A 70,772-nucleotide genomic window follows, 5' to 3' on the forward strand; every position below is an offset into this window, starting at 1 on the left:
TGGCAATTTCAGCAGAAACTGGAAATAAATGGATTCATTTGAAAGCAAGAGCTTGTATCCAGGAAGGTAATATATTCTGATCTATTCCTTACATCACGTCTACGTACGTCTGACACACAGTTATCTGAACGAGAGTGAGAAGACAGATTACACGCATTGAGGACACCCACAAGAAACCCTATATTTTATCTCAGGCAGTAGTTCTGACTTCTTCCTTTTTGACACCTTGCACTAGTGTGTGGACTCGGGTCACACGCGGTGAGTCACACCAGACGGAGACATCCGGGCTGACATCAAAGGAGATGAGAATCTTGGGCTGCGTGGAATGTGCCAGTGACGGGGTCAGTTGTCAGCACTGGGGAGAGATCAGATGGGCTGCGACACAGTCGCTTCAAACACCCTAGTTTCCACCGGTTGGGAGGGCCGAACAGTTAGGGTTTGAATCATGGCTTGGCGGTTCACCCTCTGCGAGGAGGCTGCACAGGGGCAGATGGAGCAGTGTACGGGGAGAGACGGCGGCCGAGACAGAGCAAGGAACTTGCAGAAGCCGGAGCTCTGAGTCTCCACGGGGGATGGCAGGAGGGCAGGGTTAACAGGCAGCCAAGACCAGAGGTTGAAGGGCCTGGAAAATCATTCTAAGGGGTTTAGATTTTGATTCTCAGGGGTCATAGAGACCCTGGCAGGTCTTCAGTGGGAAAATTCTGTAGATCCTAGAGAGGAACATGGAGGGTGATTTCCTTGTCTCCAGTGAGGCTGATGATCGAAGGGGAGGACCTAGGGATGTTGCTGAGGGCTTGCTCAGGACGGGCCAGATGCGATGCCATGAGGCTGTGAGCGAGGCAGGGGCGGGGACATGGGAGGGGACCAAGGAGGGAACAGCGGTTGTACAAGTGCAGTTGACATTAATTTCTGGGTTGTGATGTGGAAAACTGAACTAAACAAGACTAAGAATCCAATAGGAGGAACAGGTCTGGGGGGAAAGGTGAGGGGTTTTGTTTCGGATATGGTGTAAGAGGTGCCTGTGAGACAGAGGTCTGGGTGGTGGGCAACTGAGCTGGGGTTTGAGAGAGAGGAGATGAAATGGGACTGAAGTTAAAACTAAGAGCTACGATAAAATCGCCCAGGGAGTCGTTCCCTCCTGGGCAGCTTGAAGATCAGCCGCCATTGTGAACGGCCCAGTCACTGCCCCAGTCACTGCCCGGACAAGGAAGTTCATGGCCAACAGGCGACTTCAGTGGAAAGAAACGGTCATTGACGTCCTTCCCCCTGGGAAGGAAAAAGTACTTAAGACAGAGATTAAAAACAAACAAACAAAAACTAGCCAAAGTTTATGAGGCCACACCAGATGCTATCTTTGTGTTTGGATTCAGAACTCATTTGGCGGGGCAGGGGGAGGGGAGAGGGTGGTGCAAGACAACCGGCTTTGGTTAATTTACGATCCTTTGAATTGTGCAGAGAAACGCGAACCCAGACACAGGCTGGCCAGGCTCAGCTGCAGGAGGAGAAGAGCTCGAGAACACAGAGAGAGGAGCGCTGGGTCAGGATGGGGGAATGCAGGGGACTGCCAAGGCCAATGTTGGTGCTGCGAGAAGTCAGCTGGAGACGGACCAGGGAGGAGTAAGGATTCCTCAGTGACTTCGTCTGTGGTGGCCGTGCAACTTTTCGTGAGAAGATTGGTAAACTAAGAACTTAAAAAGAATATAAGATTACCCAGGGAGAGTTTACTAAAGACAAGAATAAATCCCTAAGAAATAGCAATGTAAAAGCTGGATGAAAGGAAGAGACCCAGGACGTGGAAAAAATGTTGGCTTTAGGGAGATGGGGCAGATTCGAAAGCAGCCAGATCTGCAGAGGTCAGGAAAGGGGAGAGTTCCGAGACTGGCCCCACGCTGCAGTGAGAGGAGGCACAACTAGGACTAGGAGGCACAACTATGCTCATCGAGTTTGGCGGAGAGGAGGTCGTTAGCAATGCAGCAGAGCAGTAGTGCAGGAAGACGGGAGATACTCTGCAGATGATGGGAGTAAAGACAGAGAATGTGAAGTGGTCTCTCCAGAAGTCTACCTGGGGGAGGAGGGCGAGAGATGGTGGCAGCTGGGGGTGGCGGGCACCTGGCAATGTTCTATGGACATGACAAATGTAAAGTGTCAGGGAAGAAAATACACAGCAGATTTGTTAGAATAGTGATCTGTGCAAGGTTCTGAAGTTTTCTCCTTTCCCAGAATCTCAGTCTGGAGTCACCCTGGGTAATGCTGGGAAGTAGAGAAATTTCTCACAAAGGCTCCGCCATCCCTTTGCTAGTCTCCTCCCGTCGAAGTCTCTCCTACACACACACACACACACACACACACACACACACACACACACACACAGGTCTCCCACCAGGCTTGACTTCCTGGAGATGCTTCTAGCTCCTTCCTCAACAAAGCCTACCCCGTGTCCTGGATATGCCTGTCAATTTCTTCCCTAAGTAATTTCCCCTCCTGGCTTGAAACGTCCTATGCAGGGAGGCGGTCATTCCGGCTCTCTAGCCTCCACCTCTGTTGATACTTCTCCTGGCCTCTTTCACGCAGAGCTGCCTCTTTCACGCAGAGCCAGGACTGTGTGCGCCAGGGTAGACGCTCAGCCCAAAGCAGCCAATCCTGTGCTTGGCCAGTGGTTTACATGGCCTGGTCAGAATAAATAAACTGGGCCGGTTATATTCTGTCCCTGGAGAAACTGGATTCTGAGGTGTAGCGATTTGAGTCAAGTCACGAGGTGCTGGCCAGTTCGCTTTTGGATGTCTGTGAGTTTCTTCAAATAGCCTTAAAATATCCCGTGCTCCCTGCCACGTGAACTCCTTGACTGAAATTCCGCTCACTTGCAACCAAAGCTGCTCAGACGCCTTGACTGGACTGCTAGGGCTTGTTCCGCCCTCTTTAGCTATGCTAAGTGAGTGGCTAGTTAAGTGGTTCACTATAAACGTGATGTTCCTTTTGTTTTGCATTGAATGATTGCAAATGTGTATGTCAGTGTTTCTCTTAACATGAACTTACCAGCAGGTGGAAGTTCAGGTCTGCTGCACGTTTCTCCACATTTTTTTTTCTGGGACAGGCAGCTACCTGGGTGGGCCATTGACAGGAGCACACAAGGGCAAATCAGACCACAGGTGTACATTCCAACCCTCCGCGCTCTCTGTGTCCCATAACATCCCATTGGCCGAAGTCAGTAAGCCTGAAACCAAGGTTAGGGGAGTACTCTCCAGGTGCCACAAACGGTGGTCGTCTAATTCTATTCAGGGGTAGAGTGAAGACTTGAAAGTAATAATCCAACCTACTTGCAGACACTATGTCTGAAATGCAGACCAAAGAAGAAGGTTGAGAGGGACAAAGGAGGCTGTGGCCAAGCAGCTCCATTGGTTAGAGCATCATCCCGATACGCCAAGGTTGTGGGTTGGTCCCTCGCTAGGGTACGTTCAAGAAGCAACCAATGAATGCATCAATAAGTGGAATGACAAACTGATGTTTCTCTCTCTCCCTCTCTCTCTCTGTCTCTCTCTCTCTCTCTCATCAATTAAGAGAGACAGAGAGACAGGAGTGCCCTATTAACAGCATTGGCATCTTGAAGGAGCCCATCTGAAGCTCTGACACGACACTTCCAATGCTATTTCATTGGCCAGAAACTTTTCCTATAGCCATTCCTGGCTGCCAGGGAGACTGGGAAGCCTGTTCTTTATTCTAGGTTGCAGTGTGCTCAGCTAGAACTCAGCGTCTGGTACTAGGGCAGAAGGACAGAATGGGGGTTTGAGTAGGCACCGAGCAGTGTCTTCCATGGTGCTCACCAAGGTGCATCGTGTTTATCCCTCAGTGCTGGGAGGTAACCTGGTTACTTACGGTGCTCACTGTGATGGTTTAAAGCGTATAGCTAATCAACATGTAAACAATTACCTAGCCAGTAATTACACACTGCTGGACGGCTGCTCTTGCAAAACATCCATTTTCTCCTCCACGAAAGTCAAACTATGTCCTAAAACAATGTATTTAAGTTTTATTTACTCCTAAAATATAAACAAGAGGGTCAGGAAGCGTGGCTGTAAAGGATTCAAAAAAGACAGTGTTTCAGTACATCAGGCATGCTTGCGCCAACAGAACATTCCAGATACGGCAGTCCCCTCTCCTGCAGGGGGCGTGTGTTCCGTGACCACCCCCTGCACCCTGTGGGTGCCTGAAGCTGCAGACGATGCCAAACCCTGCATATACGACATCTTCTCCTATCCATACCTACTTCTGATAACGTTTAATTTATAAATCGGGCACAGTGAGAGATGACCAACGATAACAGCTAAAAATGGAACAGTTACAGCAATATGAGTTGGGGCCATTAGTCAGTAAAATAAGGGGACTTGACCGCATGCACTGTGACACCACTGCAGTCGATCTGATAACCAAGGGGGCTACTAAGTAGCTGAAGGGAGCCAAGTGAGTCTGCTCAGCGTGGTTGGTGAGTGCTGGGCGGGGGGAGGCTGTGCATCTCGGGTGGGGCGGGGTGGGGCGGGGCGGGAGAGTCTCAGGCTTCATCACGCTACTCAGAGCGATGCACAATTTCAAACTCACTCATTGTTTGTTTCTGGACATTAAACAAATTTAATATTTGGGGGGCGATGGTGGATGGTGGGTAACCGAAATCCTGGGAAGTAAAACCAGGGGTAAAGAGGGGCTACTGTAGGCTTTTCTCATGGTTACCTGGTCAGGGGGGCCCTACTTAAAATCACAACGCTCCCCACTTCTTGACCGTTTCATTATTTGTCTCAGCACCCACCCCCATCCCATCACCACTAGAAGTCAGTGACTTGGAGGCAGGTCATTGGTCACTTGTTCTCTGCTGGGGACCTGGAATTGCTGAAAATGGTTCTTGATGATCATCTCGGCCATCAGAGGAGCTAGGAGCGGAAGCTCCTTTTCACGCAGTGGCTTCCGAAGGCTGTCACGGCCATTTGTGACGCCGAGGCGAGGAGTCCGAGAAGAAAGGGCAGTGTGCCGGAAGTGGCCACGTGGAAGCCTGGAAGGGGTGACTGGGTCCTCAGGCTATCCCTGAGAAGCTGAAGCGACACCCAGCAGCCTTCTCTTACCTGTTGTTACCTGTGAGAACGAGAAAGACCCTGGTCAGCTGGGAGGTGACCCTTACGCTCAGCTCAGCTCAGCCTTGGTGTCCTGTTGGATACAGACGGTGTCACAGAACACCAACGTTGGACAAAGCCCCTCTGGGACTTGATGGATTGAGGCAAAATCAAGACCACCGCTGTAGGCATGTCCATGGACATGTGCAGAGGTGGGCACGGGCTTTTCCTGTGAGCTCATCACCTCTGCCAGCAGCGGCCGGGGAGTCGTTCCCCACACCACCCCCATCTCTGCCACTGTAACCTACAGACCCCGAGGACCCACAGCTATGGGGGCTGGGCAGGTGGTGCTGGGAAGGGGTGGAAGGGGTCTAACAGGGGAAGGGACGTTGGGCAGCTTTTAGATGGCACCAGGAGGACACAGGCTGGAGGGGTGTTTTGCAGCCTGTGTCTCTCAGGCCACGGTGTGGACCGGAGTGTGAGCCGGCCTTTAAATCTGAGGGGCAACAAGGATGCAGGGCAGCTGCTGGACCCAGAGTGAGAGCGGCAGTCGTGGGAACCGGGTGGGAGGGAGGGAGGGAGTGGTGTGGGAAGTCTGGACTCTGCCAGGAGGGGCTCGGGTTGCCGGGGTGCTGGGGACCTCTTCGTCTGCGAATGAGCGAGAGCGTGGGCGCACGGTCAAAGCCAGACCTTGCCTGGCTCCAGTGTGGGCTGGGCAGGGAAGGAGTGCGGAAAGGCTGGCAGGGCGGGGAGGGGCGGGGCGAGGCGGGACAGCCGGCGGTCCCCCGGGCCACCTTCAGCGGCTCACAGGCAAAGTAGTGGGTGTGAGTTCAGGTTCAAAGGCGGGCCCGCCTCCTCTCCAGGGACCCCGCGGCGCGCACCGCCAGCCCAGCGCAGAGCGAGGGAGCTGCGGCGGGCGCGCGGTTGCTAAGCCCAGCGCCCCCGGAGACGTTCCGGGTACTCGTCGCCCGCGCGGCGCGGCGCGGGGCGGGCAGCGGGAGGGATAGAGGAGAGAGGTGGGCGCGGGCTCGTGGCGGCTCGCGTCGCGCCCCGCCTCCCCGCGCCCGCTGGACCGTCCGGCCACTGCCCCGCGCTCCCACAGCAGAGCCCGGCGCTCCCGGAGCCGACCACCGCACCATGCCGGCCGCCGCGCCCACCCCGCACCCGCCGCCGCCCCCGGCGCGGCCGGCCCCCGGCTGCCCCACGCGGCCTGCCCAGGGTAAGTGCCTTGCGTGGGGGTGGGAGCACTCCTGTCGCCCGGACTTGAGACCCCGCTCCGTTCGGGGTGCTGCAGTAGTGCCAGACACAGGGGGGTGCCAGACCTGCGGGGGTGCCCGAAGTGCGCCCCGTGTGTGTGTGTGTGTGTGTGTGTGTGTGTGTGTGTGTGTGTGTGTGTGAGCGCGCGCGTCTGCACCACCTGAAACTCGCTTGCTCGGGGACAGTGCCGTCCGGAGCCGGTTTCCAATCCCTCGCCAGCCGGCGGGGCCTCCTTAAGAAAGGCGTGGGCATCTTGTGAGGTGCGGGGGGGACTTCAGAGGAGGGAAGGCTCTGGAGAGGGAGCTGACATTTACTGGGCATCTCAACCTGCCCGATGCTGTCTCTCAAGCCGACCTCGTTCCATTCTCCGCACAAACCGGTAGGGGAAGTATCCCCGTTTGTCGCTTGAGAAAACAGAGGCGCCCAGACTCTTGACTTGCTCAAGACCACGTGACTGGATAGCGGTGGGGCTGGGATGTGAACCCCGACCACCAGAGCCCGCTGACCCAGCTAAAGGACAGGAAGCTCTCCTTGGTACTAGATGGAGAAATGCACAGAGGATCTCAAGACAAGCAGACAAAGCATTTGGGAATTAACAACAACAACAAAGGAGTTTGTGCAATAGCCCATCAATTTCAAATACAGGAGAGCATTTACACTGCTTTCCAAGTCTGGCTCTAGGGGGCGGTGTTGTGAGGCGGGGAGGAGACCACAGGAGTGCTGGGCAGAGGCGTCTGGGGACACCTTTTCAGAGTGTCCACCTGTTGGGAGTGGGGGGTGAGAAGTTGTGGAGGGAACTCAGTTGTTATTCATCCCCAAGTTAGTCATCCCTCCACCTCTCCCCCTCCCTGTTGGCACCATTCCCTTCTCTTTCCCCGACGGGTGGTCCAGGATGACAGCTGTCAAACAGAAGCGCAGTCCTGCCTTCATCGCTGTCTTTCCTGGAGAGTTTTGTCACTAGGGGAGCCTGTGCTTTGATGGCTGTGAGGGGCTGTGGAGTTGGTCCAGGCAACTGCTTGCAGGGCTGAGCCGTTGGGCCAGCACTGAGCAAACGCAATCTCAGTCAGTGGGACTTCTGCAGCAGGAGCCCAGCAGGGAGCTTGTCCTTCGAGGACAGCAAGAAATGGGCCCCAGAATGTAAAGAAGGAAAAGGATGTTGGATTTGCCTGGCAGCCCAACATCAGAAAAGCGTTTCAGGTGAATGTTTGGATTGCTTTGGATGGTGCCCTAAAATGCTTCCCCGGAGAAAGGACAGAGAGGCAGAACAGGGTTTTGGGAAGCTGCTCAGTAACTCATTGCATTTAGCTTGGGGAGGTCCTAGGGTCACGGTCTTTGATGGCGAGCTGAAGGGAGTGCAGGAAGGGTAAGGGTCCCCGCCTGAGAACCCACGAGGCTTCAGAGTGACAGAGATGGAGTCTTCACGCTATTTTGGCCAAAACTTGGGCAAACTTGGAGAAAGAAATATTGGACAGTGGACTGTCCTAGGTGCTTCCGGGCTACACTGTCTCCCCTCCGAGACCTTCCCCATCTTTGTGCGTGTTGGTGCCCCGGTCCCAAATGCCAGCCCCTCCTCTTGGTTGGAGGATAACCTTGGGCCGCCGGAGTCAGCTTGGTCTGGAGGAAGTGAGAGCAAGGAGCGCCTGGGAATTGACATCTCCCCTGGGGGCAGCCCCTGGCCAAGGACTGGGAGGTGCTGGAGTATAAATAGTCCAGCTCCCTTCCCCTTGGCTGGGACACTGCGGCGTGACCCGCCTTGTCTCCAGAGACCCGCTGTGCAGCTGTGTCTGTTGACTTCCGTGGGTCTTTGCTGGCCTTGCGTTTCTTTCTTCTCTCAGTTCTTCAATCCCCTACCAGCTTTTCCTAGTAATACTTACTAGTAAAATATCTTTATAGGGATTCTCATTGCAAGACCTGATTCTAGAGAACCCAACAAAAAACATGGACCCTCTCACTCTCAACATTTTGTTTTTCTCCCCAGGGATCCGAGGGAAGCTGCATCACTAGTCATGGGCAGCCGTGCTGGCCTGCAGAACGCCTTTGTGTGAATTTGCTCAAGGGGCCTCCTTCCGAGCAGATGGAGCCCTGTGCCCAGGCACAGGTTTAGCAAGCAGGGAGGGGTGCAGCGCCCATCAGCCGCCTCATCTGGGTGCCTGTGGTGGTGCACACAGTGCCCAGCAGAAGCGGTGGCGTGGGGCTTGGGTGCTGTGCTCAGAAAAGCACAATACAGCTGGTACCCAACTTCTCTGAGCCTCAGAGTTACTTAGTTGTCCCAAGAGCTCATTTCTCGGCTTCTCTCACCCCTCTTTTTTCCAGTTCAAGGCGTTTCCTAAGTGTTTTCCTGAATATTTGAATACTACAGGCACGTGTTTTGCTTTTCTCTGGTGAAGTGTCGACCTGGTTAAATGTCTTAGCTTCCTTCGAAAGCCAATAAGGGGCCGGAAAAAGGCTGTCTTGACCAGTGGACTCACAATCCCACAAGTGCAGGGGGTGGGTGGTACCTGGTCAGGGAAGGCGGGCAGTTCTCCACCCACCTGGCCTTCCAGCGGGCTCTGCCTGGTGCTGGGCTCCTTGTGTTGGGTTTGGATGGGCTGCTGTAGCCAGAGGCTCTTTCCCGATGAGGTTTCCTTTCCTTGCATCCATGGGGCCATTTTATCTGGTACCAGAGTTTCCCTACGTTTTCCTTTGGTGGCCTCCGGTGAGTGTCTAAATTTGGCCCATCCGCTGCTAAAGCAGAGCCCTTTTTGAAGATGCGTATGTGGGGGCGTTCTTTGAAAAGGGTGTTTCTTTTGCAATGACCTGTTATTGTAGGTCAGAAGAAGGAAATACAGGGAGAGTGGCAGAGTGGGGAAGAAATCTGTCCTGGGAACCAGGGAGCTGAGCTCCTTCCCCAGAGATCTGAGGCTTCCTCGTTACCTGGGGGCAAGTCGTCGACTTCTCTGGGAACCTCAGTGTCGTCACCTCTATTTACTTAATAATAATTGTCCAGCCAAGCTCAGAGGGTTGTTTGATGATCAAAAGGGGAAATGTTTTCATTGTCTCATCAAACAATTATTGAGCAAGCCCATCAACCCCGTATCCAGGAGAACCGGCAGTCTCTCAGGGACAGTGGTGTCTGTGTAGGCGTCACGGTGTAGGTAGTGAGTGAGGGAAGAGAGAGAGCACCAGTTCGGTGGCTGGATGAAGGGACAGGGAGGTCTCCAGAGCTGCTCGGGCTGGTCTTGCGGGCTCGGGGTTCACAGAACTTTGTGAATGGCAAGGTGCCGTGTGGTGTGTGTTTATGGGGGTCAGAGCTCTTGAGTCCGTCAGATGTGCCTTCACATCTTGGCTCTGAAGTTTCAAAGCTGTGTGGTTCTGGGCAAGGTACTCAACAGCTCTGGGCCTCAGTTTCCTATGGATAAACTAGTCATCACGATCATGTTCTGAGAATTTAGTGATGTAAAGCTCTTAGGAGATATTATTACAAATGCAAATTTGTGATTTGCTATTGCTATTTGTTATTTGCTATTGTAATTTGTTATTGCTATTAAAGTTACCTCGTAGGCTGGAGAGATTCTGTCTGGGTGCCTTGGGTGAGTGCTTCTCAAATTCTGCTTCAGGAGGTCTGGGGTGGAGCCTGAGGTTCTGCCTTTCTCACTAGCTCCTTGGTCCTGTAGGTGTTGCTTGTGTGAGGACCACATTTTGAGTACAAGGCGCTAGGCTGCTCCTCCCAGGTACACTCTGAATCCTTTGTGGGAACTGAAGGACACTGTATTTGGGGAGAAGATGGGGGGTATTCAGGCTTTTTTGCAGGTCTGGCCTGGGGCTGGGGCAGAGACAGCTGGCACTAGCTGCTGTTGAGTGCCAGCACCTAAAGGTGTTCCCTTTAGGGGGTCATGGATCTAACCCAACTTCCTTCAAGCGCCTTAGGACCAGCCCTGCTGGAGGAAGTTCATCCTGCCCAAATGGTCAAATGCTGCCTACTTCTCCTGCATGCCGGCTTTAAGGGTATAGAGATGAATATGTCACTGACCCTTCTCCAATGTGGTTTGGGGTGAAGGGGGGGACAGGCGTGTAAACATGGTGAGATAAGCTTTCTGCAGAGTTCCTGGGTAATGGTGATAGGGGTTCAGAGGGTTGGAAAAGGGAGGAAAACTTCCTGGTGGTGATTGTATCTGAACTGGGTTTTGAAGGATGAATCACAGTGGCAGAATGGGGTGCGGGGGGAGTGGAAGTATATGGGGAATGGCATTGCAGGATTAAGGAACAGCATGTGCAAAGGTCAGCTGTCTTGCCATAGCTAGGTGTGTTCAAATCCTTGAACTAAGAGTTATTTGAAACATGGAGTATTCTGGAAGGGGCTTAGACAGGGAGGTGATTCCTGACGATGTATTAGTCAGCATAGGTCAAGCTCTGCTGCAGTAACAAATCAACTTCATTATACTAGTAGCGCAGGGCAACAAAGGTTACTTACTTCTCACTCATACTGCGTGTCCCTCACAGGTCAGTGGAGGGCCAAATTGATGCAGCTTCCCCCCAGCTTGCAGGTACACCTTTTGGAGCATGTGGTCTATGGAATCACCCACGTTAGGAAGAGGTATTGGGAAGGTTGCTCTCTGGCTGTTCTGTGCTTCAGTATGGAACTGATGAATTACTGCTGATGTCCACAGCCCATTGGCCAGAGCTCATTGTGAGGGGCCTAGGAAATGATGGGGGTATGGATGGAAAGGTCAGAGAACATCATTGTCTCTCCCACCCATACCTTGTTATGGGTATTAAGTCTCCCTGGGAAGGCCAGAATTTCTCAAATGGGAGTCATATGTGGATTCCTTTAAGGAAAAAAAAATCTTGTAGATTCTTAGTAGTGGCTTCAGTTATTTTATTATAATGCAATTCAAATGTGCAGGTAGTAATCGATAGATCTAAACTCCTTATGTGCAGAGCTTGCCTGTGACCATAACACCACAACAAATGTGTAAGTAAAATATCAACACAACTGTAAATGCAGTACATTCAGGTGAACTGCGTGAATTCAATGTGATGGGTGAGGCTATTTTTGCGAAAATGAAATCACTGTGTCTGATTCTAAAAATGATTGCTTAGGTTCTCATGGATTTAGTATGCTGTGTGCTATGCCCCGTGAGTTGTGTGATGGCCAATTCTCCCATCAGTTTCCTCTGTATAAAGTCCTATTTGCTATTTTTCTCATTAGCCCGTGACAGTTAAAATAGTATTTCTTGTTACCAACTACACCATCAGCGCAAGGACACATACGGTGAAATAATGTGGCAGCACTGGGTCATCACATGGTCAGTTGGGTGACCCGGAACACGTTTCTATTGATGATCTTGAAAAAGGTGATCATGGAAATGAAAGCACAAAGTTACACAGGAAATAATTTTAGAGACCACCTGAGCCCCTAGAAGATGCCTGAGGCTCCCCTGGAGTTTGAGAAGCAGGTGGAAAACCTCTAGAGTGTTGTACGAAGGGGGAGAGATGACCCGCTCTGTGGTTTAGAGACATCGCTTTGTCCAGGCTGGTGGGCGGGTGAGGCGTGGGAGGGAGGCCGGAGGCAGATGGTCTGGGTCAGATGTACCGAGGGTGGGCTGTAAGGCGGTAAGTAGTTAAGGTGCCAGATCTGAGAGGCATTTTGGAGGTGGAATCCACAGGACTGGGAGATTGATTGGCTTTAGGGGTTGAGTGAAGAGGAGTCAGAGATGACTCATAGTCATGGGGATTGGGGATCAGGGCAGTTGGTGGTGCCACTGACCAAGGCCAGGACCGGAAGGAAGAGAAGAGCTCAAGGTTGGAGCTGTGATCGCCATAGTCGTTACCCCATCTGTCGTAACTGACCCGAACTGTTCTAAACCAGTTTCCGAGGAACTACTGCGTTTTGCAGTGTCTGTTTTATCTTCCCCACGATATTTAATTAGCGTTCATTTGGATGATAGGAGTGGCTTTGTTAGCCTTCCTATTGTGCCTGCTGAAGAGGGTTCTGGCAGCATTTTGCCTAATTAATCACACACTTTTTTGTCTTCCACGTGTTTGGAGAAAGTGGAAAAAAAATGAGAAACTTGTTGATGGTTTTGAGTAGAAGCTGTCATACTAGGTAAGGTGAGATTAGCCATCCACCTTCAGTCATTAAGAGCACCAACAAAAGACTTTCTACTCTGTGTTTTTGGACAGAGACACTCAATATTCTCTGGGGAAAGGGCAGACTCGGTGCTGATTAAATGATCTCTAGGCAATTACATAACAAGGAATGTGGAAACTCAGCACTCTGGGGAGCTGGAGGGCAAGCAAAGAACACCAGGCCACCGAAACAAACAAAAATGTCACACGCTGAAAACGAAGCCCTGTGGTCGTTAGAATAAAATCTTGTGGTAATTAAAGCTTTCGGCAGTGAATAATTTAAAAGGTAACCTGGTGTTTCCTCTTTGTATGAATTATTAACCTAATGCACCAACTGATGGAAGCAACGTGAGCTGGAAGTGGCTTTGACCCTGACTGGTCTCACTCGCGACAAACTTTTACTTGTCTCTTGGCCTTGGAACGGGCCTCCCCTTCATGGCAGAGCCTCCGAGGACCTCCGGGAGATGTGTGACCTGCCCCTGCCACATCTCTTCGGTACTTGTGATGAATGATTCCTAAGCAAGTGCTTACCTGTCACCCCCAGAGACCACGCACCACTCAAGGACAGGCACGCTGTGTTTTCATCTTGGAATCACCCCATATGAGCAGACCATGTTTCCCGACAGCCATCCCCACACCCACGAGCTAGTCCAGGTGCCTTTCACAAAGCATCTTTGGGTCTCAGGGCTGGTTGGAGGAGCAGATTTCCCAGCAATAATAGCCTCAGTTTAAGAGTCTCTTTGCAGGAATGCATTGGACAAAGCTGGTTGTTCAACTTATTCCAGATACTGACTTTGTTTCAGATTGGCTGCACCCAGAATCCAGTGGAGTTTGCATCTCTATGTCTGTGGCAGGACAGTTGGTGCTCCCCAGATATCATTTGTCCCTTCTTTAGCAGATGTTGTCATTCCCTGTCCATACTCCCTGTTCTGATGGTTTCCCTGCAGTCCGCTGCAACCCTTTTTGAGGGCTTTCTCTGGCTGCTGGGCCATGGTTGGCTCATTCTTGGGAAAGACCAGAAGTGCCGGACACCAACTAGGATGATGAAGCTGATTTGTTACTGCAGCAGAGCTTAGCCTATGCTGGCTAATACATCCTTAGGAACTGAGCTCTGCCTCTCTGACCAAGCTCTTCCTAGCATACTCCATGCTCCAAACAGCAAGGACTTGAACACATCAAACTGTTTCCTGACACCCTATCTTTGCATATGCTGTTCCTTAATCCTAGGAGCAGCCCTCAACCACTAATGGAAGGGAACAACAGGTGAATAAGTACCCCAGTTTCCTCGCCCCTCTGCTGGGACAACCCTTGGGCACATTCTCCCCATTTTCCCCAGAAGTTCCCAGCACAGCTGAGCCCAGGTTGCCCTCGGCAGTCACCTGCTCAGTCATGCTGCTGGATTGCCTCATTGCGTCACTCTCCTCCAGCGCTTCCTGGATCACCTCCCAAATAAACTCATATTCTTGCCCCAGGCCTGGCTTTTGGGAGAGTCCAGCCCAAGACCCTTTCGGTTTGGTGGGGGCCCCTGCACTTTGGGTGGAAGAGCTGTGTGTCATTCTCAGTTAAGGTCCAGGGCACTGCCATCGTGTCTGTCCCACGGCTCAGCTACCTTGGGCCCCACATTGGAAGTCACAGGAACAGGAAGCTTTGATTACAGAAGCTACTGAGCATCTTGGCATTCATGGTCTGCGGTGCCTTCCTACCTGGCATCAGCACTGTCCTTGGGGTGCTGATATATAAGCGAGTGCATTTCACACCTCCGTCCTGCGTGATACAGAAGAACTTTGGGGATTTCTTACTTGTGATCTTCTTTAATGCTTCCAATTTCCAAACTTGTTCTCTCTTCAGTGGTTCGATTGATATTAAAGTACAATTTATTTCTGTGTGTCCATGGCTTTTACTTAGTCTGCAATTGATTTGGATATATACTTGTGAAATAAAAATCCAAATTCATTTTATTTCAAAGTTATTAGCCAATTATTTCAACACTGAATAAAAATTATTTTAACTTCCTGAATAGTTTATAATGATCTTTTATTATACACTAAATTCTCTGGTGGAGAGGTATCTATTTTGGGGCTATGGTTTTCTTTTTGCTTAAACTCAGCTATTCTTGTATAAGTACCAAGACGTTATAATTACAGCCCTGTAAAATATTTTACTATCTTTATTACTCATTACTCATTTCCCTCCTGTCTTCCCTCAACAATTGCATTAGCGCTTACATTGCATCAAACCCACGGATTACGGTGGGATGGAATCGATGTGTTTATTAGGTTTTTCATTTTGGAATGGACAGTCCTTGAAACGGGTCTTCTATGTCTTCTCTCAGTTTTGTAGCTTTCCTTATGTTGAGCATATATGTTTCTTGCTAAAGTCATTCCTAGGACTTCTTTATATGGTGACATTATACATGCTCTTATTTTTAAGTTGTACAATGTTTCCCAGCTGGTTATTGCTGTTATATAGGAAAGTGTAATATACATATATGTGATTATACATTTTTTTTGCCTTATAGCCATGCACTTTCTAATTATATTGTGAAGTAAAAACATATAAAGCTATCTCATGGCATTCCATGTACTCTAATTGTTTTTCTGGAACAATAAATAGATGCATTCTAGAACTGCAGTAAATTAGGGGAAGGGGGGAGTAAGGGATAGAGAGGAGGGTACACAAGGAATCTGGCAGGCGGTAGGACTCACAGAATCCCACCCCCCAGTGCAGGTGCCGAGTTCCAGACGCCACGGCAACGGACAGCGTGGGTTCATCCCTTTTCTCTTTGAGTCGTAAATTCTCTTGAGAATTTACACTGTGCTTTGTAGGTGTCTTGGACTGGTCCGAGACCTCACTAGCCCCGACATCCTGGTCTCCCCTTAGCCGACTGACACTTGTTAGTAAGAACATGTTTATATTTGCGTCTGGCTAGTAAAAGATAATGTCAGGACGCCAGCCCTTCAGGGATGCTGAAGACAGGCCTGGCAGGCCAGACCGGTTCCTGTCAGTCAAAATGAGAGGATGCTGGAGCCCTGCTCAGGGTCTCACCTTGTGTTTGAATCATTGGACGTATTAATTCAAAAAGAAAAACGAGAGACAGAGAGAAACCAAGTGCACTAAGTGGAAATGAAGCGCCTTTTCCTCTTTGGAACTGGGAGTCCATTGATGCCCAGGGTTGCAGACCTCCCCAGGAATCTCATTAGGAGGGAGCCCCCGAGGGCGAGGTTGCAAGGGCACTGTGCGCTGGCTAATGGAACCTTCTAGTCCTTTCCTTTCAACACCATTAGCATTAATTAGAACTCAAAGGAGTTGATCGTTTTCTGTAAGAACAGTGTAACTGAAGATGTTTCACTGGTTTTGAAGAGGATAGCCTTTTCTCGGGATGCCCTGTAGCATGGAAGAAAAACATTAGCCTCCACTCCCATCAAGGAGAAAAGGAGAACAAAGTAAAAAACAAAACAAAGCTGAGAACCAGTGAGGAGACCCCTGCAGTATCCCCATGTGCTCTGGAACCTTTGTGAGTTACTCTCTTTTTTCCAATTGCTTTGTCTACATTATAAAGGCAAGACCGCCGCGACTGCCTGGTTCTCCTTGGGATCAGTTGCCTTTTCTCCATCCCAAGTACGAAGTGGGTGTGTTGGTGAAGCTGTTTTCTTAGAAAGGAGAAGAGTGTCGGTGCTGAGGGGAAGAGCAGTGGGTCAGACACAGACTGGTGTCTCTTTGTCTTGCTCCCAGCGCGTTCTCCTGGCCACACACACACTGTGTGGGCTTCGAAGTCGTCTGAAGTGTGGACGCGTTAACACAGAAAACGACCATGCCTGACAGATTTTTATTCTGTTGAGAAGAGGGAATGGGGTTTGAAATATCGGCCCATTTCGGGGGAGAAAAAAGGAAAGTTTTCTACATTTCATGCTGCCTTCAATACGTGTCAAAATTCTCAGCAGTTTCTGGCTAGCCGGCTGTCTCCTTCCGGAGACTAACATTGTGTTTTTTTAACCTACAGTTAACTGCCACCTGCTAAAAACTCAAGCAGTAATAGTCCTCTCACTTAGTAGCTTTTAAAGGAACTTTTTCTTGAATGTCCTTACAGTTCCTGCCCTTGAGAATATCCGTGTTTAGTGTGAATGTTACAAAATTAGATATTGGGGAATGACTGATGATCACCACCAGCTAATCTTTTATTCACTCAGGTGTATTCATTTGAGTGTCTGCTGTATGCCACAGTACAGTGGCAGGCACGGCGATTTGAATTAATTTAAATTTAAATAGAAAATAGCTCCGTGGAGCTAGTGGCTATTGGAGTAGACAGGGCAGGGCTGGAGGGTTGGGGACTCAGAGGTGAAAGCATGGAGCGAACGTCCCGGAACCCCAGTAGTGACGGGCGATAGGAAGAAAGAAGCAGGAGTGGTGGGGGAGGTGGGTGGACGTGGGGGGCGGGGTGAGACTCTTCCCGAACGGCCTCTGGGGGAAAGGATATTAGATCAATCTGAGACCTGAAGGAAGGCAGGAGGGATGTGTGTGTAGAAATAGTTTGAAGACACTCCGGGCATCTCTGGGTCATTAATTGCCTTTTGCTTTTAATGAGACACGAGAGGAAGGGTGGCTTCTATGTATGAATGTGAAAAAAAAATGCCACAAAACACTCCGTGTTCATTCTTATTTCTTTTGTAATTTTGGGCACTGGCAGGGGTCCAGGTTCTGTAGAACCAGAACCTGGTAGTGGGATTGTTGTGCGCATGATCTCGGGGCGCTGCCGTCAGCCGCAGAGGAGGGGTGAGGCGCGCGGAGTGGTCGCCGCCACGGGAGCTCTGGGGCACGGATTGCCCCGCCGAGCTGGCCCCACCTGAGGGTGAGGCGCCTGTCCCCTGCCCTGTGCCGGCTGCTCAGTCACTGATTCTGGGCTTCCCTGGGGAAGGGGAATTGCGTCACTCCCTGGGTGGAGTGGCTCCCGGCAGAGGGTAATTCCTGGGACGAGTGAGCAGTGGCGTCCCGTTGACAGCCAGCACTCCTAAGAGCTGGCGAGTGGGACCGCTGCCTGGTGAGGGGGTGTGGGGGGCACCTACAGCATCCACAGCTGTGCTGGCCCTAGAGAACGTTCACGGCTGAGCACCTTTGGAGACATTCGAGGCAGGGACAGATGGAAAATCCTGAGCGCATGGCTGCATTCATCACCCAGCACATTCTGAGGATTGTGAACTCAGCGAGTAGGCTGTTTTCATTAACTGTGGATTTACGGGGTCCTCTCATCTTACACCTGCTTGCTGCCAGCCTGCCCCCCACCTGGCATCAGGTCTGTGCGTGTGGAATCTGGCCAAGCAAGCCCCATGTATTTCATAGACTTCGTCCCTGCAAGTGACATCCTTTTGGCAAATGCCAAGAGAAAGCATTGCAAGGGGTCCTGAGGAAACATAACCACGACGCCTCGGGAAGCCACACGCTGCCGAGGTTTACCCCACCAAGGCTCCAAAGACGGCAGTCTCCATGCAGATGCTTCTGCGATGCTCTGGAAAGGCCCGTGTGCAGCGGCGGGGCAGTTTGAGGGAACGGTGTACACTTCTGACCGCTGAGCTCGGCTTCTCAGCAGAGGAGCTGGCTCGCCTTGGTTGCACTGTAGCCATCTGATTCCACCTCGGAGTACTGAGTGCTTCCCAGGGCAGGCGCCCTTTAGGCCTCCCATTCTGTTCCAGGCTTTACAGCCATCCTGGGAGGCTGGGCAGGTGGTGGCCTGGTAGGAGGGACCCGTGTCAGTGAGGACCCCTGGGGACTCTTGGAGAGGCAGGCAAGGCCCCTCTTGGCTCTGGCAATCGGGGTGGGTCCTGGGGCCACTGCGAGCGCCTTGGGGTGCCTGTGGGGTGCCTTTTGCAGTCAGGGCGCTGGTGCCACGATTTTCCTCCTTTCAAATTACAGGGAACCCAAGCCCCATTTGAATTTCCTAAAGGAAGACAAGTTTGCACCTTAATCTGCTTTGCCCCAACATCGCTCTCCTTCGTTTGGAATCTTAGAACAACTCGGGGAGTTGTTGTTTTAGATCACCCGTCTATGGGGATATCAGGGAAGAGCTCACTTGTTTATTGCCAGCTGCAGGAACACTGTGTAACTTTATTTTGTCCGGTTGGGATGCTGGCTGGCTTAACAATTAGGACAGAGCTCAACTGCCCTAATTGTTAAGCCAGGCTGCTTTGCTTAGATATCTACGCTCCATTTCCTCTGGATGATCCCGTGAGCTTCCCTTTATTCCATGATTCAAACGACACCCCTATACCTCTCTGAGCTATTGTTCAAAAAGATTGCGGATCAGTGGAAGCATGGTTTCAGTTCTTACTCACTAGCTGCGTTGCCCTGGGCTGATGGCTTACCCTCTCTGGTCTCCGGTTGCATCTGAAAATTGAGGGTGGTGGGCTACTGGCCTTTTCAGTTCTAATGTGCAGAGATTTTCACTCACCCAGCCTTTGTGTCCAGAGCACGGATCCTCCTTAGGATTTTCCATCGCATCCTCCTTAGATTGGATCAGTGGCTTTACTTTTGCTTGCAAAGGATGCACATTATCAACATAAGCAATTTTAACCCATAAATCCAATCAACCATGTACATGATCATGTCTTGAGTATTTATGGAAAGTTATTCCTTAGTCTGGTGTACCTAAACTTCAGATAAATAGCAAAGTGGAGCTATTTTGTTTATTTACTTCTTCTTGAGTCAACTTTGGTAATATGTATCTTTCATGGAATCTGCCCATTTCATTTGTCTTATTCATTAGCACGAAATGATTCATAATATTCCCTTACTATTTTACATAAACAGCCTCAGTGTTTTTCAAATGTGTCATCTCTCCTGAATGTGAGTGAAAGCTGTATGTGTTTTGGACACATTTCTTCTTCCGCTATTTTGCTTGCTTCCTACTTCATTATATGATGTACACGAAGGGTGTCTTATCAAGAAGTCAAAGTCATCCAAAAACTGCTTCCTAAAGAATCCACAGCCTCTCTGCCTCCTCTGGTGTGGACAGTACCAGGAGGTGGTGGTGTCTGCCGGCCCCCCAAAAAGACGTCTGATAAGTGAGGGGTGGGAGGCTTCAGGGCCAGGCACTGACAGACAGTTCAGATTCTCCAAAGGTCTTTCCATCAGAATAAGATCCATCCAAACCAAGGCACGGAGATGTAGAAATGACATAGATGTGCTCAGTCTTTCTAGAAAAAGAGAAGATGGAGGGGTTTCTTGCAGAATACTTTCTGCAGCCTCCCGTATGGGACCGGGTGGAGCACAGGGAGCTGTCACGAGCTACCCCAGTGTTCGGAAGTTGTGGTGACACAGGCCGATGGCGATTCCGGGGCCCCTGGAGGCCCTGGGGTGTGCTGACCACACAGAAAGAGGGAAGTATGGCGAGAGCTTGCAGGTAGGCATCGAGCCAACTCCAGACTGGTCCCAGGGAGGCGTGGCTTGCGTCTCCCCTTCCAGATGAACAGGTCTGAAGAGCCAACCTGGATGGCAGAGGGAAAAGCAAAACTCACCCACATCAGGGTTATTGTGAATCGCTGGGCTGCAGCAGATGGTTGGGGCTGAAAATCCAGGTCATAGGAAACATCAGCCGGCCTGGGAGCCCTGTCCTCTTGGAATTTTACCGGGTGAGCCGTGACCGCCCCCCAGGGATGAGATCGTGGGTGAGCTGGGAGGGCGGGGAGGAAACGTTAAACCCAGGGGTGAGACTGAAAGAGAAGCCGTCCCCCAGGGAAGCTTCGGTCAAAGCAACCCGGCATCGGATGTCACAGAGGACAACACCAGGGACAGGGCAGCATCTGGGGAGGCTTCCAGCAGTGGCATGCGGACCGAGGGCAAGCAAGGAGCATGCAGGCTCCGTGCGATGAAATAATCGGAAGTTGGGAGGAGGGTTCATCTGGAGGAAGAGCGGCTGGAGAGAAAGGGTTATCGTGTGGTTGCTGGAATGTGCAAGGGAGGCCTCACCAGCCCCGGGGGCAAATGAGGCCGTGTCAATATTAATGCTCAGCTTGGAGTCCCAGCAGCTCCACCTGCTCACAGGGGACCTCAGCTAGTGTCCTCGGAATCCCCAGGGCAGGATGTCACCTGTGCTCAGGTACACCACGGTGCCTGCTCTTCCTTAGTTGTTATGGCACTCCTCACCCCCTCCCCCGGCTGTCCCCTGGGCCCCACATTGCCACCCCCCGCGCCAACCCTGGGCCCCGGGGCCTGTGCTGCCGACGCTGTTGTACCTTGTCACCTGGGGCCCAGCGCCGCCCACAGGCTTTTGCACACAGATCTCTCAGCGTCCATCCTTAACCCCGTGCTCCAAGGGTTGGGAGGACAGGGCACAGACGCCATGCCCTCTGCTCCTCTGTCATTTCCTCCTATGCTTGTTATATTTTCCCAGGTATCCACCGTGCCTGTGCCCCAAACACCTCCTTCTTCCCCTTTTGATCAGCCCCGAGCTTGCCCATGAGGCAACTTGTACACATAGGCCACAGAGAAGAAACTCACACAGGGCCAGAGCCGACCCTGAGTCCCCGTTCGGGTGTGGTGGGCTCACCTGCCACGCTTTCAGGGTTAATCAGGTGGATGTGTTCTCGTTCAAGGGCTTTATGGTCTCTCCCACTGTGGCCTGCGTGTCTTGGTTTAGTAACCACTTTGGTGAAGCAAGAAATAGTCTATAGCAAGGGCTGTCCAACTTTACTGGGCACCAGACCGCTTGGGGTCTTGTTCAAACACAGAGTCTGATTCTGTAGCTCTGGGGGCGGAGCCTGAGATTCTGCACGTCTAACAAGCTCCCAGGCGATACCCATGCTGCTGGTCCCCTTCGGGTAGCTCCTCTCTCCCCCCATTTCCGTTTGCTGTACTTAAAAGAAAACCCCTTGACAAGGAACTCATGAGCAGACCTTTTGTTTCGCTGCACTGATGACGTTGTGTTTTGATGAAATATCATCTACCACTTACATTATGAAAATAAAGATACTGTTGGTTACAGCACCTCTTCAAGGCGTGGTTTGTGGACCACTTTGACGTTAGAGTTGACCAGAGCTCCCAGAGGATGCTCTGGAACTTCTCTCTGTGTCTGGGCCTCTCTAAGTGTGGGCCGTGGGCCAGCAGCATGGGCCGCACCTGGGACCTCGTCAGAGATGCGGAATCTCAGGCCCCACCTGGGCCCTGGGTTCCCTTGACCGTTTGCAAAGCCCTGCCCCATGGAGCACAGCCCCTTGGGAGTGGGAGCCCTGGTTTAGACACTTTAGGAACAGGGACACTCTCTTCGTTTGATTGAAAAAGACAAAAGATTAGTTTTAGCAGTATGTTTTTCATTGTTTTTTTCCTTGGTCCCAAACTTGATGATTAGCAGCATCAACAAAGTAATAATAAATGGTTAGAAGGGAATCTGGGTTAAGGTGACTTCCAGTCATTTTGGTGACCTTTCCAGGATAATAAGTCATGGAGCTGACCATTGGGAATCAGGTTATTGTAATTCATCTGAATGGTGGCAGCACATGGGAGCTGAATGCGTTAGAGTAGGCGAGTCAAACTCATTTTCATGGGCGTGGGGCCACATCAGCCTCGAGGTTGCCTTCCAAGGGCCGAATGTAGAGCTCCTTGCCCCGAGTTAAGGAGCAGTTACATTTATACAGTCCTAAATTTACATTTGGCCCTTGGAAGGCAACCACAAGGCTCATGTGGCCCCCGGTGAAAATGAGTTTGACACACCTGCATGAGAGGTCATCACAGCAACACGCCTATGCCGTTACTGAGATTACTGGGTCACACCAGTCAGAGAGAACCCTAGGGTCAGTGAGCAGGAAGGGCTGTACGCTTAGGTTTTTCCTGGAGTGCTTCTATTACTATCTTGTCTCTACTGGTTTTCTATTTCAACTGCTATGTAAATGGCAAATTCACCCTACCGACTCTCATTTAGTATCGTATTCTTTTTGCCCTTGAGATATTCATGGATTGAGGGGAAATCATGTTTTTTTTTTCACCTCGCTTATTTAATCTATTGAGCAGGGCTGTTGTGGGATGCTACCGGCACTGGAAATAGTTACACTCAGTTTTCCGATGAGAGCTAGGCGCCCGAGACTCGACATAGGCGTCTGATGTTCGGACTGAGAACCGGTTTCCCAGATCTCCAGCGCCGCTTGCATGTTACAGGATGGAGTAGGGGAATCTGCATAATCCATGGTGTCTGTGTGGGGGGAGCTTACATTTTGTTGCGAGGAAGAATATTTACCCCTGTGAAGGTGAGGTAAACTTTAGCGGAGATGTGCGGAGTGGAAGACCAGGTGTTCCGCAGCCAGTGCTGGTATCGGGTGTCAAGCATTCGTGATAAATGTTAGTTTAATCAAATGAACAGGCCTTCAGAGGAGGGAGTTTTGATTGTGACCTGGTGAGGTCAGGGAAGGTTTGGTGGTGGATGTGGGTCTTAGGTTTTACAAGGCAGTGAGGCTTGGATGGGGAAGAGTGAGGGTGCAGTGGGGTTGGGATGGGTGGGGACCACCGGATTATGGAAGGCCTTCTGTATCAGGTGGAGGAGGTCGGGTTTGACCTTCTAGGATGGTAAGAAGGAGCCACTCCGGGCTCTCGAGCAGAGGAGTGGCTCAGCGACAGCACTGCCTGTTCTGCTGTGTGCGTGGGGTTAGGTTGGTGCTGGGAGAAGCCTTAGAAACATTTGTATTCCGGGTGAATGTGGGAAAACAGCAATACTGTCAGACCGAGGCCAATTTATGTTGCTGGTGGAAGCTGGCAGGAGAACAGGGAGCTCCAAGAGCATCCTTTCTCCATGTCGCTTCCTGGGAAGCTGCTGGCTTGGTGGGCGAGGGCCGGGAGTTAGCATGTCTGATTTTTATTATCTATACCTTCTGTAATTCTTTACTGTGGATATAGGGACAGAGTAGGGGTTACTGATCTAGATCATATGAAATTTCCATTTTTTGGTAGGTCAAGATGGGTTGAATTTCCAGCAATCCCACATGATTACACCTAATCGCTTCTGTGAGTTGTTGCAGATGCACGAACGTGGGCTGGCCTTTGGCTGTTGGGCCGGGTCGGTAGGGGGAGGTGCCCGGATATTGCTGTCGACAGGTAGCCCGCAGTACTCCGTGTGCTGCTGCCCGTGGGAGATGAGACTGCTCCTGGAGACCAGCCCAGGGCCCGGGGGTGTATCATGTTCTTTTTCTCTCTGACGGCTGCTGTCCTTGACCAAGGACCAGTCATTCAGTCTCCCGATTGTATCCTCTTCCCTTTAGAGAAGAAAAATGTGCTCAGGACTAAGAGTTCCAAAGGCGGGTGGGGAGGACTTGTGGAAGGGTGGATAAACATATTTGCATCTTTTTAAAAGATTTTATTTATTTATTTTTTAGAGAGGGAAGGGAGGGAGAGAGATAGAGAGACAGAGATAGATAGAGAGAGAGAGAAACATCAATGTGCAGTTGCTGGGGGTCATGGCCTGCAACCCAGGCATGTACCCTGACTGGGATTCGAACCTGCGACATTTTAGTTTGCAGCCCGAGCTCAATCCACTGAGCTACACCAGCCAGGGTTAATATTTGCATCTTGAGGTGGTGTTTTCCTAGTGCTCCCATGTAGCTGGAAGCAGACAGAGCCCAGTCTTACGTTGGGGAGGGGGAGGTCTGAGTTCTTACTCTTGCCCCCAACCACAGTGGTTTTGAATGAACTTGCGATGCCTGGGCGGTGGATGGAGCGTGCCTGATGGAGGAGTGGCGGAGGCCGAGCTGCTGTGTCTCCATTCACATTCTTTGCATCTGTGCCCCGGGATGGGCGCCAAGCTGGTGGAGCGTCTCCTGGGTTCAGGGCTGGGGTGTTCCCAGATTGTTCCCCTGAATGAGCAGGACTCAGGGGCTGTATCTGAGGGCGGGTCTCCTCAGAGAGCATGTAGGCCCCAATTCTGGGTACCTCGGGGTCAAGTCACCTGTCTCCACACCCAAACTCCATGGTTTCACAGTTTCGGACCTTGAGCCCTCTGGTCTCATCATGATTTGTGTCTTTGTCATCCTTGGTCACCCTTCAACATGTGAGCCCACACAGTGTTTGTCCTGTTCCCTGAGTATTGTTCTTGGTCCTCATGTCCCGAACTTGACCTTTCTCTGGGACCCCCCGGACCCCCTGCCCGTGCCAAACTCTCTCACACCCCCACTGTGTTCCCTGAGTGCTCCCTTGTCCTCCTGCTTCCCCCTGAAAAGTTCTCTCTCCTCCCCTTTTTCCTGGAATAGAGAATTTTTTTTTCATTTCCTTAGCCTGACAAGGACGTATTGTGGGTTTTATTCCGAGAAGCACCACGAGAATAAGAAATAAGAACACATGCATTAGAAGGTTATCTCCCTCAATGTTTCCGGTGGAGAAACTCAAACTGGTGTTATTATTACTCCTGTAGATGTCCCTCTCAGCTTCAGCATTCTCTCCGACAGAAGTGGAGGCAGATCGGAGAGAGCATGGAAAGAAAAGGAATAAGATGTCCATAAATAGTTTCACTGGGAACGTGATTGCCAAGCTCATACACTGGTGGCATGTGGGACGATCGGGCCCAGCCACCACTTGTCATCTACTCTGACACCTGTGTCTGATGGAAGTCACTGCAGAACAGATTGCACGTTAAAATTAAAAAACAAAAAAACATTCTGGGTAAATATGCTCAGCCAAATTGCCCATCCTGGCACAAGTGGAGTTTTTGTCACAATTCAAGTGCACTTAAAAACTTATCTGTGACTTTAAAGGAAGCACAGACGGCGGATTCCTACATGTATCCCACATGTAAGGATATGGCGTGTGGCCCTGCGGGGTAACTTTAAGAACTCGCAGCCCACCCTCACGTCTGAGCAGGTCTACAGATTCTGACATTTCCCTGTGTCCTTTCCTGACCTGGACAGAAACAGAAATTGAACTGCTTTTGCCTCATGTACTTTACTCTGGCCAGGTACAGGAGATCAGGAGATACAAAGTCTTGTTTTATTCATTTATTCACGGATCCAGACCACATTCTCAGTGCTAAACCTCTGAATTAAGATGCCTATGGTTTCTTTCCCTTTTTTAGTAATGAGAGAAACATCCTTTTGGAGAAGAAAGTTTCTGTACATAGACTGAAATATTCAACTTAAAACAAAACAAAACAAAGCAACCCAGGGCGAGACAACCTCAGCCAGAGCTTTAAGAAATACCCAGCATGCCACGCGGGCCCATGAGTCCTGGCGAGGCCAGGTGAAGCTGCACGCTGTGGAGTCCTACCTTAGCAACAGATGGCATTGCCACCGAAGTGCAACGAGCATACAGAAGAGATGTTAAGGTCGTGTGGACAGTATTAGTCACTAGTGATTACTGTCAAGCACTCTGAGTAGATAGCAATCATTTTCTCATTTGCTCTCACAAAAACCCTGGCAGGAGGCGGCCAGCATTCCTGCTTCGCGGATGGAAAGGCCGCGGTGTTCGCCCGGGGTCACACGCACGCAGTCAGTGGCCATGCCAGGGACCAAGCCGGGATCTGTTCCACACGCTGCACTCATGACCTCTTCCCAGATCGCCTCCCCTCGAGGGGGTTGAACGGGAAGCTGAGAAAGATTTGGGTTCTTTAAAGTTCCAGAATGTTCTGGCCTCTTGTTGGTATTCCCTGGGTAGCAAACCTCGGACCTTTTTATCTCAGTTGTAGGTCCTTGAAGGTCCCCTCACTTTAGGGAGCAGCACTGTGCGTGTCCTCAGGGTCAGGCCTAGCTTAGAACGGGCTCCCGAGGTGCGGCCCACCCTGGGGGTCCCTGGGAAGCCCGGAGGGGCCACCTGAGGCCCAACGCACACTCCGTTCTGCACTCCTGGTCTCCCCCAGAGGAGACTGGGGGTGAGCCCTGTGGTGTAAAGGGGCTCCCTTGTTGCAGGCCGATCCTCAAAGATCACCCTTCTAAACTAGGACAGAATCAGCAACCTTCAGGCACGTTTTGCTGAAGGCCACAGCCCCCCTTGAGCCCATCGTGACTAACGCTGTGTTGTCATGTTCCCCTTGCAGGACATCGAGGCCTGTGTGACCATTCCCTGAAATACTTAAGCTCGAGAATCATGGAGCGGAAGCTGCAGGGCACCTGGCTGCCTGCCAGCCGAGGGAGCCTGGAGAAACCGGCCCCGGGCCCCCACGGCTCCGCGGTGTCGGCGTTTGGCCATCAGCACGGCCTCCACTGCATGCACGCCGAGAACGGCGCGCCAAAGCCCCGGGTGGTGACCGTGGTGAAGCTGGGTGGGCACCCGCTCCGGAAGATCACCCTGCTGCTCAACAAGCGCTCAGTGCAGACCTTCGAGCAGCTCCTGGCAGACGTCTCGGAGGCCTTGGGCTTCCCGAGGTGGAAGAACGATCGCGTGAGGAAGCTGTTTAACCTCAAGGGCAGGGAGATCCGCAGCGTCTCTGATTTCTTCAGGGAAGGGGATGCTTTCATAGCCACGGGCAAGGAGCCGTTGACGCTGAAGAGCATTCAGGTGGCCATGGAGGAACTCTACCCCAATAAGGCCCGGGCCCTGACGTTGACCCAGCACAGCCGGGCCCCCTCTCCAAGGCTGAGAAGCAGGCTTTATTGCAAGGCTCTGAAAGGGGGTCTCCACTGTGGGGAGACGGACGTGGCCAAGAGCTGTGGCGAGGCTGTTGGGTCCAAGGCAGCCCTCAGGCATCAGGCAAAGACCCCCGTGGAGCCGGTGCTGGAGGACAGGGCCCGGGCCCAGAAGACGTGGGTGCGGGGCAAACGGGAGCCCGAACCCAGCAGCAAACCACCCAAGGAAGCCACTTCGGAGAGGCCTACCAGCGGAGAGAAGCACCTGGCAGTGGAGATCGAGAAGACCTCAGGTGAAATCATCAGATGTGAGAAGTGCAAGAGGGAGAGGGAGCTCCGGCATGGCCCGCAGAGGGAGAGGCTGTCCCTGGGCACCAGCGAGCTGGACATGGGCAAGTGCCAACGGTATGACCTGGAGAAGCTGGTGAGGACCCGCAGCTGCAGGAGGTCCCCTGAGGCCAACCCCCTGGGCAGGGAGGAAGGGTGGAAGGGCGACAGCCAGAAGAGCACCCCCAGGAACCCCCTGCAGGAGCTGAGCAGACCCGGCAAGGACACGGACAAGAAAGAGGACAGAGACGCCAAAGGTCAGGAAGGTCAGCTGCAAGGAGCAGCCAAGGCTAAGAAGGATGCTGTGGAAGCTCAGCCCGTCAGAGAGGATGGAAGGAAAGACACCAAACACAAGCGTGGCGGCTGGTTCCTCAGGGAGCACCAGGCCGACTCAGAGAAGCCCCCCAGGACCCGAGGGGAAGAGCAGGAGGCAGAGAAGGAGAAAAAGCCATGTGCGTCGGGGGGGAGAAGGATGCTTCCCAGAGACGACCAACCCGCGAGGGTGGAAAAGGAGCCCAAGATGAGGACAGAAGACAGCAAGCCGGAGAGGCCTGGCAGCCGGAAGCGGCGGCCCGCGGGCATCATCTGGGCCAACGTGGAGAAGCAGTACGAGACCGGCCGGGTCATCGGGGACGGCAACTTCGCCGTCGTGAAGGAGTGCCGGCACCGGGAGACTGGGCAGGCCTACGCCATGAAGATCATCGGCAAGTCCAAGCTCAAGGGCAAGGAGGACATGATTGACAGTGAGATCTTAATCATCCAGAGCCTGTCTCACCCCAACATCGTGAAGCTGCACGAGGTGTATGAGACGGACACGGACATCTACCTGATCATGGAGTACGTGCAGGGTGGCGACCTGTTCGACGCCATCCTGGAAAGCGTGAAGTTCCCCGAGCGCGACGCCGCCCTCCTGCTCAGGGACTTGTGCAGGGCTCTCGTGCACATGCACGACCAGAACATCGTCCACCGGGACCTCAAGCCAGAGAACCTACTGGTAAGCCCCGATTCGGCCGCTGCGTGCTCTCCTGCCCGCACGTGCTAGCACATTACCTTTACGCCCTTGTAACCCCCTTGGTTCCAGTGCTTAAGACTGTGGTGGTAGTTCGTGTAAGTTGCTGACACAAAGCTGTTTCGATGACAGCATTGAAAAAGAAAGCTTTCAATTGAAATACAATGGGATATGCTTCCTCATCTCTGGGAAAAGAATACTGTGACCTCAAGACTTATCAGGGGGGACCGATTTCCTGGGTATTTGCACACACTCTGGCCTAGGTATTGGGGTGTCTACTGGCAGCAGTTTCCCCTGCAGGCTTCGTGCCCACTGAAACCACCCCTGGGCCTTGTGAAGGTAACTTCTTGTTATCTTCAAAAAGCCCGAGAGTTCAGAAGGCTCCCAGGGCTGGGCCCTGGGTGTGGCGTGGAGAAGGGGCTGGCTCTGGAGTCAGATAACCTCCTTAGAATCTTGGCTTTCTTAGTTGTTTGCTCTAGGGAAGTCCTTTACCTCTCTGGGCCTTAGTGCCCCATTTTTAGAAGAGAAATGGTAATAGTGCTTACCTTGCAAGGCGGGATGAGGCTCGAGCACAGGAAGGAGAGAAGTGGCCCCTGACAGGTAGGGTGGTCTCCTGTTGAGCATAAACGATGTCACAGAATGCCTGTGTCAGATAAGGCCACTCCGTGACCATGATGGCTCAAGACAAAGGCAAGAGCCCTTTGTCACCAAGCCCAAATGCAGATAGCAAAAAGGTGGCCCAAACCACAGCTATGGCCACGTCTCCCCCTTCTGGCCTCTATGTGTGACTGCCATGCTTCATTCCTCCGCCTTCCAGGTGAGGGTCGCTAAGATGCCCAGTCATAGGGTTGCTCTCTCTTCTTGACAGTATTTGATTCAGAGCAAAACCCTGCTCTTTTGAACTCTCCCCAAATCACCTAACACAGCCCAAATCTTTTTTTAAAAGATTTTATTGATTTATTTATTTATAGAGAGAAGGGAAGAGAGGGAGAGAGGGCGAGAAACATCAATGTGTGGTTGCCTCTTTAGCGCCCCCTAATGGGGATGCAGCCCACAACCCAGGCATATGCCCTGACTGGGAATTGAACCAGTGACCCTGTGGTTCGCAGTCCGGCACTCAGTCCACTGAGCCACAGCAGCCAGGGCCCACATCTTACAGTGAGTTCCCTGAACACTGTCTCCTTACATGCCTTGGATCCCGGGGTGCTGTGTTCTCCCTTGTTGCCATGAGTCAGTAAACACAACTTGTTCCTGAACCCCGAGTGTGTTCCTGGGGGTCTGGTGGGGACAGCATGCGTGCACGGTCACCCTCGGGCTCCTTCGTCCTCCTTTCTTTCTCGTAGCCCCGATCACCATCTGGTCCAGTCTATACTTAGTCTTCTGCTTTCTGTCTCCTCTCCCTGGGAAGACAGTGCTGTGCCAGTAGGAACTTTGTTTTATCCGGGTCGTATCCTGGCACCTAGAGCCGTCGTGTCGCGTGGCGGACGTTCCTTAGCTGTGAGTTGGACGAATGGATGAATGAGCGCAAACGCGTCGTGCGGCCGGGGAAGCGGTAGGGACTCCGCCAGGGCCGGGCGCCATCACTATTGCGTCAGAGTGAGGTGGGCCTGAAGGTGGGTCGCTGTAGATGCAGCAAATCGTGAACGGAGACAGGGATTTCCATGAGCCACGTTTCTGGGGGTGGCAGGGACTTAGTCTGCTTCCTTTCATTTCTGTGGCTATAGACCCAGCCTGGAAGCATCACCCCTGTGCTTTCGTCTGTCCGTAAACCACTCCCACCGGAGAGGGAAGCAATGAGTGAGTCAAGCTGATGGTCTGGGGAAGCGAGGTCTGCGTCGACCCCTAAGTCAGGCAACCTTGCTTTGGCCTGGGTTCCGAGAACTGCAGGACGCTGCTTGCCCGAGCGGTCTGAATTACATCCAATGACTCGTCTTCGAGAACTTTCATTTTCACTTGAGATGAGTGTCCTCGTCTTTTCCCCCGCTTGCCTTTTTTTTTTTTTTTTTGAGAGGGAGATAAACATCAATGTGTGGTTGCCTCTCGTGCGCCCCCCACTGGGGACCTGGCCCTCAGCTCAGGCATGTGCCCTGACTGGGACTCGAGCTGTTGATCCTTTGGTTTGCAGGCCCACTCTAAATCCCCTGAGCGACACCAGCCAGGGCTCCGCTTGCTTTTTGTTTCTGTCTCCTGGGTCAGAGCCCAAGTAATCTCCATGTGTGACGTGCGTCCCGCTGCTCCTGACGGCCACTTCAGTGTTCCTCACTGGCCCTCTGCTGTTTCCCTGGGGTTGTTGCAGCAGCAGAGGTTCTGCCCAGAGGCCTGGGGCTGAGCATTTGGGTGCGTGTCTCCTAATGCATTCTCACAGCTGTACCGGGTCTGCAGGAGGTGGAATGAGATCATTTCTCCTATAAGACCATTCTCTCTGGGGCACAGTCATCTGAGCTTGCCTTTCCTCAATAAGGTCCTGGCGCCAATCTGTCGAGCTGACCCATCTCTTGGGCGATAGGGACTCTCACCCATGTGAAGGGACTTATTTGTCAGCAATTTTTTAAATGGAAAAAGTCCCAGTGTAGATTGCATGGAGAAATTCGCTTCAGGAAGTAGAAAATGGCAAGGTGCCCGGTTACTGTGGACAAGCTGACAGCCTCCGAGAAGGCACCGGGCACATCTTCGTGGCCTTCAGTGCCCGTAAACGTGAGTTTCTGGTGCCCCTCAGGGCAGTGAAGAGTGTGTATGTGTTGTGTGTGTGCGTGTTCTGAGTCAGAGAGAGACAGGGAGACAGGGGACATGGCAGAGTAGCTGTGATTTTTCAGTCTAAACACGTGAGTCGTTTATGCGGACTAGGTAAGTATCTTTTCTCCCTGTGGGTAACTTTATCAGCTTGCATTTCTCAAAACCAATAGACCTGTCACGTTTATTAACCATCTGTCCTGTTTCCGGGCGAGTCAAGTTCAACACACTGTTATATCAGAAGTCCACGCGCTCTCTCATGTCAGCACCTGTTGGTGTTTCGGAAGGACCTGGTGTGTGTTGGGTTGGACTGTGGGCTGGTTGTCTGGGTTTAGAAAGGTGTCATCTCTAAACCTGCTGATGGGATAATGAGGTTGAAAACTTGCCAGGTCTTCCAAGGTCTAATATTAGTAAATGTCACCATGGTGACTGCCATCCATCAGATAATGTTTCTCTAATGTCGTGTTCTGCACTGGCGTTGAGCTTTGTGTTATCCAAGGAATTGTTTCTTCCTTGAATGTGTTACCGTCTATATTAAGATCTGTATTTGCTCAGCTTGGGAAAATGATTATGTTAGAACTAATTTTTGATTATATGGCTGATTGTAATTGTTGCTGTTTTTGGAGACTTTCTGAATATACTAAGAGCTCTCAGTGAATCTAGCCAGCTTATTATGTTGTTTTAATCAACTGCAATATTTGTATCTGATAATCAGGCCCTGGAATAAAATTTGAGGCCTACATTACTGAGCTCATTTCCACAGACCCCGCTTCCTGATAAGATGCTGGTTCTCTTTTTTCCCTTCAGGTTATTTAGACTCCTGGGATCTTGCAAAATAAGTTTTAATTATGAGAATTTCCAGCTTGCAGAAATATCAGTGTTAATTGCTGCTTCTGCTAGTGTGTGCTCCCTTGGTGGGTTGGGGACCTGCTGTGTTGGGTTGACGAGGCCCTGGGTTGGGAGGGGGAGGGAGGAAGCAAACAGGAGTTGGGAGGGGGGTGCTGGTGATTGGACTGGCCCACACAGGATGGGGAGTGGACAGGCCAGCTTACCTGTGGCCAATGACCAAGTACTACCTGCAGCCAGGAGAGCTGAGCTGTGGGGTGGGGGAGACAGGAGAGGCGTCAGACAGGAGCAAGGCCATTTGAGAACAATCTGTCCCAGAATAAGGGAAGACAGGGGACGTGTTCCCACTCTGGAAACAGGGGTGAAAGGGGTGTGGTGGGTGGGCGTGGGCTGTAGCGCAGGAGTGCTTACAGCAGGCACCCGTGGGTCCCCTCGGCCTCTCAGTGTGGGGCAGGCTCGGGGCTCAGAGGGGCTTCTGCCCAGGCACTGGGCCACATCTGGGGTGGCCTGCCTCCTCCTCCCCTCCTCTCCTCACCTCCGTTTGGGGTCATGGGGATGCTTCAGAGTCCTCTCTCAGGGCCTTGGGGACGCTGCTGGTGGAGGAGGGTAAATCAGGGGGATGACAGCTTTTAGGACACTGTGCAGAGGAGGTGCCTGCCAGGCTTGTTTCCAAAGTCACCCCAAACCTCGTGGGTGATTCTCTTGGATCTTTTGGGGCCCCCAACTTCATGGGAAGACCTGTTGGCCTCTTCACTCCATGGGACAGGGCGTCTCTCCAGTGCTTTCCCTTCCTCCTGGTCCATCATCCCATGGACATGCTGTACTGTCCTGCAGCTTCACCCAGCAACAACCCTTGTTTGCTCCACAGGCCCCGTCAGCCACTGCCTCGTTTTTAGGACCTACACACATGTACACCGCCCCCTCCCCTGCACCTTGAGAGAGGTGTCCTACTGAGCGCTGGCAGTTCTCCACATTCCGTTCTGTCCTGGTCCCCAGCCAGGCTCTTATCCCCACGCTGCCCCAAGACCTGCTGGTCCCTCAGGAAGCTGGTGCCACCCCGGGCCCAGCCACTTGGGGCAGCAACCTCAGAGTCGCCCTCGAGTCTTCCTTCCCCATCCTCACGTTCAGTCCCTTCTCTAATCTCGACTTTGCCCTTAGAAGGGCACTTCTCCACACCTCCGCTGCACCACCCAAGGCCAAGCCCCTGTCACCTGTCGCTGAGACCACGGCTGTCACCTCCTCACTGGTCCTTTCTCTTCCTCCAAAGCCATCCTCTGCACAGAAGCCTGAGTGGCCGTCTCCAGATGACAACCAGAACCTGTAACTCCTCTGCTCGGGGCTGTCATTGGCTTCCTGTTACACTCCGAATAAAGGCTAAGTTCATTTCCGTGGCCCAGCACATGCTGCACGGTGTGGCCCTGCCTTCCTCTCAAAGCGCCGCTCCAACCGCTCACCCCTTACTCGCTCCCCTCCGGGCCCCGTTAGCTGTTCCTGATGGGGCCACGCCGGCCCCTGGCCCTTCGCCTTTGCCGTTTCCTGCACCTGAAAGCTCGCTCCTCAGACTCTAACAAGGCTCGCCCCTGAATTGTTTCAAATGTTGCTTTCTCAGTGGATCCTTCCTTAACTACCCTTTTAAAAATGTCCAGTGCCACCCCCTGCCACCGTCCAATAGAACGTTCTGTGGGAATGGAATTATCTTATATCTGAACTGCCCAATACGATAGCCACTAGTCACGGGAGCACTTGAGATGCACCTTGGCTGTCTGAAGAACGGCACTTTACATAATCTTTAAAAATCAGTAGCCCGCGTGGTGGTTTAGTGGACACCGCATGAGATGATACAGTCTTTCTCCCACTTTTAAAAAATAACACCACTACCTGAAATTACATCTTTATTTGAACCTTAGTTTTTTGCAGGAGGAGGGCTTCATAAAACCAAGGAGTTTATCTGCTTCCTTCACGGCTCTATTCCTAGTACCCAAGACAGTGCCTGGCCCATGGAAGGCATCTGATTAATACTAATCGAAGGAATACGAGATGTTTAAAAAACTGGCATGATCTGTAGGCTCCAGAGGCCTGTCACAGGCCTGTCATGTGCCAGGGAAGGTTCCAGGGAAGACACTGTTCCTACTGATTTTTTCAGTCGTTTTTTTGGTATTACATTCTTTTTTACTGTTGAGATGGAAATTGATTTTTGGCATCTCAATGTGAATTGGCTTTAAAGATCGGTTTGGTCCACATAAACAGCTGAAAATGGAACCCTGGCGGAAAAGGCACAAGGAACCGTGAAGAATCAATCAAGTAAGATGTTGGCAAAGATAAATAATCCTTACCCACAGCAAAAGATTTTTCTTAGGTAGCTTCTTGCTATTTGGCCTGTACTCTGCTGCCATCTTCTGTTCAGAGTTGGTAACTACAAGATCACAGGTACCTTGACAGACCATTGAAGGGGAGAAGGGAAGCTAATTGCTAGAAAAATAAGGACTCCTCTTGAAGCTGTGACACCATCCAGATGTTACCTGGGTGCTTATGTAAATAACAAAGACCACCCAGATTCAAAGCACAGTACTTTGATGTGGCTGCAAAGTGGGGTGATGGATGCAAATGGGCCAGCTCTGTGCAAATTAACCTCCAACGCCCTTTCAGTTAGAGGTAACTGAAAACAGAGTGCCTGAAGGATCAGGATAATGACCCTGAGCAGAGAGTTCAGAGAGACCAGAAACTAGAGAAATGGGCGTGTGGGGTCAGGGCAAGGTCAGATGTGCCCAGTGGGGCCGTGGGTGGGCCTTCTCCCAACCTGGCTCAGGAAGGTGTAGGGGAGGGGGGAAGGAACACCTTTCTCCTCCACCCTCCTCAGTTCTGTGACTGGGGCCCTGGAAATCAAACTCACAAAAGGCAGACTAACAAGATAAAAACAACAGTTCATGTATACGTGTGCTGCGCATCCATGTGGCAGAAGCACAATGGCAAGTAACTCAAAGGGGTGGTTAGAACTTGGGGCTTAGGTAGCGTTTTCACAAAGAATGACACGTGTTTAGAGAAGTGACAAGACAGAGGAAAAGGGACTGGGGTTTTAGGGGTGGCAGACTGTGGGAGGTACGTGCATGGGGGAAACCAGAGGAAGGTGAGTTGTTTTCGGCAGGTTAGCTTCGTCGAGTCCTCCCTCTGTGGGTCTCTGGGCTGATGGAAGACTCTGGGGACTTAGTGCTCTGCTCTTCCTGGTCCAGGGCGGGCACCTTCCTCACGGGAAGTTTTATGTCCTGCTTTTAGGTAGGAAGGAGGGGGTCTGAGTACCTTTCCCGTATCTGCTGTTTCTCAAGTGTCTTCAGGACAAAAGCATTAATATGTCCAAGTGGCGTCATTTGGGATGGCATGTTCTGATCTCCTTACAAAGTCTTTCTGGAAAAGGGTCATCCAAACAGGATATTTAGTGGGATCCTCAGCTGCCTTGGTGGCTGCCCAGTGCCTGGTGGGTGGAGAGTCCTGAGATCCACCCTTGCCCTGATCAAATCACAGCTGGTGTGTGGTGGTGGTTGCTTCGGGGCATTCTTTATTCAAAGGCAGCGAGGGAATGGGGACCACCCAGAATGTCACCGTGCACAGGACTCACCCTGGGGGCTCGTAGAGATTCGGTTCCTGTTCAGAGCATCTGGAGCAGCCTGAGATCTCTAACGAGTTCCCAGGTGCTGCTGCTGCTGCTGCTGCTGCTGCTGCTGCTGCTGCTGCTGCTGCTGCTGCTGCTGTTGCTGCTGCTGCTGCTGCTGCTGCTGGAGGCACTGCACTCGGCGTAGGAAGGAGTGAGAAAGGGGTGATGGGCCCGGGACCAGGTCCCGTAAGGATCCACTGGAGGTGCGTCGGATGTGACCTCAGTGGAGCCAGAGGAAACCCGGGTTGTTATGGTACTTGTTTCTCATCCTCGGGAGAGGGGTGTCCTTAGTCCGCATCCCTGCAGAGGGCAGTCTGGAAACGGGGGTAGGAGTAAGATTCCGATCAGAACAGCCGTGGCTCTCCTACGTTAAGAATAAGTGGATGGACTGCAGATGGACAGAGTTAAGGACTCTTCCATGCTGAGACGCCCGTCAGAGGGGAACGGCAGTCCGGCGGGAGGATGTGCTCGACAAGTCTCCTCTGCCGGTGGCAAATCGGATGGTGTCAGGAGTCCCACCTGTTCATTCATGGAGGAAGCATTATCCCAGGAGGATGTCACTCCTTTGGTTTCAGGGAATGAGATGGGAACCGTTCTAGCTGTCCTGAAGCCAAGCATGTGAGGTTCCTCCCTGCTGGAGAAGCGAAAGGAAGCAAAGCTCAGTTCAGCGTTGTCATTACGCTGCTTCCGTAGGTGAACTTGTGAGAAGCCTCACGTCACAGGGACAGCACTGAGGAGTGTTAGTAGGTCCTGACAGTAAGTGCCAGAGACAGAAGAATTAGCAACACTCAGCGTCTCGGGCCACGATCTGGGCGGGTCGAACGGTCCCTCAGGCCTTCCCCACCCCCTCCGTCGGCGGTGCCATGGGGTTGATCCTAACGCTCAAGAGAAAGGCTAAACCGTGAAGAGACAAGGAACAGCATACCATAGTTCAGAAAGGCCATAAAGTTGATTTAAATGACAGATTTGGTATTTGAAGAGTGGGTCCCTCAGCATCTGGACACTGAACGTCCTAACTTTTGAAAATAAAAGACTGAGTTTCCACCATGTTTAAAGGGCGACCACCTCCTTGGAGCCTGGCTTTGGAACGGGGAGGGGGGTGGTTTCTGCAAGGAAGGGAATTTTGGTATTTCACGTAGGAATGCATTTTTATTTTGGCCTACTGAGTCAGCCAAATGCTTTTAATGCTGATCATTTGTTTGGAAATATTTGCAAATATTTGTGAGGGACATATTTTTTTTTCAACCATAGCCCAGCAAATGTGATTAATGTACATGATCCATCTGGAAACTCCAGGCCGTGCACGGTGTTCTGTCCTTCCCTTCCAAACTAGGTTTTCTCACTTAAATTAATCTAATCATGATCTCCCTTGTCTGCTTTCGGGCTATGTCTGCCTCGATAGCAGTCCCAGGCAGAGTCGCGTTTTCGTTCTACGTCTGTGACTTTCCATGTGGTCGGGTTAATTACGGGGACATTGATCAGCCAGCCTGCCCCGTGGTGGCTTGGACCCGGTAATGAAGACAGATCCTCTTACAGAGACGTACGCTCAGCTCACCGGCAGGAGCCAGAGCACGTTCAGAGAACTCCTTCTGGTGTGGGGAGCCCGGGGAGAGGCTGCTCCGCCCCACCCTGCATTTTGCAGTGTTGCCGTGCCCTTGGCTCTGATGGGGACAGGAAGAACCAGAGTGCTCCCCAGTGTCCTCCCCTCCCCCTCCCCAAGCACCAGTGCGAACTTGGGGAACCTGTGCCCGGCTCCATCAGAGATGTGAGGACATGTGCCCGCAGACAAGCCGGTCCATTGTGCTATAGCTCTGGTGGCCCCAGCAAGTCTCTGCCTTGGGTGATACCATCAGGCTTATCTCCGAATGTTTACCACTGTGCTGCCAGTAACTGTCTTCCCTGGCTGGAGCATTTCACTTCTGTGACGAGACGCAGTCAGAACACAGCTGGGGAGGAGGAAGGAGCTTTGACAGTGGAAGACGGACCTCATAAGGAGGCTATGGCTTGAAGGAGGAGGTCTGGAAAGGGGAGCAGGGAGGTATCAATGCCAGCTTCCTGTGCCGCTCATTTTGCCTGAAGTCAGCCCTGCCCTTCACAAACGAGCTGGTTCAGTGGCTAAAATAATGTAGTGTACGTAACAAACATTCATATTGTGCTTCTTGGGTGCCGGGCCCTGTTGATTACACCTGACAAACATCCGTTCATTTAATCCTCATCGTAGTCCCAAGAGCACTGCATTGCCCAAGTGTTCTATGTTTGCATGGCCTGCTCACGTCCGCCTTTGCAGAGGAGGACCTGGAGGCACACAGCGCGCAAGTCACTCGACCAGTCACCCAGGACGTGGGGGGCTGCAGTCTGGACCCCGACAGCTGGGGGTCAGAATCTGCGCTTGTAACTGGTACACGGCACTGAATGTGCCAGCAAAGAGGTCCTTCCTTTGCAGGAGGTGAGGAGGCCCATGCAGACGCCCCAAGGAGAACCTGAGGCAGGTGGACCTGAGGCTCACCTGCACCAGCAGGAGGCAGGGCCAGTGAATTTTACCATGTTGCTACAAAAAGGGCTTTTGCTACAAATTCCTCAGGCTGTGTGGGGTCCTGGAAGGGCACCAAGGGGGCTTTTACTTGCTGTAAAGCATGCTAGGTCAGCCCTGTTGCCATTTCTTTGTATCTTTTTCACGTGAAATATATCTTCAGTTTTATTAGGTTTTGCATGGTTATCTAAATAATTGCTAAGCTCACCTCTTTTTTAAAGAAATCATTTTATTGTGGTTCAATTACAGTTGTCTGCATTTACCCCTCACCACTCCCCCCGCCCAGCCAAACCCACCTCCCTCGCTTCCACGCCCCCACCCCCTTGGTTTTGTCCATGTGCCCTTTGTAATTAATTGTTCCTGAAAACCCTTCCCCCCACGGTCCCCTCCCACCTCCCCTCTGGTTACTGTCAGATTGTTCTTAATTTCATTTTCTCTGGTTATATTTTGCTTGCTTTTTTCTTTTGTTGATAAGCTCACCTCTTGAGATTCATTTCTTTTAGGTTGAGACCCAGCTTTTCCTAACAGCCATCTAGCATACTGATACTTTGAGGGTGAAGAAGGACAGGGCAGATGAACTTGGCAATGGGAATGGGTTTACCGGGGGTCAGAGGCCAGCCACTAGACTTGTGGGAAGGGACGAGACTCGGCAGGTGGGATGTGTTTCAGTGAGAACATGGGAGAGCGGTCAGTGCTCTGCATTCATTTCAGAGTGGGGGCGGCTGTCTTTTCTGTTTCAAAAATGAACAACTCGCCCTGGCTGGCCTAGCTCAGTGACTTGAGTGCGGGCTGTGAACCAAAGCATCGCAGGTTTGATTCCCAGTCAGGGAACATGCCTGGGTTGCAGGCCAGGTCCCCAGTGGGTGCCAAGTGAGAGGCAACCACACATCGATTCTCTCTCTTTCTCCCTCCCTTCCTCTCTCTAGAAATAAATCAACAACAACAACAACAAAATGACCAGCTCTACCCTTTCTAAAATCTGGTGGAAGTGGGATCTAAAGGAAGAGTCGAACATCATTTCTTTCACCTTCAGGTGAAAATAGGAATAATTAGAACCAGTTTGTCCATTCTAACACATAGGAATAAATCTCAGCTCAACAGCATTAATTTTTAAAGATTTACTATGTGCAAGCGAGCATGACCACCTCATCCTGGTTGCTCATGACTGTTTTACAAATGAAAGTTACAAAAATGGAAGTTTTCAAAATGGAAGCCCCATATCCTGAGAATGCCCTGAGTCCCAGGGCGTGGTCTGGGACTGGTGGTCACTCTAGGGCCAACAGATTGCTGCACTGGTTACAGACATAGGACAGAGCTCCTATTTGCTGGACGTTGTCACCTCCTATTGAAAAATGAGGAAGCGGAGGCTCAGATCAGTAATGAAATTGTCCCGGACCATCCAGCTCCAGGTCTTGGAGCTGAAATGAAACACTCCTGGTCTGTTTGATTCTTAACTACCCCTCTCCCCTTCGTCCCCCCAGTTAGGGCCTGTATTTGCCATCCCTCTGCTGCTTATTTGTCTACTTCTTCACTCTAATTCCTAGTTTTTTTATTCCTCCCTAGTGTTTTTATTCCCCCCTTTTCCCAGACGTGGCATTGCCCACAGGCATTTTCCAGTCCTCACTGAAACTAGTCTGTACTCTAATACCACTGATCCTTGTTCAAGGTCAATGCTGCCCAGAAGGATTCTCTGTGATGGTGGGAATGTTCTGTATTTGCTTTGCCCAGAGTTGTAGCCATAGTTTCTGATAGCCACGGCACACCTGAAATGTGGTCCGTGCATCTGAGAATTCCATGTTTAATTTAATTTAAATCTAAATAGCCACCTGTGGCAACACGGTATAATTCTAACTCGTTCGTTCTTTACTTGAGAACGTGAGCACCTGCCGCTGAGATCGGATTGGGTCTGTCAGTGTTGGGCTGAACCATATGGGCGCGTGTAGGTTTATTGGTTGTTGTCCCGGCCTCATATGCTTGTTGTCTCCGTGGTTCTCCTTCTCCGTTCTCACCACAGTGTTGGGGGCTTGGGGATATCGGTTTCTTTCAGGTTCAGCGGAATGAGGACAAATCGACCACCTTGAAACTGGCTGATTTTGGCCTCGCCAAGCACGTGGTGAGACCAGTGTTCACGGTGTGTGGGACGCCGACCTACGTAGCTCCGGAAATTCTTTCTGAGAAAGGTGAGTGTGATGTGTTGCTCTGCGGGACTCCTGCTCACTGACTAATTAACGTTTGATTTTATAAATACTTCATATTTATGGTTTTCAATATGGAACAGTCAAAAATCTCAGAGCGGGTGCTAAGGTGGCCCTTTGGTTTCAAGGGAAATCTTTGGAGCAATTCTCCTTGACCAAAGCATGAGAGCGTTTTCCAAACCAGGGCCGCCCTTACTACAGGGACGGGGTTGGAGTGTGTGTGTGGGGGGGTGGGGGTGGGGGTGGGGGTGTTGGCAGGAAGTGAGATGGGGGTGGCGGAGCCCTGGGTGGGGACTCACACAGGCAAGGCCCTTTGTGCCACCGACCCAAGGCTACCGCTAATGGCAGGTAATTGGCTTAACAATTCCTCCACCAACCTTGCATCTTGAGACAAAGGGAATCCCACTCCAGACTCCATGAGTACTCTGCATTACCTCTTTCTATATTGTATGAGGGTCCAATGAACTGCATTAGTGACACACTGTAAAATCCACAAAATGGTATTAATATTATTATCATTATTATCATTATATGGCTCTAAATACATGAATGACTGTTAAGCTACTGAGCGCTCCAGGAGAAATCATCTGAAGCACCCTATGCATGGAGGGAAGGTTCTGGAAGGGGCAGAGGGTGGGAGGGAGAAGGGAGAGCTGAAGTCTCCCATCAGCAGAGGCATCAGAGAAGCTAAGATGCGCGTGGAGGTTGGGTGGCAGAGACGTTGGGAGGAAGACTAGCCCCAGTGCTGCCCAGGGAAGTTGGGTTGGTTGGGCAAGTTGCACCTGGTCTCGCTATAGCTGGGAAGGAACCGGGTCCCAGCGTGGCCACGCAGCAGTCGGGGGTACACGGTTGCAGTGGGACAGGAGAACACTCGCACCCACAGGCGTTTTCACAGAGGCATCGATGACCCGGGTGAGAGGGAGGCGAGCCGACAGTCTGCATGCCTCTGTGGAAAACCACCATGTGGGCGGTGGCACCGACTGAAGCAGGGTGTTAGAAGGGGAAGCTCTTTTGGGAGGTGGGGATGGGGAGAGTTAAAAGGTGAGCACACCGACTTTGTGGAGATTTCCGGATGGACACACGGAGTTGCCCACTTGGCAAGGAGGTGAAACTCGGGGCTGAGCATGAGTTTCTGAGACCCTGCAGCTCAGAGATGGAGGCAGGAGTGGGAGACATGATGGCTCCCCGTGACACCGGCAAGGGCAGCCATGGCAGATTCTCTGGGGAGGAAGAAGTAGGAGGGGCCCTCAGAGGACAGGGCAGCAGAGGAGGCAGGAGGAGGAGCAGGACAGGACAGCCTCCCGGCCCCTGAGGGGCACGGTGCACGCAGGTGGGAGGCCTAGCAGGACCGGCCCCTCCTGAGAGTGAAAGTGGTTGAGAACTGAGGACAGGACACCAAGCTGGCCGGAAAGAGGTCCTTGGTGACTCATTCCCTTAATATTTTGCTGAGGATTTGGGTCTTGACGACATTGCTCTGGGGCTTAATAGTGAACCTTTAATTCCCCAGTCAAAGCTGCCCAGTGCTTTACTTTTCCAAAGAGAGAAAGAAAAGTGTTTGAAAACGTACATGCTGCTGTTATAAACTGTGGGTGGATGATGGGGCCATATGTGTCGAAAACGTTTACTGTATATTACTTTGTGCATTTAATTTATAGAAAGCTATTTTAAGAACATAATCAGAGATGTGCACAAATATTTAACACGTAAGGATGTTCACCACAGGATGTTTGCTTACAGTTGTAAGCAAAATTAGAAAAAACTTAAATTGTAACATAGAGGCTTCATTATATAAAAAGAATACTGACAGCTATTAGAGGTGATATTTTTGAAGAGTCCTTTTTATGTTTTTCATAGGAAATTCCTATATAGGAAATGCCGTGTAATATTAAGTCAGTGAAATTGGGTATAACATATGTACAATGTGATCCTGATTTTGTTAAAGAAAGATGTGTGTGTGTGTGCGCTCAGGGTGAACATATCTAGTAATATCCATCTTTTTATATTCATAAAAGAGTCACAAATAATATATTTTTAAAGATTTTATTTATTTTTTATTTTTAGAGAGGGAAGGGAGGGAGAAAGAGAGAGAGAGAGAGAAACATCAATGTGCGGTTGCTGGGGGCCGTGGCCTGCAACCCAGGTATGTGCCCTGACTGGGAATCGAACCTGCGATGCTTTGGTTCGCAGCCCACGCTCAATCCATGAGCTATGCCAGCCAGGCATAAATAATATTTTTGAAATGAGAGAAGGCAATGACTGAATAGGAAGCAGAGGCTGCTGGTGCAGGCCAGGCTTTCTCCAAGGGTCTCTGGTGAAGGGCCAGGCTTTAACGTTTCCCACACGTGTGGGCCCCTGGGGAGTCCTGCTGCATGGGACAGGGGACAGGTCCTGCCACATGTGACTTACTGTGTGTGCTACACAACCCTGAGCTGATCTGTACCCTGCTCCACGAGCTGTGTCCACGGATCGTGCAATTGGATGTCACAGCCACGCCAGATAAGAGTGTCCAAGTGTGTGTGTTGAATTTCTGTGTCATTTTATCGCCGACCAGTCAGAAAGGACCACAGAGCCGTGGCAGTGGCCTGAGGACCGAACTGGGGGTAACCCCGGCACGGACCTCATGTCTGTAGGGTTGGCAGGCACAGGCCTGGAAGTGGCTCTGGCTCACTGAGCGCGGAGGTCTCCTGTGGCCCAGAGCAGCGATTGTGCCCCGTGCTCCTCACCATGCCTGACCCCGCCTGGGCTCAGTGTCTCTGTCTCTGTCGTGCAGGTTACGGGCTGGAGGTGGACATGTGGGCCGCCGGCGTGATCCTCTACATCCTGCTGTGTGGCTTCCCGCCCTTCCGCAGCCTGGACAGGGACCAGGACGAGCTCTTTAACATCATCCAGCTGGGCCACTTCGAGTTCCTGGCCCCTTACTGGGACAATATCTCTGATGGTGAGACCTGGGGCTTCCCAGCGAGGGAGAAGGGATGTAGGGCTGGAGGCCCCGCCCCCCCCCCGCCCCCCCCGAGTTCTGACTGCAGAGCAGGTTCTAGGTCAGGTGCGTGATGAGAATGCAGAAGACCCACTCCAGCGCCTGGCACAGAGGTGGGCTGGCGACAGGTTGTGCTTCATCCTTTATGTCCCGCGACATAAATCTACACCCCCAAAACAGGACTTCCTTTGAGACTGAATGGAAAAGCCTAATGGCCAGTTGCAGCCACCAAATACTTTTCCTTAAGGCAAATGAAGAACATCAGAAGTGAAAAAAAAATATCAGAAGCATATAACCCTCACTTGTAAAGATCCAGACCATCTCACGAATAGACGTGCTCGTGAGCTGAGTGGACTGAAAATGCGTATTTTACCTGTGCACCGCCAGGGGTCCCGTGGGGCCACCTTGGAGAGAAGGGGTGACGGTCTCCTTTTCAGCCCTTTCAGATGGAATTCTCCCGTGTGTCTGCTGATTTGCCTGCTCTGCCCGCTGCCCTTGCAAAATCGAGAACTAGATAACCGGAGGTTTTGAGTCTTTAGCTTAAAAATGTAGAACAGGAGTGACTACTCCTACCCCCGATTTTCCTTGAATGTGTCATTTAAGGTTAGTTCTGTATTTATCAATGTAGGGAGGAAGAATGCACATGCTTTATTTAACAACCTGGTAGTTTGGTTTACAAGCTGACAAGCTAAACCATAGGTGTAGACCTATGGTTTGTGGCCTCGGCTTGTTCTCTCGGGCTGGGCGCCATGGTTGTCAGTGGTGGGCTGGCCCCGTGTCTCCAGAGAAACAAACAAACATCTCATAGAGCTCTTCGTCCAATGGGATTACCCCTGGCTGCACGTGGCTACTTAAGTTTAAATGGACACTAATTAAAAGTAAATACAATAAAAGTTCAGTTCCTTTGTCTCACCAGCCGCATTTCAAACGCTCTGTCTCCCCAAGTGTGTGGTGGTTATGGAAGGTTCCCATCGCCGCAGAGAGTTCTGTGGGACGGCGCTGCTCTCACGTGGCCCGTGGTGCTAATGTGGATGGTTGTGTTCTCAGCTCCCGTGGGGGGAAGAACAGTTCAGAACCCCCTGCGTTCATCTCATTTCCCCTCCTCTTCCTCCAACAGCTGCCAAAGATCTGGTGAGCCGGTTGCTGGTGGTAGACCCCAAAAAGCGCTACACGGCCCATCAAGTTCTTAAGCACCCCTGGATTGAAACTGCTGGGGAGGCCGGCACAGCGAGCCGACAAGAGGAGGTGTCCCCTGGAGGCGAGGGCCACCTCCAGAGCCAGCACAAGCGGTCTGCGGAGCAGGCGTCGTAGTCACCATCTCGAGTCTCTGCGTTCAGCTCCCCTGCGTTCTGCTCCAGCAGAAAGGATAGAAGTTTCAGAGGAAGAGGAGGAGGAAGAGGGCTTCTTCTCGTAATTGGAGAATCAGGGGAAGGAGAGATGCTCAGTATATTTTTAAAAAATAAACTGGAGTCTTCATGCGAAATGTCACCTATTTTTAGATTTGTACATTTGAAGCCTTTCATACATTTGGGGGGTGTGTGGGGGAGGGAAAGACTTGTTATCGGTGAGGTATTTTTGGTAATAATGATGTGTTTTGCTTCCTCCCTGTGGTCAAGTTCATGGTGCACTACATGCGTGGTGCTTACCAGAGTCTCCATTCCCCTTGTGAGGTTAATAAGGTCAATCATAGTCTCTCTGTGTTAATAAAACATGCTCGGAATGACTGAAGTGGGCTGTGTTCTGACTCCTTCTCAGTGCTGGTGGTGGGAGTCCGGGAACCATAGTTCAGACCCGCCTCCTGCAGCTGATGTGACTGCACACCTGTGCTGTGACGGACACCTGATGGACCGGCAAGAGCTGTGTGTGTAGCACATGCTGGCCGTGGTCATGAGCATTACTGTCTTAGCTGGGCACCAGCTCCGGTGCGGTCTGAAGAATGGCACAATGAAATCGTTGATTTATTCTACCCCCCTGATACCCATTTATACTGCTTTACGGCCAATTACGCCCGAGCCGGAGTCACGTCCTCGTGAAGTGTGGCACTCGGGCGGCACCCGTGTGGCCATTTTCGGGTCACAGGGGAGCCACTGAGTGCATTTACGTGGCAGACGTGCAGCGCGTGGATCGCACGCAGGCTGCAGGGAGCCGGGAGAGCTCAGGCCCGTTCCTGCGCCCCAGAGGGCGCAGAGGGCCTGCTCCCTGATGATTCCAGGCCGGACCTCTGTGCCGAGATGCCGGTCTGTTCAGATGACGCGGGGAGTGCGCGGGAGCTGAGGGCGAAACACAAGGCTGTAATTTGCCACATTGGCCTTTCTGGGTTATATGTGATCGGGTCAGTAGGGCACAGAGCCAGTCACAAAGTGTGGGTTTCTCAGCCGTCCCCTCCCTCCTCTCCCAGTGCTGGGGTCTCTGGGTGGGGGAGTGCAGCAGTCGGGAGTGCAGGTGCAGCGCGAGAGCCGAGTAGAAGGAACGGCTTAGACAGGTGTTGGAGAAAGCGGAAGCACAAAGTGGGTGCTGAAGTAAATTAGACACACTGACTGCAAGAAATGACTCCCACTCCTAGGTGGGGAACCAAGGGAAGAGGTTGGGGTGATTAGAACCTAGAAGCTGGGAGGAGAAACCCCTTGTCAGGGACACTCAGTGTGCTGCCCACATCCTGCTTCAAGACCAAAAGGAACAGATCGCACAGGGTGCTGGCTGACAGCCCACAGCGGTCACGGTCTATGGGGATGTCCTTAGCTGGGAAGAATTGGCTCACCCAGGGTCATGACCTTCCTCTGCAGCAGCTTGCATCCAAAGGCTGGTCCACGTAGGGAGTGGCCAATGGGGACAACGATGGGCCATTCTCCTCATGGGGATTGGCTGAGCCCTGGGCTGAGACAGCATCACAGCCCAGCTTCTTCCTCGCCTAATCCTGCTTCTTTCCCTTCTCTGCCAGAGGTGATGACCCTAGGACCATTCCCTAGTGTACCTTCTGCATGCTAATCTTGACCTCAGAGTTGGTTTCCAGGGAACAGAGCCTGTGACCACTCCCCCACCCCACCCCGAAACTTGCAACCACTGGAAGGGGTACAGCTGGTGCTTTAACCTCTGGTGCTGGAAAGAGGGGCCCTGAGGAGCTGCGACCCAGCAGGCAGTGCAGTGGTGCTCATTCTGAACATGCAGAGAGAGGCTGGAAGCTGGAATTGCTACTGGAACACCTCTTGATGAAGTCACCAAAGGCTGAAACCCAAAAGAGAATCTTCAGCCTTCCCAATAGCATCATTTGCTTCTGTTGACCACTGCCTTTTCAAAGCATCTCTCCTGTTGACTTCTGGGATGCCACATTTTTTTCCTGCCTTTTTGCCTGCATCCCTGTGCACCCCTTTGGGCCTCCTGTACGGGTTTCATCTTCTTCCACTGGCTAAAAGTTGCAGCTCCACCCTTAGTCACTAGGGAAAGGCAAGTCAAAACCACAATGAAACAGCACCATACACCTATCATAACGGCTAACATGAAATGGCTACAATGAAAACTACGACCATACCAAGTACTGGAGAGGATCAGGAGCAACTGGAACTCTTGCACCTCGCTGCTGGGGATATAAAATGGCCTTCTCCCTTTGGAGAACAATTGGGCGGTTCCTTTAAAAGTTAAACATCTACCCACCCCACGACCCAGCCATTCTACCACATAGTTCCAAGAGAAATGAAAGCGGGTGGCCTCAAAAATACTTGGACACAAATATTCACAACGGGAATGTCCATAAATTGGTGAGTGTGTCAGCCATGAATACTATTGGGAATGAAAGGGAGTGAACTCTTGATACAGGCCACAGCATGGGCACAATTCAGAATAATTAGCCTGAATATAAGGCGCCAGACCAAGAAGGCTCTGTTCTGTATGACTCTATGTACATACAATTCTAGAAAGTGGACACCATGTGTAGTGACAGAAAGCAGGTCAGGGTTTGCCTGGAGGGAGGCGGGGGCAAGCGTTACAAAGGAACGCCCGGTAACTTAGCAGGTGACGGATGTGTTCATTGCCTTGAGTGTAACAATGGTTCCACGGGTGTATCTGTGTCAAACCTATCACAACGGCCCTTTCAATACGTGCAGTCTATTGTGTGTCCATTACACCTCAATAAAGCTGTTAAAAACACTACACTTGTGGCCCTTCAGGGCCAGTCCTTGACCCCAAGACCAGTGCTCCCCTGCCAGCAGAGAGACAGAGAGCTTTACTCCTTCTCCATGCAGCTCCCTACACGCACGGCCTATTAGCAGATGACTCTCTTCCTCCCTCCTCTCCCCTCCACCGTCTGTGTCTCTAGTCCAGCCTTCTCCTCTAAGCTCAGGCCATCTGTCCGCCTGGCCAGGTGACACATCCATGTGACACACCCACGTGTAGGCATCAGAAGTTCCTCTGGAGCAGAGCTTGCTGTCATCACCCAGTCCTCCACCCCCGGGCTCCCTGGCTCAGGGGATGGCCCTGCTGAGCAAACCTAACACATGGGCGTCATCCTTGATATCTCCATCCCCCGCCTCGAATCCAGTCCGCCTCATTGGTTTTCCTTCCTCAATGGATGCCTGAATCTGTGCACTTAGCGTCCTAGTTTCCCTCCTGGTGGACACTGAGGTTGTTTCTCACTGATTCTCTGCGGTTACAAGCACACTGCACCTGCCATCTGCTGCCCTCCTCTTGTGCACACGTGGGGGCTTCTCTCTTCCTCGACCTAGAAGGGCTTGGTTGTGACCGGATACACCCACCTGATTGTGCATTAATTTCCCTTCTCGCAGAAAAACAATGAAAATTTCCTCTTTTCCCTCCCGGTTTCCTGTGTATTCTTCTTCCTTCCTCCTCCTCCTCCCACTCCTCCTCCTCCTCCTCCTTCTTTTGAAATTCCTAAAATGTTAATATCTGGATATAATCGAGAAGTAATAACACAGAAGCTGCTTCTTAAACTTCGACACTTGCGTGGCCCTTCATAGGTCTTGGAGTGAATTCCCGTGTCTCATTTCTACCTTAAAACCATGGGATCGGGAGGTGGGATTCACGGCCCCACTTAACAGTTAGGGAGACTGAGCCCAGGGAAGTGACCTCCGAAAAGTGACCTGACTTGCCCACCGTCATGTGGGTTATCAAAGACACCAGCTGCCAGATGTGGGCTGTGGCCGCCAGGAAGCACCCTGGCGGGGAAGTAGCTCCGCAGCTGATGACTGAATGCACTGAGGTCGCTGGAGTGAAGGCGCTGGGCACAGAGGTTCGGATGTGTTATAATTAATAGTGGTCATTTCGGAGTACCGGCGAGGGCCGGGCACTGTGCCAGCTCCTGGAGATTCTTCTCAGCGAACCCCCAGACATCCTCCGGGGGTCGGCATTAGTACCTCACCCCAGCATCTCTCGTGTGAAAGACCACAGCCAGGGTCAATTTTTAAAACAAAAATGTCATCACATGCCCTCAGTTTAAAACGACTCCCCATGACATTGGAACACAACCGAAGTCCTTAGGGTGCCCTATGGCTGCTGCGGCACGAGCCGGCCCTCCCACCGCCAGGATTCCATCCCCGCCCCGGTCCTGTGCTCTGGCCCTGCTGTTGTCGTGTAGACCCTTCTGCGACATCTCAAGCAGGTCAACTCCGCCTCTGGCGCCTTTGTGCCAGCTCATGCATGACTCGGGAATGATTTTCTTTAAGTTCCTGGAGGTCTGAGCTCAAATGCTGCCTCTTCCGGGAAGCTGCCTGCTTGAGATGCTGTCCCCTCCCCCGTCCCATTCTGTCCTTTCAGTTCTGGTCTGGAAGGATCGCGTTCCTTCCTTCCGGGCCCAGCCCCTCCCTCTGTCGGAGGGCAGGGACCTTCCCGGTCTTGGTGTCATCAGGGTCTAGGGCTGTGCCTGGAAAATTCTGGACTCATAATAAAAGTTTGTTGCAGGAATGAAGACACCCGGGTTTACCGGTGAGGAAACTGAGGTCGCGGATGTGGTCAGCGGCAGAGCCCAGATCTGAGCTCCTGGTAGTCAAAGGCAATGGCTCCGCCCTCCACCTGACCTCGCCTGGGGAATGGAAAAAGACACCGCTCCCCTCTTCTGTGTCCGGACCCCAAGTTACATGATCTTGCCCTTGGGGCCCAGGGTGGGGTCACTGCGGCCATCCCGCCGTGGCAAACACCAAACACTGAGTTGCTGCGAAATTGAATCTCCATAGCTGGTTTGTTTTTTTTTTTTAATTCATTCTCAGCATTTCTTCAGTTGGAATGCATTTTACAATTGACAAGTACTTAATAGAGTTTCCCTTTCCCCTTGAAAGCGCTTGTTAAACCTGAGGTGTCTTTTACAGGAATAGTGTCCTAGAATCTGGAAATAAATTACAGTGAAAACTCTGTAATTATTTTCCAGAAAGCAATAGTACTTGGAATAAATAGTGGAAATTTCTCTTTTCCCCCTGGGTTGTATTCTTTCTGCTTTATACAGCTACTGTACAGAGAATCCTCACATATGTACTTTATTGTTAATGGTATATTGCTTTTCTCCTTGTCTATTTTCCTGATAGAATCTGGGAATTGAATAATACGAGAATATAAAGGCGTATCGAGATTTGTTCTGACAAGTTTCATATCACCGACCGTACCTGGAGAAGAAAATTTGACCGTAAGAAAAATTACACCGAGAAATCCAGCTGCTATTATAAATGCTGTGCAGCACAGAGGAAACGATACTGGGTCTAGTGAGATACCCGTGTAATTTGTGTCAACAGAAAGCCAATAACTTCATCATGGCCGGAAAGGAAATTTTACCTGAGAGATCTTGGTCTCTCTCCTGATCTGACGGAAGGAGGCACGCTGGGTAAATCCTCAGCTCCGACTTCCCAAAAGAACGTGGCGGGAGGTGGGGCCGGGGGACCACCTAGGGCTCTGGGGCCACTCTCTCGCTTCCCTCCCCGTCAGTCCTGTCAGTCTTCATTGGAGGCTTGGGCATTCGACAGAGAAGATTTATGCAGGAGCATCGCAGAGGTAACTCGGGAAACGGAAAAGTGGGATTTTAATGAGCATTCTTCCTAAGACGGAGGATGTCGTTTGAAATTGACATGTTGAAACAGACATTTCTCCATCACGTGTAGATTTATCCAGTCTTCTTCTTTTTTTAAAAAATTCAATCATAATGCAAGTTGCCTAATTAACCTTTGGCTTCAGTTTCTGTACCTGGATATGGCAGGTATTTTTGTTAGTCTGCAACCACAGGTGTGCAATCATTGCATAATTTAATTTTCTTGTCAAACGGATTCTATTTTGACTGTATACTCCCAGTTCCACTGTCTCGTGGAACGCCACATGTTGGGGGGCAACCCTTGGTGACCCGTTCCCATGGGGCTACTGTTGACACCTCCACAGTCCCCGCCCACTTCTCTCCTGCTTCCTGGCCGCCCCAGGGCCTGGAGTCCTGTCTACCACTGCTGAGGGTCTTGTCTCCGTGGTCACACTGATGATTCTTCTCGGAGGGTCTGACCCCTCACTGGGTCTCCACTTGGATCTCATGGCTCCTGGAGCCTGAAGAATTCTCTCTCTCTCTTCCCTCAGGCAGGGGAGAAGCTCTTTGTATGGTTCAGGGAGAACCCTGTCTTCCTCTGTTTCTCTCCGTGAACTGCTTCCCCCCTCCTTCCATCCTCCACAGGTCCTCCAGATTCACCTCTGGGCAGGGCTGGGATCAGGGGGCAGTGAATGAGGAATCCCTCCTTAGACACCTTAAAAATCGTGGATTTTTAAAAAATTTTTATTTTTTAAAACCGTTGCATTAAAATATTATTTAATCTTGATGGCTAAGGTTTATTTATTTATTTATTTATCTATTTTTTTGGTGGCTCCTTAAATTTTGTGGCCATGGATAGTGATTTACCTTAATCCCAGTCATGGTTTTTGGGAACAAAACCAGAAGATTCCATGTGCCCTGAAAGCAGCTTGAATTGAGGGGAAAAAGGGAAATGCAGGGAGGACAAACCACTGGTTGTATCTGAAGACATATGTAGCCACACAGAAGCGGAGGGCTGGGCTCTCATGCCTGTGTTCCTGAGACCTGGAGAGGGTGAGACTGGGGTGATGGATAGAAGGACCTGCAAAGGAAGGTGCCTGCTCCCCCCTCCACCTTTGCATCAGCAGCGATTAAAATGACCTTTCAACTCAGATTCTGGCTGTGGAGATGTGCCAGTGGACAAATCTGCAGAAGCTAGAAAAATCGAAGCAGAAATGAGGGTGGCCCATGATGTGCTGGGTGTCTCTTAGTTTCATCTTCCTCCTTTCTTTGAGGCTCAAAGGCTCACTTTCTGCTTGTGGCCCTGGGCTGCTTTGCACATTTGTGCTCATGGAAAAATAAAGCCAAAACATGTTTTCAGGAAGAGTCTCCATTCCCCAAAATGCAATCAGCAAAGTTTGATTCTAAGTTTATAAAAGACCCAACATTTGCCCAGTGGCACCAGCAGAGAACTCTTATTAAGGAAGGGGAGCTGAGCCTTCCAGTTGGAGGGTGATTGTATTTCTTTCTCCAAACTTGCCCTCAGGGGTAAAACGTCAGGCAGGGAAGCAATGTAAGGTCATACAGAGGCTGCAGGGCCGGTCCCCTGCTTGGAACCAGAAGGGCTGGCCTTTGGAACCAGAGGCAGCTGCTTCCTGCTGCCTGCATGCCTTTCTCCGCCCCTGTGAAACTCATGCAAGGGCTGAACACCACTGTTTTCTCCACTCCGCTGACTCCCTTGCAAATGACGGGCGTGAATAAGCCAGTCAGAGGAAGACAAATACCATACAATTTCACATACGTATGGAATCTAGTGAACAAAACAAACAAGCAAAATAGAAACAGACTCATAGATACAGAGCACAGACTGCAGCTGTCAGAGAGGAGGGTGGTTGAGGGGCTGGGTGAAGAACGTGAAGGGATTCAGCAAAAACCAAAACAAAAGCAAAACAACAACAACAACAACAACCAACTCGTGGCCACAGACAACAGTATGGTGGTTACCAGAGGGGAAGGGGGTGGGGGGGATAGAAGAGGGTACATAGGGGATAAATGGTGATGGAGGGAGGGAGACTTGATTTTGGGTAGTGAACACACAGCACAACACAAAGATGATGTATTGTAGAAATGTACACCCGAAACCTATATAACTTTATTAACCAATGTCGCCACAATACCTTCAATAAAAATGAAAAAAAAAAAAAAGAAAATGGCAGAAGCGCCCTGGGACATTTGCCCCACGTTTGCTGCTCCCGCGCTGTGCTGCACAGGCCTTCCTTCTGCGTGCTGTTTCCCAGGCTGCGCCTCCTTTACTTCCTGACGTCACCCTCCAGCAGAACAAGCCAGCAGTGGCTTCTACTGCATACACGGCCCCTCGCCTCCACTGTGTTCCTTCCTTCTTTTTAAAAAATTTTATTTATTTATTTTTAGAGAGGGAAGGGAGGGAGAAAGAGAGAGGGAGAGAGAGAAACATCAATGTGCGGTTGCTGGGGGCCGTGGCCTGCAACCCAGGCATGTGCCCTGACTGGGAATCGAACCTGCGATGCTTTGGTTTGCAGCCTGCGCTCAATCTACTGAGCTATGCCAGCCAGGGCTTGTTCCTTCCTTCTTAAGGCACTTCCCGTGACAAGTGTATCCGTATAAGCTGTGTCTTGGCAAAGAATACGAGCTGCCCAAACTATGCAGGTAGCGAGGGGACTTATCACAAGGTCATGGTGGGGGCATCTCATGGAAAAGGTTTCCTGCGAACCAGAGGTCACCTGTGCTGGTTCTCCAGGCTCGCCATTGCTCTGGGGCCCCGTGGGCTCTCAGCTAGGTCTTGAACCGGGTTCCTCTTCTTTTTGTCCCCTGCCCAATAAGCTTGCTTCACATCAGCTTCTTGGATCTTGTTCCCTCACGTTTATGGGTGTCCTGGTGCCCAGTCTGGATCCTCAGAGCTAATTGGTTCTGTCTCTCAGGAATGTATTTCCAGATTCCTGGGAAAGAAACTCTGATTGGCTCAGCTTGGGTCATGTGGCCCCCTCTAGCTCAATCAGCTGTGTCTGACTGGTATTGGGGAAGGTCCCCCGGTACGTGGGTTGCCCCTTTCAGAGGACAGTGAATTGGGGTAGATTTTCCCACAAGGGGAGGGGGGGCTGGGCAGGAAATCTTTGGCATCTTGAGAGCCTCCTCTAAGTGCCACTTCCTGCTTGCTGTCCCTCGCTCGGGGACACAATCCTGGTGAGCATCCCTTCCAGGAAACGTGGTCGTCTTCGGATGATCCGACTCCTTGGGCTTCTCTGCCTTGGGTTCTGATGTCAGCATATTGCTTAGAGAGGGCTTCCCCATACCGAGATTAAATATTAACTACTTTCCTATGTGTATCCTTCTTAAACACTTAAACATTAACCGTTTCATCCATCCAGAATTTATTTTGGTGCAAGGAGTCAGTTAGGGAATTCCGTTTTATTTTCCCCTTCTTCTTTTCTTTTTAAATAAAGATTTTATTTGATCATTTTTAGAGAGAGGGAAAGAGAGGGAGAGAAACATCAATCGGTTGCCTCTTGTATCCCGACCCGGAAACCCAGGTATGTTCTCGGACCGGGAATCAAACCAGAGACTTTTCCGTTTGCAGGGCAACGCCAACCAACTGAGCCACTCCAGTCAGGGCGAGGCTGCTTCTTTTAAACCGCGGAGTCATTCTGTGCAGCCTGTGATTATTCTGACCGCTCATCCTTACAGACGAGACTGGCCACGTTTGTATAGTATTGGCCCCTGGGGCGGGTTCCGTGAGAGTCGGTGGAGGTCTCCCTGTCCGTAGAGGGAGGCACCTTACCCTGGGAGCCTCCTTTGCGTTGGGTGTTCTCCCCTCCATGTCTATTTCAGCAGACCAAAGCTTCCAGGAGACCAAGGTCCCTCCCCAACCAGCCCAGCCACCCACAGTTGGGGGCATTCTCAGCAGGGCCCAGGTACCGTGCAGCTCACCACCCACATGCACGGTGCACGGGTGGGCTCTGAGGAGCAGTGAGGCCACCCTGCCAAGGACCCCATTCCATCGGGCCTTTCCTGTAGGATGTTGTAGGATGTTGCTGTTGGCTGGCCGCGACATCCCCACCCCCACCTGGAGCCACTTTGGTTCAGAGCTGATGGGATCATGGGATCTGATTACTTGTTTTCCAGTTGGGCCTTTCTTAGGAGCTCAGCCGACGGTGAAAAGGTGGACAGTTCTTCCAGGTTGCCCTTTGTGTGCCATTTCAGCCTGAAAACTTAGGGGCATACGGTTTCTACCCTCTCTGGTTTCCTATTACGACTTAGAATTTGTGACCCCACGGTCATTTAGTTATTTTGGTGTAGAGTTCAGAAACGAGAGATGAGAGTAAAGTGTACAGATTCAGTTACCACTTGGATCGGAGGTTCTATCTTTTTTAAGGGAGTGATAGGGCTATAAATGACCCCTTTCCTCGAGGGCAGTGTTTCTAAAGTGTGGTCTGTAACAGAGCGTGTGATTTGTCCACAGCTCAGCCTTCTCTCCTCGCCCAGGTCCTGGCTTCACGCAACCTCCGTGAGAGGACTGTACTTTCTCCCGCCACTGATGTTGACCGTGTGACTGGCTTTGGCCAATGGAATGTGAGCAAATATGATGGGGGGCAGTGGTTTTAATGTATTTGGATGTTCAGTTTGGCATCTTGCGCTCCACCATCTGCCACACAAGGAGCGCACCCTGGCTCCAAGATGAGGGCCGCCTGGAGCACACCTGACCCTGGCCTGCAGGTGGCAGCAGAGCGACCCTAACTGACCCACACACCTGCAGGTGAGAAGAACACCTGGCTGTAAGCCATTGGCATTTGTTTTCACACAGTGCACCACGATTGAAGCCAACACCTGACTAATACTGAGCTTCATACAGAGGACCCCTTTTAGAGGAAGGAAATTCTAGCAAATCCTCTGTGTTGAAATCATGTATTCATCTATTCAACAAATTACACTAGGTGTATATGGGGGGATAGAAATAGGGAGACAGGTTAAAAGAAGTTAGAAGTAAATTATTTTATGATGTAATTTAAGTATTTCAAACAGCGCTAGGTATACATCTCTTATCCTTATAATTCATACTGAACCATTCAATAGAACAAAATGACAAATGATCTTTTAAAAAAAGCTGCATCAGTAGTCTGTACCAGCTCTGTGGGAGGGACGCTGTGGACATGCGCCTCCTGTAGTTCGGTCTCCGATGCCATGGGGTTGGGTGTGCCGATACCACGTGAGCCCCTTGATTACAAAACTCCCTACATGTTCCTGCAGTCACTCTGGACCTTTGGCTCCGACATAGTATAAATGCTTCCCTGAGAAGTTAGTTCACCCCTGCTGTTTCAGTAACACGTCACAATTAAAATCACAGCACCCGACTCAACCTCCTGGTCATATCCTAACCAATGCAAAATAAAGGCAGACCTGGATACCTGGGTTGAGGGCTCTCCTTTCCTTCATCATCCTGGTGACCTGGCATCTGTTAGTATTAAGTTTGTTAGGTTAGCATTAAAACGGAAACACGTGCAAACCGCTCACAAGTCTTGGAGAGCACTGTGGATCCTCAGCATGCTCACCTGGTGTGAGATCCACCAGCTGGAAGCACTGTGTGTTGATGGTGTTGAGAAAGAAACAAGCCAGACTTTTCAGGGTCTGGGCAGCAGGTGGTGCTGTTGGCACTTGAATCACAATGCGGCCCGCAGTAAGTACTAGGTGCGCCCGCTGGTCAGCTTTGGATATTATTTGCTGGTGTTGCATTGCGGTGTGTTTACTGTTTTTTTAATCTTTTAAAAACACCCCCTCTGCAATGACCTTATCTGGGTCGACTCAGCCAAGTTTAGCCCAATGCAGCACAGGCAAGTGACTGGGCTGAGGTTTTAATCCCTGGGCCACGGCTGTTTTTTTCCTCTGGACTGGGAAAGCGGTATTTGCCCCAGTTTAGCAGCTGATGGTTTGCTGAGAGACGTTTGTGCCCCACGCTCGGGTGCAGGCCATTGGCTTTGCCAAGCTGGTGTACTCCAGAGCTCACACCTGCTGGCTGGAGGGGCAATTCTAGTGCCACCACAGGGGTGTGAGACCTCTGTGCTCTGGTCCTCAACCAGTCCTTCTCAGGACTCTCCGAAAGTGCAACTGTGGTGGTTTTACCCTTAGCCACAGGGACACCCAGCATGCATTTCTCTTCTGTGGTGCGGAGGTCCCAAGGCAGGGCGTGTTCAGTTCCCTGCGTGGTGTTGGTTTTCTATCCGGCAACTCGGAACGGCAGCATCTTCCCAAGGATGGTCACTTCCCAGGATGCCTCACTTCTACGATTTACAGGGAGGGTCACCTGAGTGCTCTCGGAGAGCGAAACTGCAGAATGAATCATAACGGTTCAGACGTAGATCCTGTTTATCGTACTCCTTTTACAGTGAGCGCCTAATGCCCAGGGCGGGCACGTGAACTTGCCCAAGGAAGCACAGTGGGTGGTAATAGAGCTTAGATCTTTTCTTCCCCAATCTGATTAAAAAAAAAAAAAAGAATATTTCCCCCGCCCATCGCAGAGCCAATTCTGTTTGCTGCCATTCCGGCGCCGTGTTGCGGGCTGCCCACCTGGGTCTGTCTTGCCCAGGCAGCTCCTCGAGGTGGGAATGTCGGGGCCCACCCTCTGTAGAATGGGAATGTTATACTACATGTTCAGTCTTCATGAACCCAGCCCAAATCCGGGGTGCCCCACAGTGTGGAAATACCATCTTTTACAAGTTGAAGATGTCTTTGAGGACGTGTGTATTTGCCTCTGTTTTCAGATTTTATGAATATCTGTAGCAAGCACTGCTTTTTTTTTTTTTTAAGTTGAGGGCTGTTTAGCATACAATACAATGCACTGCTCTTAAATGTTCAGCTTGATGAGTTTTGACAATCAAGTAATTGCTTTTTGAGAACTGACCTGATTACAGATCTGAGTCTTAAGGGGGATGGAGTAAAATAATTTGTGTCCAAAGGAAAGAGAATCGCCCCGTCGAGGGAGGCCTGTCTGGAGAGGCAGAGAGGCGGGCATCTCAGCAGCCGGCCAGTCCTCCTGGGAGTGGTTGCCGCTCTCTCTGGTCTCCTGCTACGGTCCTCCACGGAGGGGGAAGCCCTCACCGTGCCTCCCCAGGAACTGCGGGCACTTCTGGCAGCTCCTGCGAGAGGACGCTCGGGTGACTCTTACTGAGAACTTCAGTGGCAAGGTGACCGACCACTCAGGAGCTGTAGTTGTGAATCACAGGCTCTGACTTGTGCTTCCAGGGCGTCCTCGCTGAGGATCTGGGAGTCCCATTTCACCAGTGGGGTCAGACACCAGGCGGGTCTACGGAGACTGTGGCAGCTCCGGGCTTTAAATGGCTGGGATTTAACTCTGTAATTCTGACTCTTTGTCTTCAGTCTCCACTTTATAGTTCCTCCTGAGTCCCTCCGATTCCAGTGGCATGTGTCTGCAAAGTCTGCTCCTGCCCGTGTGGTCGGGGTGCTGTGAATCCGCGTCTCTAATGCCCGTTCTGCGGCGTGGACAGGAAGTTCCAGCTCAGGCGTCCCTGTGGGCATCTCTCCACCCGCGTGTGTGCCAAGGTCCTGGGGTCTTTCTGGACATTAGGCGAAGGGGAGGCCTCGGCAGTCCCCCCTCACGGGTCCACACCGGTGAATGCCGTGACACACCTTTTGTCCCAGCCTCTTGGGCCCGTCCATTGTCAGCTTGGAACACCTGATTTTTTTGTGAGGCTGGGAACTGTGGGTCATTTAGTCCAGCCCCCTGACCTTAGCATCTCCCAGAGGCCTGTGTCTTCTTTGTCTGCTGTGACTTCTCTGGTATGATCAGAAATATCGCAGCAGGAGCTCCAGTGGGCACTTTTACCTGGAAACGATCACTTCCTGGGCGGGGCCGAGCTGAAAGAACACCTCCTGGCGGCAACACCGGTCCTCTCGGACCTTCAGGGGCATGGTTGCTCAGTTGCCCTTCCCTCATTCTTGTGTTTGCAGTAAGATTTTTGGGGGATGAGCTGGGTATTGTCTCCTCATGGCATTTATTAAGCAGTGAGGTGAGCATTAATTTGGAAGAGGACTGGAAAACATTAGAAAGGGCTTCTGAGTGGTGCCACTGCCCCCTGAATAATTTGGCAGTCATAGATATTCGTCTGGGCTGAGGACAGCGAGGCACTGTGACCCCGCTGTGCCAGGGGCAGCCAGGGAAGGCTCTTTCCTGTCCTTTCCTAGCCATTGAGGGGAAAGGTGGGGGGTGCGGACAGCCACCGGCGCGCAGTGCTGCACGTCCCCGTGGGCGGGCACATTCCAACATGCTCCAGGCTGATTGGATGTCCAATGCCTCCCAGCAAAGGGTTAAATTGCTTTATTCCAAATTGACCTGGAGTTTGGCGGATGTCTCCTCATCACGCTCATTTTTTGGGGGGACCAGAAAAATCTTAACCATTAAACAGGAGTGAGAAGGTGGAAGAAAGGATTAAAGGCAAAGAGAAACTAACTTTTCTGAACCTTTTTGGTTGAGATTTTGCTGGTGCCTTTCAGCTCCACAGGCTGGCACATCCTCAAGGAGCCACCAGATGGCGCCGTTAGCAACGTACTGTTTGGCCTCTCTCGGGAGAGGCAGAGACTCAGGCCGGGCCTGGGGGCTTAGCTTTCTGATCAGGGAGTGACCTGAGTTTCATAAGGCCAGGCTCCTGCTTCCTGATCCTGTACCCGAGGGATGTGAGCTGTACTGGCTTCTGATAAGTGCTTTCCTTGACAATCAGGGCTTGGTATCTTTCTCATTTTCTGCCCTGCTAGGTTCAGTCTCCCAAAATGGGATGCTGCTGTCTGACAAGATAAGGATTGTGTCACTGCGACAAGACGTTCTTGCTCACGGCAGTGAGCGCTCCAGGGAGAAGTTGTAGAGAGTGCAGCCCTGCCTCTGCGCCTCCCTAGTCTCCCCAGCATAGCTTCACCCCATCCCGGAGGTCAGCGTGAGGCCCAGCGGTGGGCTGGATCTTGGACCAGGGATGGGGACAGGGATGAGCTGAGGCTGTTAGGTGGTCAGAGGATGGGTTGTTATGGGAAAGAGCTCAGATGCCAAGTGATGCTAAAGGACAGGGCGAGGCTGTGGGAGGGGTTGTGCACACCCTTCAAAAAAAAAGATTTTATTTATTTTTAGAGAGATGGCAAGGGAGCTAGAAGGAGAGACAAAGAAACACCAATGTTAGAGAGAAACATCGGTCAGTTGCCTCTTACACGCACCCTGACCTTGGGACTGACCTGCAACCCAGGAATATGCCCTGACTGGGAACCTCATTGCAGGATGCTGCCCAACCAACTGAGCCACGTCAGTCAGGACCACACTTTTAAGAGGGCTGAGAGGGGTGCTTTTACACTTTGATAAGATCCATGTTGCTATTGATGCTCTAAAAGACTGGAAAAAATGCCCTAAAGGTTAGAAGGGCCACGTTGCTGCCTGAAGCGTCCTGACTCATCAGATGGGTGGCTCCGGCAGGGGGAGCACGTCTTCAGGGTCACCAGGACACAGGCTGGGCAGCATCGGCCGGACCCCAGTCTCTGAGGGACGGTGGGCTGGGGCATGGGGCCAGGTGTGGGCACAGGTAAGGCTGCCAGGCAGTCTGAGTTGGTTTCTGCCTGAATTTTGGTCTGTGAGAAAGAGAAAGTTTGTTAGAATTTGAATGTCAGCTTTGGGGACAACTAACTGTCTCTCTCTCAACAGCTACCAGCCCTAATTCCTGGCTTAGGGAAGCAATAAACGCTTAGAGCTGCTTAGCCCAAGCTTGCCGGGACCAGCTGTCATGAAGAGGAGAGATAAGGTCTCGGACTGAAATGTTCGAATTGTACACTTTTTTTTCTAATAACAGAGTTGCTGACAGTTGTGAGGCCTGCACCACTGTAACCTTTTAACATTGTGAAGGGTCAGCCAACATTTCAAAACGAGAGAACTAAATGGCATTGCACATGCCCAAGACACCCTGTTGGTTATGGCTTCAGAAATGTAAGTTTTTATATGTTGAAGAAGATCCATTTGTTATCCAAGGCAACTCTCTTTCTAGGATGAGAATGTGTTTTCATGTCTGCACATCTGCAAAATCTTAAAATATTTAGCTTCAGAGGTTTTGTGTGTGTGTGAGTCTAGAGTTTTGGGACTTTTAATGTCTCCTTTTCTAGAGCAGTTTGCTTGCCGACTCCACAGGATTGGCTAAAAGTTTCCCAGGACCCTCTAGAATATCCTTAACTTCTAGGAAAAAGTATTGTTTCTCCTGGAAGGTTAGGTAGACATACATGGGAGGAATGAGTGCATATTATCTTACCCAGAGCCATTCCTTTTCTGTAGCTGTTTCCAGCAGTGTCCTGCCCTTTCTTCCATGAGATGAAGAGAGAAGCACTCTCTAGCTTCAGCTTCACAGGTGGCCTGGATTATCCACAAATTGATTAGCTTCCTTGTCAAAATTCCCTGATTTTTTTTTGAGAGAGAAATATGATGAGTGTATTAGTCAGCTATTGCTATGTAACAAGTATACACACACAAAAATCTTAGTGGCGTACAACAGAAAGCGTTTATTTAGCTCATGCATCTGCAGGTTGGCCAGATGCCTCTGTTGATCTCAGGCGGACTGTTCATGCATCAGGAGTTAGCTGGAGGTGGACCGGTCTAAGCAGGGCCTGGCTGAGTGGTTCTGCTTTGACTGCGATGTCTGGGGCACTCCATCCCTCATTGCAAGTCTAGGGCTCTCTCAAGCACTGTGTCTCATCTCTCCTGGACCAATCCCTTCCCCAGAACATGTCTCTGTCATGGTAATGGGGGAGGGCCAAGACAAAGTCCCCACTGCAAATGTCGGCTTCATGCCACAACCGCTAAGATCCCCTTGGCTACTGCAAGTTTTATAGCTGATCCCGAAGTCAAGGGATGGGAATTATATGGGGGAAATGCAAAGTCACATGGGAAAGGGTAGAGTAAAAAACTTCCTCCTTCAAATGTAATCCACCGCAATGTGTATGGACACATCTGCCTTGTTCACAAAGCATCAGTGGCTCCCAAGTCCAGCACTGACGCCTAAGGGACTCTTTCCTTCACCTTCCTCTGTAACTTCCTATAGCTGTCCCCTACCCAATCTCTCACTGACTCCCCCCAGCCGGACACATCTTAAACACGTCCACCTTTGCCTGGGCAGTCCTCCGAGTTTTTGTTTGCCTAAGCCCCACTCTGCTTCCTGGCGGAATGTGCACTCAGCTTCCTCTGAGTAGCCTACCCCAGGCAGACCCCCCCCGCCTGCCCCGCTGACCTTAGATGGTCACCCACCTTTCCTGGGTGCTGGGCTTGGAGCCCTTGGAGGTCTGCCTGATCTACTGCAACCTCTGCAGCCCCAAGTCTGGTCTGCATGGTGCCCAGCATGCAGTGGGTGTGCTCAGTAAAGTTTTTTTTGGTGGGGAGGCCGGAGCTGGGAGTGAAAAAGGAAGAAGGAAAGTCCGTTTTCCAAAATCTGGGCAGAGCAAGAGCTCCTGCTGATTCTGCTGCCCGGGTTTCCTCTCCCCTTTACTATGCCACTCTGGAATCAGGGTCTGGCGGAGACAGAGCCAGCCACTGGTGGGTTTCTGGTCTTCATCACCCCGGACACCTCAGATGGATCAGTCCTTTATTCCAATACCCAATCGTCAGTCTAATCATCTTTATTCGCTCCAGGTTGATTAGGTGATGAGACAATCGGCTCCTATTAATGGGGTAATAAAATACATTTTATGAGCTGCAAAACCATTTCTTCATACTGTTGGTCCTGCCCAGGAGGGCTTATCTCAGGAGGTGTGTTCCTGTTGCTGGAACGGCTTTGCCTCCCTGAGAAGTCAAGGTCAAATCCAGCCGGACTTCTTCACAAGGCCTTTCTTCAGGTCAGAGAGCTCTGGGAACTCCTGGCTCCAGCCCTCTTTGGGTAAATTACTTCACTACTTTGATGCTTAGATTCTTCACCTGTAAAATGAATCAGCTTTTTGAAAGGTTTACCATGATAATGCACAAAGTGTTGAAGATGGGTACGACACACAATATGCTTAGAAACCCAGTGCCGCCCTTCTCTGATGGGACGTTTTACACATGGGACATTTCAGAGGACAAATGCACTTCCACGAACCCAGGACCCGGCTTTAAATTAGCAACGTTTTGCCAGCTTGTTTCATCTGTCCTCCCACGTTTGCTTCTGTTGGAGAATTTGAAAGCAAATCCCAGATGACACATCATTTCAGCCTTTAATACAGGTAGCAGCTTGGTGATGGGCTCCCCTGCCCTGTATCTTTTCTTTCTATCTTTCTCCCCCTCCCCTCCCTCCCCCTCCCTCCCTCCCTCCCTCCCTCCCTCCCTCCCTCCCTCCCTCCCTCCCTCCCTCCCTCCCTTCCTTCCTTCCTTCCTTCCTTCCTTCCTTCCTTCCTTCCCCTTTTCCATCCTCCATGGGTCTCTGGGCTCCTGAAACCCTCTCATTTCTGTTCCGTATATTTATACCCAATCACATAGCCCTGCATGCTTTCTTTCTTTTTTGTTCCCAAGGGAGATTGCAAACAAGAGTTAGAGGATTTGGTTTTGCCTTGTCTCTGTGCTTAGCTGTGTACCCATTGTGATGATAGTCATGGGGCATGAGACACCGGGTTTCAACACATGAATAATAAAGGAGGGTGGGTGCCACAGGGGGCCATTGCGGCATGGTGAGGGTCAACCAGTTGACTTTGTACTTGGAGAATGAATGAGGTCAGTTGTGAGTGATGTCAGCAGGGTTGGCTGTTTATCAGCCCACTTAGCCCTCAACTGTCAGCTGGTAGATGGGGCAGCCCTGCCATATAAGAGAGGAACCGGAACCTCAGGGCCAGGGTAAGCGATATGACTAACTCTGGGTAACAAGTTGATGGAGGTCAAGCTGGTGTAGGCACTCAAATCTCCAGCATTCTATCTTTTGTCTGGATTTACTCCTGTGCTCTTTAGAGCTTGGGCATTCATGGAGAAGCCTCAGAAGCTGACTGAGGCCGTAAGGTTTGTCCCCAGTGGGAGAGGCTCTGAGCCTCTGCTCTGGGTTCCCCATCAGAGTTCATCAGAAGCAGAAAGGGGTTCCACAGCTAGCAGTTTGCAAACCGCTGGTCTCCAGGGTCCCGCACAGTCTTCATGATGGTCTTTAGTTCCAGGTACTCTCTGAGCCCTGCTCTGCTATTTGATACAATGAAAGACAGAACTTAATAAATTTTCTTTTGTTCACAAGATCATGGAAATACATCCAGAAAAAGATGTAAACATTGTTGGTTTTTAACATTGAGAAAATGGTCATGTGATCCCAGTTCACCCTTTCTAACCTCTTCCAGCCTCTGTTCCTGCCTCTGGAGAAAGAGGATTATCTTGAGTAGTACAATGTATGATGCACGCCCCCCTGCTGCTGACCACCTGGTACCCACATGTCTCTGGCAGACAATTCCACATACCTCACCAGAGCCCCACAATGAACACACTGGAGAGCACAGCTCCAGGTGTCTCTCTCTGTGCTGTCCCTGAGACCCCTCTGAAGCTGTGGAAGGTTGGTCCCCTCTGTCCGTGTGCAATCCAACAATGCAGAGGAGTTCATGCCCAAGGGATGATTCTCAAGGTTGGCGGAATGGGACTCCGCTGGTAACTCTCTAGTCCCCATCCTCCGGTGGTGCAATTCTGAGATGCATGCTCTGCGGTTCTGTGGTGTCCACAGTGGGACTGAGTCCCCGTCACCTGCCATGCTAATGAACTCACGATTACACCTCTGATTGGTGTCAATTCCATCAGCCAAGGCCCGCAGCCCCTTGGACCTGAGGTCAATCAAAATGGGGTCAGTGTGTTCTCTGCAACAGGAGAAAGCAACCGTGGGCTCTTTCAGCTTGTGCTACGTGATTTTTAAAGGATCGTAGGAAGTCTGTTTCCCCCCTGAATTGGGTGCTGAATTGAGGGCAATTTGATGACTGGGTATTTCTATCTGAATGGACTCACTGCGTTATAAGGAAATGGATGCTAGCCTATCTTTGTGCTCTTACAGTGTCTTTATCTTTGGGTTCAGTCGTGACTACGGAGCGGCCCGGCTTTTCTCTTATTCAACCATAAGTGGCCTTGTCCCATTAGTTTTGGTATTTTGCAGAGAGTTTTGGTTGTCATCTGCCAGTTGCCAGCTCTCAAGCCCTTTTATACAAGTCCTTTCATCCTGACTATGTTGGTTTTTCCTCCCTGTCCTGCCTCCCCTCACCTCCTCAGTTCTGCTTCCTGGGATTCACCTCTAATAAACTCCCTGTGCCTGAGCCTCTGCCTCCTGAGAACCCAAGGTAACCCGACACCCTTGAGGAACCAGACTTCTCGAGTTCCTGGAATATCTTACAAAACCCAGAGGCAGTTCTGGCTATCAGAATCTTAAGGCTTTTTCCCAATACCACAATAATTGTTATATTACAGGAGTCTGGACACACTCGTCTGCTTCCTACCCCAGACACATCACTCATGAATGCGGCTGCTATAAATTAAACAACAAAGCCAGACATGACCACAGGAGCATCTCACAGCTCTTCCTAATGTCTGTCACCTGCTAAGAGTATTACCAGGAAGAAATTCTCCTGCCTCTATGACCTTCATCCTTTATTCACAGATGATTAACCAGATTTCTTTCCCTCTTTTCCCACTGAGCTCTTAGTATCCTGGGACACCTAGTTGCAGCTGGACCCTTAGTGTGGGGCCATCTGCTATGACCAGCAAGTACAGACCAGCCTAGTGGCCCCAGTTACAAAACCGCCTATACAGTCACCCCTCGGTATCTGCAAGGGATCGGGTCCAGGTGCCACTCGATTCCAAAACCCAAGGATGCTCAGGCCTCTTAGGCAGCCCTCCATGTCCACGGGTTTCTCATTCTTGGATTCTACCGACTATGGATTGATTGGTTGAATCTGCAGATAGGAACCGGTAGATACAAAGGGCCACCTGTGCCCGCATTGTGAAAAAGACCAGATGCCCTCTAAAGCAATAGAAAGGGGAGGTGCTCAGTGAGCGCAATTATTATTACAATTTTTAATAAATAATAGGCTTTACTTTTTTTAGTACAGTTCTAGAGTTACAGAATAATTGGGAAGATAGTTCTATATATCCATCCCTCAACACCCCACCCTCACTGCAGACACAGTGTCCCTGTTATTATCTTGCGTTTATATGGTACATTTGTTGCAATCAATGACTCAGTATTGATCCGTTACTATTAACTATAGTCAGTAATTGTGTGTTGCACTGTGGGTTTTGACAAATGCATAAAGGCATATACCCACCTTTACAGTTTCGTACAGAATAGTTTCACCCCATTCAACATCTGTGAGTTACCTATTTACGCCTCCCCCTACCCCCGCCAACTCCCCTTGCTCTGTTTTTTTTCCCCCCTGCTCTGTTTTGATAAATGGGTTAAGAAAGGCAGAGTAATATTCTATGACCCTGGGCTATTAATTAGAGTGGCTTTGTCTCTTGACTCACTTCCTCAGGAAGGTTCCCTCTGCCTGCAGCAGGTGGACCCGCAGGGTTATGTGGAAGTCATCCCAAATGAGACAAAGTCTGCACAATGCTCAGCGTGTGGCAGGAGGCTCCACTCAGGTCACGGGTCTTCCCTTCCTCCAGTGCAGTTTAGCCGGCGAGGCTTGGCTATTGGAGAAAAGGGGGAGGGAGTCCTGGCCACCCAGGTCATTGTATTTTCTCAGGATCACTCTTTTCCCTGCCTGCATCCTGAGGGATAAACAACAAGCTTCTCTGGCCCCAGCCAGAGCAGAGATCTGGTAGAAAATTTAATTTTCTTTGTGAGTTTAAGGAAGTCAGAGGCCAAGACTTTCATTAATCACCATGAGAATCTTCTGCTGCCCCATTGCTTGTGTGTATCACCCGTCCTGAACCATATTTTCTTGGGGTCGGCCATTCAGAACAACCCAAATTAACCCCTTACAATTGCGTCTGACCCCCTGACACCACATGCCGAAGGCTGGCTCCCTCCAGCAGGGCTGCCTCCTGTGTCTGCCACCTTGTTCTTCTTCCCTGATGCGGACTCTGTCCTCTGTGGCAGCATTTCACAACACAGACCTTTCTCTTTAGCACAAGCTTTCATGAGGCTGATTGGAAGTGATAGGACGGATTAATTAGGAAGCTTCATTTGCCACGCGGAGACAGATGTTGGTTCTAGCATGCTGCTTGCTCCATGAACATAGGAAAAAAGTTGTTGCTTACAACTCAAATTCTTTGTCAGAGTGGCTGGTACTCTGTGTATGCTAACAGTGGAAGATCGGTCAGGGTCTTGTAGAAAATGGACAGTGTGTGCAGCTGTAGCTTCAGAGAGCTTCATGAGGACTGGTGAGGCCCTGTGGCACCCAAACTGGTGGGAAGCCACTGCCTCTCGCGATGGGCAAGGGGTGGGAATGGGAACTTGGTGGGAGTTGTCACTGTTGGGGGGGGGCTGTGTGAAAGGAGCTGTGCGCTTGGGTAGGAGACACGGGCACTGTCAGAGTGTTGTGTAGCAGGGAAGGAGCCAGAGGGTAAACATGTAGCTTCTTGCTCCTCCCCTTCAGTTGCCTAATGGTACCTCTGTTGGTCAAATCCAACAAGAAGCCAGAGGGCCAAAGAAGCTGGGTGATGCCTTCCACCAAGGTCAGCCTTCTGGGGTACAGGGTGGGACAGGGAAGAGTGGGCAAGTGCTGGGGAGTGGCAAGTGAAGAGTACCCAGCGTGGTTGGAAAGGTACTTGGTACGATTTCTTTTTTTTTTTAAGATTTTATTTATTTATTTTTAGAGAGGGAAGGGAGGGAGAAAGAGAGAGAGAGAAACATCAATGTGCGGTTGCTGGGGGCTGTGGCCTGCACCCCAGGCATGTGCCCTGACTGGGAATCGAACCTGTGATGCTTTGGTTTGCAGCCTGTGCTCGATCCACTGAGCTATGCCAGCCAGGGGATTTCTTTCTTTTTTTTTTTTTTTAAACATAATTTTTTTATTGTTGTTCAAGTACTGCTGTCTCCATTTTTCCCATCATCACTTTCCCCACCCCACCCACTCCCACCCTCCATCCTACCCTCCTTTGGCTTTGTTCACGAATCTTCCTCAATTTCTTAAGTCTTGTTTTGTGGCCTAACACGTGATCTATGTGGAGCATGTTCTGTGTACGCTTGAGAATATTCTGCTAACCAGTGAGGAGGTCCAGGGCATCTGGGCAGAGCACTGACAGCAAATGTCCCCTTAGGGTCGTGCAGTGAGAGTGCGTGGCGGTCAGACGCAGGAACAGCAGGATGGAGCGTTGAGCTGGTTCTGTCCATTTTCATTCCTCTGTCCTGATCTGAGGCTGTGCCCACAGCCCCTCTCCTCACTGTCCTCGATACAGAGAAGACGCATGTACTTCATAATGCTTCGCGTGTTTCCTCTGGCAAGCGACCATAAGTCTGCTCCTTCCTTATACTTACGAGGTCACAGGGCTGTTTATTTCACCTCTCACTGTGTCAGAGCCCAAGCTTGTAGCCAATGAACGTATTTCTTATTTCAAGAAATGTATTTTTACTGGAAATAGGCACACCATATATTTACAAATAATATCTTTTTACCAGGAGGTGATGATTTAATTTTTTGACCATCCATGCAGTTTGATACCATTTTACTTTTAATTATCACATCTATCAGGGGACTGGGAGGTAAAAAGAGAGAAGCTAAAACGCCAATGGACCAAAAATTCAAATAAGCTTGGTCAGTAGGGGGCCCTTTATTGTTAAATGTCGATCCCTTCTACGGGGTGTTTGCATTGTGTGACTCATTTAAATAGGGCACGTTTCCCTAAAAGTAGCCATAATTTGCAGCGATGTCATTGCTAAGTTTCTTATCGACTTTGGGTGATGAGAGCAAAGGCATATTATCAATCCATCCTGGGAGCTAAATGTAGTAGCTGAAGTCAGTGGGCACGTGACTCCTGTCTGGGGTGAGGGAAGGAGGAGGCAGAGCCTCAGGTGTTCTTCCATTCTTACCTTCCTCCTGCTCTTCCTCCACGTAGGCAGGACACTGGCAGGGTAGCTGGGCTGATCCATCTATCCCGAGCTCCCCTCCTGTGCAGCACGGTTCACGGCAGTGGCGGGTTTGTGACCGCTGCCTTTGTGGTTCCACAGCTTACCGGTCCCAGCTTTCCAAATGTTTCAGGCGTCTGGTGGCAGCTGAATCAAACACAAATGAACATTTCTGTATGTTATCCTTGCATAATTATAATGCAAAGAATGATTGTTTTTCTTAAGGACTTGTGCAGAACAATATGGGTCAATTTTAGCATTTTAGTTATTTAATAAATACTTTAAGAAATCAGACAGACCTCATGCCAAAATTCTGCCTGTAAGCAGTTCTCAGAAGGTGGTTTCAATGAGTGTCTGTGGAGAACTGCTAAGCTTCTATGTTCCCTCGAAGATAAAGTTTGCGGCACTCTCTTATTATAATCTACATTAAATGGCTATCTAATCCAATTAAAATGTTCTGTTTCATGTTTGCTACTATACTTGTAATGAATGATTGCAAACTGATATGTACAGAGACAGCATCCATGCAGGACTGAGGGGTTTCCCGAGACATCAGCCTTTCAGTGCTAAAACCCAGACAGCTCCCAGACGAATCGGGACTGGTTGGTCAAGCTGGACCACTCAACACACCGACTCACAATGCAAGCTGGGCACCGGATCCCTCAAATGCGGGTTTCTGAGTTCACTCTGACTCTACTGCTGTGGGCCATTGAATGACTCGATTCTTCTCCCACGGTCTCTGTTCAAACTGCTGTATGAGAGGGTCCAAGTCCACTCACACCGTGTTCAGGTGTGGAAACCAAAGTCAGCTTCTTTATTTCTCTTATTACAGTTTCTTTGCTCCAGAACCTCCTCACGTGCTAAATGGGTCCTCCAGAGCCGCCAGGGTGAGCTTCCTTCTCTCTCATGGGGCATGGACGCCCCTCCATTATGTCCTCCTGTCGGCTGAAACGGCATCTTCCCTGATCTCTTTCCAGGCCCAACAGACTGGGTGCAGGCAGAGGAACCGGCTTTCTGGTCAGGGGGCATGAATAAGAAAATATCTAGAAAAGTTTAACTCCTTATATTCATTCAATGTGCCATGATACATTGATCATATTCATTCAATGGACCCGTGATAAATTTTTGCTTGTTACTTGCACCAAATTCAAGTATAACAATGTGGTATAAAGACATAGATTTCTTCTATTTTATAACTGGGCAGCTCTTGTAGAAGCAGGTTAAGACCAAGGAGGATTAGAATGAAGGTTTGGGAAGATTCTTTAATCTCACAGTTGCAGCTGTCTGCCTATTATCACTACTTTTCTGGATCTGGGAAGCCGGCCCGGGGTCCTTCTTTGCAGCGCTTGTTATGAGAGCATCTTGACCCTAGAAGCATATCTGTTATCGCTGATAAAGAATTTTCGCCTATCATTATCTGTGAGCCGGTCATGCACGAGTGGTTTTAACTTCTCCTCTGATGGAATGAATGTACCAAGTCTCACATTTCCCAGAGGATAATTTCACAAAGCCATTTCTGTAAGAGGCATATTTTTACAGTTAGTTGAACTTATTATCCCAGCGGTGACAGTTAAAAATAGTTTTCAGGATGTTCAGTGGATGGTTTTTTAAATTGATCTTTGGAGAAAGAGAGTCAAAATATTCTAGCCCACTGTTGCATCCCAAATTGAGATGGGAGCCATAGGTCCTCTGTTACCACGCTTATCTGAATTGAAAATGTTAGATTCTCTGGATGGAAAGGAGTCTGTTTTGGTGATTGCTTTGATATTAAGACTGGCATTGTCATTAGCCTATATGCAAATAGTTACCGCAATTTACTTGTACTAAACTACTCTAAGTTTAATTACAAACTAAAAGCGTCGCCCCCTCCCACACCAACAATAATGCCTTAGCACAGTTGAGTTAAAATGAGCTATATTATGTTTTCCCATCCTTTCCTCAAAGTTTCCTAATGGTTATATTGCTGAAGGGCACTTTGCAATCAGACTAAGAACCACAAGGGTCAGTCCGGTGGTAACTTTGGTTTAGAAAGGAGATGTTTGTGGGAAGCTCACGGGTGCCCAGGTGAGTGCCCCCACCCCCTGGCATTTCTAGCAGGTAGCGCCGCTCTGCATAGACTAAGACCAGCACAAAACACACAGGCGCTGCACTACGGCCTTGCCGCCGCTAGGATGCCACTAGACAGTAGGAATTTTTCAACTTCTCTATGACCTGACTGGGTCACCGTGGTATGTGCGGTCCATCTCCGACAGAAACCTTGTTAGGTGGCACCTGCCTGTGTATATAAAAGTGCAAATATCTAGGTCTTTGCTCCACGATCTACTGACAGTAATATAGAAACAACAATTCTTATGAAATCTGGCAAGAATACAGGGGAAGGCTTAGTTGATTGTACCTAAGGAAGGAGACATTTAGAATGTTCTATAACTGCAAACTATGTGCACTCTTACCAATTTCCCCCTTCTTGAAATTAAAGGAGACTAGCTCCATTCAGAAAACTCTCTAAGACCGAGGATCT

At 50.8% G+C, this 70,772-nt stretch overlaps 1 protein-coding gene across 1 annotated transcript; it reads left to right on the top strand.

Moving 5' to 3' along the window:
* Positions 1 to 5,927: 5,927 nt before the first annotated feature.
* On the top strand, positions 5,928 to 44,948 carry DCLK3 (doublecortin like kinase 3). The gene is made up of 5 exons (XM_045857113.1): positions 5,928 to 6,312; positions 26,449 to 28,298; positions 40,113 to 40,245; positions 43,031 to 43,198; positions 44,355 to 44,948. Exons 1-5 carry the CDS (start codon positions 6,231 to 6,233, stop codon positions 44,546 to 44,548), a joined length of 2,427 nt encoding a protein of 808 aa, XP_045713069.1. The 5' UTR covers positions 5,928 to 6,230; the 3' UTR covers positions 44,549 to 44,948.
* Positions 44,949 to 70,772: the final 25,824 nt, after the last annotated feature.

The sequence above is a fragment of the Phyllostomus hastatus genome, unplaced genomic scaffold (assembly GCF_019186645.2).
Source record: "Phyllostomus hastatus isolate PE091 unplaced genomic scaffold, TTU_PhHast_1.1 phas_scaffold_129, whole genome shotgun sequence".
Taxonomy (NCBI): domain Eukaryota; kingdom Metazoa; phylum Chordata; class Mammalia; order Chiroptera; family Phyllostomidae; genus Phyllostomus; species Phyllostomus hastatus.

Coding starts and splice junctions, on each gene's coding strand:
- DCLK3 (XM_045857113.1), top strand. CDS start 6,231: ATGCCGGCCGCCGCGCCCACCCCGCACCCGCCGCCGCCCCCGGCGCGG. Junction 40,246..43,030: donor GGAAATTCTTTCTGAGAAAG/GTGAGTGTGATG, acceptor TCTGTCGTGCAG/GTTACGGGCTGGAGGTGGAC. Junction 43,199..44,354: donor CTGGGACAATATCTCTGATG/GTGAGACCTGGG, acceptor TTCCTCCAACAG/CTGCCAAAGATCTGGTGAGC.